This window comes from Trachypithecus francoisi, unplaced genomic scaffold, assembly GCF_009764315.1.
Source record: "Trachypithecus francoisi isolate TF-2019V2 unplaced genomic scaffold, Tfra_2.0 Lachesis_group11, whole genome shotgun sequence".
Taxonomy (NCBI): domain Eukaryota; kingdom Metazoa; phylum Chordata; class Mammalia; order Primates; family Cercopithecidae; genus Trachypithecus; species Trachypithecus francoisi.
This window is the reverse complement of record NW_022681456.1, coordinates 120,612,866-120,684,954: the sequence shown is the minus strand read 5'-3', so window position 1 is coordinate 120,684,954 and position 72,089 is coordinate 120,612,866. Positions and strand designations below refer to the sequence as shown.

General features: G+C 38.8%; 3 protein-coding genes and 1 pseudogene across 3 annotated transcripts; all 4 read left to right on the top strand.

The window, feature by feature from the left end:
- The first annotated feature begins 12,098 nt into the window (after positions 1-12,098).
- Positions 12,099-13,007, top strand: LOC117090520 (taste receptor type 2 member 43). The gene has a single exon (XM_033222858.1). It carries the CDS (start codon positions 12,099-12,101, stop codon positions 13,005-13,007), a length of 909 nt encoding a protein of 302 aa, XP_033078749.1.
- Positions 13,008-28,911: 15,904 nt separating this feature from the next.
- Positions 28,912-31,220, top strand: LOC117090519 (taste receptor type 2 member 20). Its single transcript, XM_033222857.1, has one exon. It carries the CDS (start codon positions 29,335-29,337, stop codon positions 30,262-30,264), a length of 930 nt encoding a protein of 309 aa, XP_033078748.1. The 5' UTR covers positions 28,912-29,334; the 3' UTR covers positions 30,265-31,220.
- A 9,941-nt stretch (positions 31,221-41,161) lies between these two features.
- TAS2R50 (taste 2 receptor member 50) lies at positions 41,162-42,151 on the top strand. The gene has a single exon (XM_033222859.1). It carries the CDS (start codon positions 41,210-41,212, stop codon positions 42,107-42,109), a length of 900 nt encoding a protein of 299 aa, XP_033078750.1. The 5' UTR covers positions 41,162-41,209; the 3' UTR covers positions 42,110-42,151.
- A 1,916-nt stretch (positions 42,152-44,067) lies between these two features.
- Positions 44,068-50,642, top strand: LOC117090903 (annotated as a pseudogene).
- The last annotated feature ends 21,447 nt before the right edge of the window (positions 50,643-72,089 follow it).

The window sequence follows — 72,089 nt, the reverse complement described above, 5'->3', positions numbered from 1 at the left end:
TTTAAGTAATTTTTCCAATTCTGTGATTAAAGTCAATGGCAGCTTAATGGGGATAGCATTGAATCTACAAATAACTTTGAGCAATATGGCCATTTTCACGATATTGATTCTTCCTGTTCATGAGCATGGATCGTTTTTCCATTTCTTTATGACCTCTGTTATTTCCTTGAGCAGTGGTTTGTTGTTCTCCTTGAAGATGTCCTTCATATCCCTTGTATGTTGGATTCCTAGGTGTTTTATTCTCTTTGTAGTAATTGTAAATGGGAGTTCCCTCATGATTTGGCTCTCTGTTTGTCTTTTATTGGTTTATAGAAATACTTTTAATTTTTGCACATTGATTTTTTATCCTGAGACTTTGCTGAAATTGCTTATCACCTTATGGATGTTTTGGGATGAGATGATAGGATTTTCTAAATATACAATCATATCATCTGCAAACAGAGACACTTTGACTTTCTCTTTTTATTTGAATACCGTTTATTTCTTTCTCTTGTCTGATTGCCCTGGCTAGAATTTCCAATACTATGTTGAATAGGAGTGGTGAGAGAGGGCATCCTTATCTTGTGCCGGTTGTCAAAAGGAAGGCTTCAAGTTTTTGCCCATTCAGTATATTGGCTGTGGGTTTGTAATAAATTGCTCTTAGTATTTTGAGATGCGTTCCATCAATACCTACTTTTGAGTACAAAGGTTTTTGAGGGTTTTTAGCAGAAAGGGTGTTGAATTTTTTGATGGCATTTCCTGCATCTATTGAAATAATCATGTGGTTTTTGTCATTGGTTCTGTTTATGTGATGGACTATGTTTATTGATTTGCATATGCTGAACAAGCCTTGTATCCCAGGGATGAAGCCAACTTGATCGTGGTGGATAATTTTTTTGATGTGCTACTGAATTTCGTTTGCCAGTATTTTATTGAGGATTGTTACATTCAGGTTCATCACGGATATTGGCCTGAAATGTTCTTTTTTTGTTGTTGTGTCTATGCCAGGTGTTGGTATCACGATGATGCTGCCCTCATAAAATGAGTTAAGGAGGAGTCCCTCTTTTTCCATTGTTTTAAATAGTTTCAGAAGAAGCGGTACCAGCTGCTCTTCGTACCTCTGGTAGAATTTTATTGTGAATTCATCTGTTTCTGTGAAGGTTGACTTTGGACTGCTGTACTGGCAGTGAGAATTTCAAGCCAGTGGATCTTAGCTTGGTGGATACCAAAGGTATGGGATGCATTGAGCAAGACCACTTGGTTCCCTGGCTTCAGCCCCCTTTCTGGGGGAGTGAATTGTTCTGTCTTGTTGCCATTCCAGGCACCACTGGGGTATGAAAAAAAAGCTTGTGCAGCTAGCTTGGTGTCTGACCAAATGGTCACCAGGTTTGTGCTTGAAACCCAAGGCCCTGGTGGCATAGGCACTGGAGGAAATCTACTGGTTTGCGGGCTATGAAGACCATGGGAAAAGCACAGTATCTGGACCAGAATGCACTGTCCCTCACTGCATGGTCCCTACTGCTTCCCTTGGCTAGGGGAGGGAGTTCCCTGCCCCTTGCACTTCCCAGCTGAGGCGATATCCCACCCTCCTTTGGCTTGCACTCTGTGGGCTGCACCCATTGTCTAACCAGTCCCAAACAGATGAGCCATGTAACTCAGTTGGAAATGCAGAAATCACTCACCTTCTGCGTTGATCTCGCTGGGAGTTACAGACTGGAGCTGTTTCTATTCGGCCATCTTGCCAGCCACTCTGCTATTTTTTTTATTGGTTCATCATTTGGTTTTTCTACTTAAATGAGGTTTATGCACCACATTTACTGTGTTATGCTAGTCTGTGTTTTTCTGTCTCCTTACTATTACCAGTGAGTTTTGTAACTTCAAGTGATCACTTATTGCTCATTAATGTCTTTTTCTTTCTGACTAAAGCAATCCTTTTAACATCTCGTATAGGACAGATCTGATGCTGATGAAATCCCTCAGCTTTTGTTGTTATGGAAAAATCTTAATTTCTCTTTCACGTTTAAGGGATATGTTCTCCAGTTACACTATTCTAGGTTAAAAATCTTTTTTCCTTCAGCACTTTCAAAATGTCATGCCACTCTCTCCTGGTCTTTTTCCACTGAAAAGTCTGCTGCTGGATATACTGGAGCTCCATTGTACATTATTTGTTTATTTTCTTTTGCTGCTTTCCGAATCCTTTCTTTATCCTTGAGCTTAGGGAAATTGATTATTAAATTCCTTGAGGTAGGCTTCTTCAACTTTTCCCAGCATTGTCAGTTGAGAAAAAGGATGAATTCCTATCGAATTGCAGTAGTCCGTTTTTTGAAGTCAATTGACCATGAATGTTGGTGTTAATTTCTGGATTGTCAGTTGTGTTTCATTGTTCTTTGTGTCTACCGTAATGCGAGTACCACAGAATCCTGATTAGTGCAGCTTTGAGGTAAGCTTTGAAATCATAAAGTGTATTCCTCTAAATTTATTATTTTTTAACAATTTCTTTTGGTTTTCTTGTCAGTTGGCATTTCCAGGTATATTTTAAGAGTAGTTTTCCACTTTCTGTGATAAAACATCTGCTGGGATTTGATAGGGATTGCACTGAATATATAACTGCAATCTACAAAGACTCTCCTTGTACTGGATTTCAGTTCAGTTCTTGCTTTTAGAGCTCTGTGATGAATTGAGAAAATAATTTCGGCCTTTTATTTCTCTTATCCTAGTTGTAGCAGAAGGATATCATGCTTTTCTGAAGCTTATGCGTTCTGTTTGAAAACGGAAGTTCTCAGCCAGGTGTGGTTGTTCATGCCTGTATCCAAGCACTTTGGGAGGCCAAGATGAGGGGATTACTTGAGAACAGGAGTTGAAGACCAGACTGGGCACACAGGGAGAGTCTGTCTCTACACAAAAATAAAAACAAATTATCCTGGTGTTGTGGTGCATGCCTGTAGTCCCAGTTACTCTAGAAGGTGAGGTGGGAGGACCACTTGAGCCCAAAAGTTTGAGGCTGCAGTGAGCTGTAATCAAGCCACTGCACTCCAGCCTGGGTGACAGATCGAGACTCTGTCTCCCTTCCTGCCCTCCAAAAAAAAGGACGTTCTCCCTGGTAACTTTCATGTATCAAGTAACTCAAGATCATATGAAAAATTAATAATCTTTGGTTCCTGCCTGTACCAGACAGGTAAAATTGGAAGCAGTTATACAAATAGTATACTTACTCCTCATAAAGACTACCCAAAGGGACTATTATTGTCATCTGAGTTTTACAGATGATTATACTGAGGCAGAGAGTAGTTGTAAAATGAAGTTTCAGAGCACAGCTATATGAAGCAGAAAATCTGGTTTCCCGTCTTGGCAGTCTGACTCCAGAATCCTCTCTTAGAAACAGTTATACTATAAAAATGGAAAAGAAATAAAATCCAAGATTGGAGACTGATTTGAACATCTATTCCTCTTAAACCATTAAGAAATGAAAAATCAATTAAACAGAGAAAAATGAAACCAAATATTCATATACAAAGAACTCTAGACTCTTTAATGAAAAATGTGTTTTTCAAGTGACCCAAAATAGTCACACAATTGCTGAGTATTTTAATTGAACAATAAATACTTAAATATTAACTAGACTCTAGAGAAAAACTTAGTCAAAGGCCTCAGCATGAGAGATAAGTTTGATAAATATTGAAAATGGGCTGAAAAGCCCAAATGGGAAAATAGGGCTATTTTTACCTGAATGATCTCCCTGAAATTAATTTTTCATTTTGGAAATTAGAAGACACCAATCCCTTCCATCCATGAAGGCATTTGTGTGTGTGTTTCGATTAATGAACTTGTTAACAATAAGTTATACAAAAGTATTAGTAGCCACCAGGATTTAAGGACTATTGGCCTTTTTGAGGTTCCCAAGAAAACCTTAAATGTTTTTGGTAGGAAAAATTGGGATTCATTCTACATATTACTGGCATTGAAAAAATAAACCTACTTTGGTGATGATCCTAGTTATGCCCAAGCTCCCTTTACCAGGTTATACAACCAATGTGTCATCTGAATATTGGGTGTAAAATTGATCCTACAACTGAAGTTGCTGAATACCAATTATGGAGAGGTTAAACAAGGAAAAAATTGCAGAACAATTAAAAAACTCTTTATTGGCATGCTAGTAGGTGAGAAATCAGCTTTCACTTCAACAACAATGTGGAAAATTTTTTCTTACAGCAAGGACATTGTGTTTGAATAGGAGTTAATTTGAGCTGTTTTGGAAATTATCATGTTTTCCATAAAGACAGCATTGATTTCATCCATTGGCATATTGAGATGCTTTCCTGTTTGACATTGGTCACAGAATTTAAAAGGAACAAGAACATTACTGCACATTCAGGAATCAGGTATAGGAGTTAAAGTCAGGACCTTAAAGGGAATTTTGACCAGTGATATCAGACTTGCCTTTAAAAAAATTCAGACATGGTAAGTTTACTACCAATCATTTTTTCAATAAGAACAATAATATATTTATATTTTCCCATGGACACTTATGTTAAACTTGTAGACTATTTTTATATTTCAACATTTTTTTCTTTGAGTCCTTTTAAGAGTTGTTAAACAGTCTTGAAATTTTCCTTACAGTATGTTGTTAACTGATTATATTTTTTCAAAGTCAGTTAACATAATGATTGATTAAAGGAAGTATCTCCAGTATACTTACACTTGCTTATAACAAAAGAGTATTTGAGATTTGAAGAAAAAAGGTTAGATAAATTTATAATAAAATACAAATAAATATATATAACGTACAAGGCATTATTGTGTGTATGTGAAATAACAGTCATAGAATGAAAAAATATTAATGTAATTTTTTTGAAAAGAAAATACATTCTGAATAAGAATAGAAAAGGACTTGGAAAATATTGTTTAATAATATTTTATATAAATAAAAAAGTGTGTATATTAGGCTGACATTACTTATTTTGGAAAGGATATGTCACAATGGGAATTTTCATACACTACTCCTAGAATTATGAATCTGTGCCATCATTTCGGCTGAGTATGGCATTATCTCATTAAGATGAAAGATCACATCCTAAGACCCAGTATTTTCACTCTTATCAGAATACATATACATACACATGCATGTCACTGAGTTTCAATAGCTAAAGTTGAGAAGTCCTCCAAACGTCTATCAGTTCTCCAAATGGATAAAGAAATTGTGGCAGATTTATACAATGGAATATTATACAGTGATCAAAATTAACAAACAAGACTGATATGTTTACAACAGAATAATACAATAAAGAAAATGAACAAATTGGGGCTACATAGATAATAATACTCGCAGATGTGGGAGGAATTATCAAGATGGAAAACACATTTAGTATAATCTCATTTACATAAAGTTTGAAAAACATTATTTTTAATACATTGTAATTTATTACATTGGTGATAAAACTCTACAGTGAAACATAAGTGATCATCATAACAATTGGGATCGTCAGAAGGGAGGAAAATATCAACAAGAAGACATATATGGGTATATGGGTATTGCTCACAAATTCTATTTTCTGACCAAGGTGTGGTACCATTGATGTTAACGTTATACTTTTTTCTCTTTCCGGTTATTAGGTGTTATTACTCTCTATATGTATGTTATGCTCCACAATAAAAAATGTTAAAAAAGCAGAAACAAAGTACATTTCTAAGTATAAAATTAGGGTGACACAGCATATTCTCATAGATACCATTGTAATTAGAGTTTTTGCTGAATAAAGGAGAATAGAGCGTTAGGGTACTAAGAAATCCAAGTTAAAATTTAAAACTTTTCTATTTTTATTTTGAGACAGGGTCTCGCTCTGTTGCCCAGGCTGGAGTGCACAACTGCAATCTTGGCTCAATGCAACCTCCACCACCTGGGCTCAAGTGATTCTCCCATCTCAGCCTCCTGAGTAGCTAGGACAATAGGCGTGCACCACCACGCCCTGCTAATTTTTTCTATTTTTTTGTAGAGACATGGTTTTGCCATGTTGCCCAGGCTGGGCTTGAACTCTTGAGCTCAGGCAATCCACCTGTCTCAGCCTCCCAAAATGCTGGGATTACAGGTGTGAGCCACCAGACCTAGCCCAAAACTTTTCTTATATTAATTTTAAAAAAGGAGAGATAAGCAAGAACTGTGAATCTGCCTTCTCAGTGCGAATAAGAATTTGAAACATCAAAATTTGAATATTTATTATTGATACACACTTTTGTAAATTCCAATTTGATTCTTTATTATACACATTTGAAAGTGTTAGAAATTCATGAATTTCCGGTAAATTATAGTACAATGGATATTAAATAAATTAAATATATCCAAAAGTGTGTCTCTAAATGAAATATTTATATTCATATAGTTAGCATCTTAATTTCACAATACTATTCATGTGTACCCTGGTGTGTTGGGTTAAATATTTTGTTACTATAAATTTTTTGGCCCTACATTAGAGAAAAAAAATCATAGAAAGGCAAATTTTAAGTTATAAAACATATTTAGCATGATCTTGGAGTATGTTTGTGCATATATAATGCTACTTTGACTGCTATAGTAAAATAATCCAGATTTAGTCACCATAGCTAAGAATGTGAAAAAGCATTTGCAAGAATTTGGCTTGCTAATGTTGCTATTAAAAGAATAAATAAAGTTGATATTCTGTATTATTGCATAGGATATTTTTCCATGTTCTTATTCAAAAATGCCAAAAAAAAAATCCCAAAATAGAGTCCTAATTGTTGGAGAGGTCACTTATGTTATCAACTTTTTAAATTGTAGTAAAAAAAAAAAGCAAATAAATCATTAAAAATGCATTGGTTTTACATTATTCTTGATGAAATACCATATGAGGGTATTTGTCTAGGCCTGATACTGAGAATCACAGAAGAATCATGAGGCCATGAGGAAGAATAATAGTGTTCTCTCATCACCTTGAACTCCAGTACTTAGAAACAAGCCTGAAATCACATTTATCAAATAGCATTCTCCCTTTCACTGCCATCATCATTGTAATCATCTATATCTTCATCTATCTCATGAAGTGATTTGTTTTTGAAATACTTAAATACATAACTTGGAAAATAAGTAATTTTAAAAAGATCATCATTGTGGGAAAGTTACAACAGTAAACCGTAAAGTTCAAGTCAAGTTCAATACACTTAGATTTAGAAATTAAGTGTAGTTATTTTACAATACATTGCTTAAGCAATTAATTATTTATGGATGACCTTCAACCAATCCTCCTTTCACTATGACCACTATAGAAACAATGTAGTTTTTCATATAAATAAAATTCCCTCATAAGAAAGATAAAGCAAATAACACATTTTGTGAGCAAGCTTTTATTTCTAAAGAGCTCGTTTAGGACCAAATTGTCAAACAGAGGTAAGACCTCAGATCTTCTGTCACACCTGAGTGAGTGACAATGGAGTTCAAAGGTTATAATTGTATGACCAAAACCATATTCATGGATAGGGATTAAATGGTGCAGTTCCACAGAAGCAACAGATTCAGTTTTTTGTCCATGGGACTTAAAGTGTACTTTTATCAGATGTCCTTCATTTTTTGATAAACTTGTAAGTACTGCTTTACTATTTGATCTTTTAAAGATTGTTATAAACTAAGAAGTCTTGATTTCTGCTCATAAAAACAGTAAAATTTAAATCATGGAATAGAATGGTGGAGCTGTGGTTGAGAGACTATATTTGATTAATTTTAATGACATTTTGAGATCCAGTACTGCTCATTGAATTTCCCTGTGAGGGGAGTTTATGGTGATGAACCAGCAACAGATAAGCTACTATCCAAAAAAAGCTATTCATATTCAATCAATTTCCAGTTTCTTCCAAATTGCAGGAGGATGCCTAGACATTGCTTTTATTCTCTTCTTTGACCAAAGTATTACAAAAGGAAAAATCATTACCACTTTCATGTCAGATATACTAAAAGTTTAAAGAAACTCTTTTTTAAGAACTTGGTTTTAGGAATACTTGGTTTAGTTTCTCCATTAGAAAAATGATTTATGTAAGGAGAGCAAAAGTTCATTTATCCTTCTAAAACAATAAGACAAAAAAAGTTATCAATTTTGAGAATCCAATAGAGTTAACAACTAGTTAAACAGAAGAAAGAATTAGTGAATTGGAAGAAAACTACCCAGAATGAAGCATAAAGAGACCAAGAGATAGAAAATATAAGGCTGGAGGGTCAGAGACATTGAAGCTACAGCTAGAACAGCTAACATGCTTCTGCAGTTCTGGAAGAAAGTTGGGCAGAAGCAATGTGGAGATTTTTCCAAAAGTGATAAAATGTATCAGTTCATATATTTTTAGAAACCATCAGACTTCAGACAAGATAATTAAAACCAAATTAACATAAAATGACAGGACATCAAAGACCAATAGAAAATCTGAAAAGTAACTAGAGGAAAAGATAGGTTATGTTAAAGAGAATAACTGTCTAAATGACAACCTAATTCTTAACGGACAAAAATAAAGATAGAGTTCAAAGGAATCATGTCTTCAGTGTATTTCAAAAGTAGAATAGATCTTGATAAACAGAAACTTAAAATATATCTTTTCAGATAAAGGAAAAATTGTTATTGTTATTATTTTTGTTTGTAGAGTTGGAGTCTCACTCTGTTGTCCAGGCTGGAGTTCAGTGGTAGGATCATGGCTTACTGCAGTCTGGAACTCCCGAGCTCAAACCATCCTCCCACCTCAGCCTTGTGAGTAGCTTCGCTATGCCTGGCTAGCTTTTTCATTTATTGTAGAGGCTGTTTCGCTGTGTTGCATAGGCTGGTCTCAAACTCCTGGGTTCTCCTACCCCAGCCTTACAAAATGTTGGGATTATAGGTGTGAGCCACCCTGCCTGGTCAAAAAGGGTCTTATTGAAAATACTAAGTTGAATATGCAAGAAGGAATACAAATTAATGAAAGTGACAAATATGTGCATAATTCTAAATGAATGTTTACTGTAAAAAATAATAATGTCTTTTTGGGGTAATTATATAATTGATAAGACATATGTAAACAGCAAAAATAGAAAGGAGGTAAAGGTGACAGGAGTAAGATTAGTTAAATTATTTTTTGAACTTTCTGTGTCTATGAGGAAATTTTGAACAATGACAATATAATGCTACTCATAGGTATATATACAAAGGAATTGTATCAAGTGATATATGAAAGAATGTTCTAGTAGAATTATTCATAACTATTCAAAAAAGAAGCTGGCCAAATATATATTAAGATTGGATGAATCATTACAGTAAATCCATACAATGGAACAACATAGAGAAGTGAAAAAAAATCACACGTACTTGCAACTATGTGACTAAATTTCAGAAACACAATGTTGAGACCAAGAAACCACAACCAAAAAGAACATGAGGGATTGCACCTACACACAGTGCAAAGCAGGCCAGACCAAGCTATGCAGTTTAGGGTTGCATACCTAGGTGGTAAAGTATGAAGAAAATCAAGGAAATGATCATCATAAATTATGGATATTGCTTATCTCCAAAGATGCAAAGAAATGTTTAGGGGCTTGGAAAGTGGCATGGAGGTGGACAAATGCTGTTTTCAGTGTTCCTTGTCTTGCCCTGCATCACAGTTACTTGAGTGCTTATGATACATTGTGGTATTTCCCATTTTTGTATTGGTTCATTTCTAATTGTGCATTATAACTTTAATATACAAATTTGTAATTAGAAGAAATGTCCATAGAAATTATTATTACTGGTCTCATTACATACTGAGGGGAAATATCAACTATTTGTATACATTCTTATACAACTCTAAGATAGCTGAAATGGGAACTTTCTCTTTTAGTTGCACCATAAGCAAATTTTAGATGTTATCCTCCAACCCCAGATCTTTCCAAAGGCTTTCCTCTAGCCTTAATTATCCACTTCACAGGAACAAATCTTTGCCTGTGAAGTGGATAATCTATTTTTTTCTTTTGGCTCTAGAATTCCTGACAAAACAAGCTTGTACATATTTCCCACACTTGGTTTAGCGGAGTTCTTTTATCAGTTATATTTTTCTGCAGGAGAAAATCCTCCAAAACTACATTAGATATTTATATCTCACATGTTGTTGGATTTTGTTTTTCTTTTGTTTGTTTGTTTGTTTGTTTTGTGAGACAGAGTCTTGCTCTGTCGCCCAGACTGGAGTGCAGTGGCACAATCTCAGTTCACTGCAACTTCCGCCTCCCAGGTTCATGCCATTCTCCTGCCTCACCCTCCTGAGTAGCTGGGACTACAGGCACAGGCCACCATGCCTGGCTAATTTTTGTATTCTTAGTAGATATGGGGTTTCACCCTGTTGGCCAGGATGGTCTCCATCTCTTGACCTCATGATTCGTCTACCTCGGCCTCACCCACACTGGGCCTGGATTTCATTTTTCTAAGCTGGGTTTGGTTGGTGACTGTGGTGATTTCAGATGGGCCAAATTCTGCATCTTTGAGGACGTTAGAGTTTTGCCTATTTAGTCTGGATCAGGTGGCAGCAATCTGACGTCATCAATTTCTCATTCTCCTTCTGGAAACAGTGTATTAGCCAGGCGATATTCTCATGGCAAATGGAAAGAGGAAGAATCCCCAGTATGGAAGCCATCTCAAATCTCTATGCAAAATGTAGTAATTTTCTGTTCATCAAAGCAAGTTAAATGATTGAACTCCAAGTTCAGGGGAAAGGTAGTCAGTCTGCCTATGATGGGAGGATACTGCAAGATTATATATCAAATGGCCTGGTATTCAGGAATTTTTATAAAATTGCTAAATGTTTAACATAATAATAAATATTTAAACATTAGACTTGAGAGAAACTTTACCAAATCCTAAGAATTGGAGATATGTATGAAAAATAAATATTATTAATAAGCTGAAAACCCTGAGTGGGAAAATAAGACCAATTTCATCTGGAAACCTCTTGGAAATGCATTTTTTAATTTGGAAATTAAAAGAAAATAAATTGTTCCATTCATAAGTGGTGTGCCCATGTTTGTATTTGTGTGCATATTTATGATCTTGTGAGTAACAAAGTTATACAAAAGTATTAGCTGCTAGCAGATCTTGTGGAGTATTGGACTGCCTGTGGTTCTCAAGAAAATCTTAGATGCTTTTGATAAAAGCAGTTTGGATTCTGTATATTTAAATATGTCACTGAAAAATGTCCATATAGGTGATGATCTTAGATATGACCAAGCTCCCTTTAAGAATTTAGACATTTACTATATGATCTATATATTGGGTTACAAAACTTCCCTAACAACTGAAGTTGCTAATGACAAATGATGGAGAGGTTACACAAGGAAAACTTGCAAACGCTGAAAGAGAATATGTCCTTGTTTGCATACTAGCAAATGAGAATTCAGGTTTCATGTCAACTTCAGTATGAATAATTCCAGCCTAAAACAAGAACAGACAGTGAATGAATGAATTAATTTGAGTTTGAAAATAAGAATGTTTTCCATAAAGAAATCATTGAACTCATCAATTAACATGCCATGGTGATTTCTGGCTTGGAAACTGTGACACTTGTCACAACAATTAAAAGTAAAAAGAATGTCACAGCACATTAAAAAATCAGATGCATATGGTATTTAAGGTCAGGATAGTCAAGCAATCACACAGTTATATTATATTGAGAGGTGAAGCCAGCTAGACTTCCTGGATGGAGTGGGGACTTGGAGTACTTTTCTGAAGCTAGCAAGAGGATTGTAAAATGCTCCAATCAGTGCTCTGTAGAATGCACCAATCAGTGCTCTGTAAAATGCACCAATCAGAAGGATCCTAAAAGTAGCCAATCACAGGGAGGATTGAAGAAAGAGCACTCTGATAGGCCACAAAAGGAAAATGGGAGGGGACAAATAAGGGAATAACAGCTGCCCGGGTCACCTCCTACTCTGTGGAAGCTTTGTCTTTTCACTCTTCACAATAAACCTTGCTTCTGCTCACTCTTTGGGTCCGTGCCATCTTTAAGAGCTGTAACAATCACTGTGAAGCTGTGTGTCTCCATCATTGAAGTCAGCGAGACCACGAACCCACCTGCAGGATCCAAGTCTGGACACACTACCAGCATTTTAAAAATTTCTTTTTCTCTGTTCAGGCATGATAACTTTTCTACCCATCATTTTTTCCATTCTAGTAGTGGTTACATTTGTTATTGGAAATTTTGCTAATGGTTTCATAGCATTGGTAAATTCCATTGAGTGGGTCAAGAGACAAAAGATCTCCTTTGCTGATCAAATTCTCACTGCTCTGGCGGTCTCCAGAGTTGGTTTGCTTTGGATATTATTATTAAATTGGTATTCAACTGAGTTGAATCCAGCTTTTTATAGTGTAGAATTAAGAACGACTACTTATAATCTCTGGGCAGTAACCAGCCATTTCAGCAACTGGCTTGCTACTAGCCTCAGCATATTTTACCTACTCAAGATTGCCAATTTCTCCAACCTTCTATTTCTTCACTTAAAGAGGAGAGTTAAGAGTGTCGTTCTGGTGATACTGTTGGGGCCTTTGCTATTTTTGGTTTGTCATCTTTTTGTGGTAAACATGAATGAGATTGTACGGACAAAAGAATATGAAGGAAACATGACTTGGAAGAGCAAATTGAGGAGTGCAGTGTACCTTTCAAATACAACTGTAACCATACTAGCAAACTTAGTACCCTTCACTCTGACCCTGATATCTTTTCTGCTGTTAATCTGTTCTCTGTGTAAACATCTCAAGAAGATGCAGCTCCATGACAAAGGCTCTCAAGATCCCAGCACCAAGGTCCACATAAAAGCTTTGCAAACTGTGATCTCCTTGTCGTTATGTGCCATTTACTTTCTGTCCATAATGATATCAAGTTGGAGTTTGGGAAGGGTGGAAAACAAAGCTGTCTTCATGTTCTGCAAAGCTATTAGATTCAGCTATCCTTCAGCCCACGCATTCGTCCTGATTTGGGGAAACAAGAAGCTAAAGCAGACTCTTCTTTCAGTTTTGTGGAACGTGAGGTACTGGGTGAAAGGATAGAAGCTTCAATCTCCATAGATTGACAAAGGGGCATGGTGTGTCTTCTAGCAGAAAACAAACTGGTGGTGTGTGAAACATTTTCTATTTCTTACTGATTTTTCTGTAATATATGTGTATGGATAATTTCCAAATGTGTACCTAGAAAAGACATTGACCTAAAATCAGTCTTAAAAAGTATATATATATTTTTATATATGTATATAAATATATACATATTTATATGTGTGTGTACATATATATGTGTGTGTGTTTATGTGTGTATGAAAGCTTAGAACATTCACAATAACTTGACCTTTTTGTGTTTTTTCATACAGACTACAAAATTATACAAAATATGACAAAAATTCCTTAGAATTATGAAGTCATGTGTATTTCATTCATGTACTTTATATGTCATTTGTAGAATTTATGATATCTATTTATCATTATTAAGAACTAACGGCTTATCCCAGGAAAAATATTGCTCTTTTCTAATGTGATTAGAACAACACAAATATGCCATATTGTGCTTAGAATTCACTGTTTGAACCTCTAACTTATTGGATGGTAAGGTCATTCAATTCTAAATCAATAATGAAGATGTATCTTCGGAGTTTTATTCCATTATGAATTCCTATTTGATATTTAGTAAAAGGCAAACAGAATTATTGTTAGGAAACAATGCACACAAGAGAATTCGTGTGATAGGCATATGCACAGTACATTTCATGTATGTCTGCCATAAGCAGTACTGAGGAATATTAGATTTCATACAAGTATGTGAATAACTTAGAAAAAAATCTCTTCTGTAATAAAGGGATGAAAAACCATGATCATGATCTTGATTGCTATTATCAGTTTCCATATGCAGTTAGAAACATCATTTCATCTAGCTTTTGAATTCAAGAAAAGCTGTTTTTGAAGTTGAGATCTGATGTAAACTATTTTAGTATTTTTTCTAAAGCACTTCTAAGCCCCTCATTGCTAATTATATCCTTATCTTCCATTTATAATATTCCTTCTAAACTTCAGGTAAGAGAACTCAAATCTTTTCTTTTCTAAAAAAAAAAAACAAATCAATGTAAAATTAGTATAGAAATTATTGACAATAATTCAGTGAAACTTTTTGTAAATATTAAAATGTATCTATGAAATCTATGTATTAATTATAGGATGTGCCTTAATGTTGTAATTTTATTGTCAATAATGAAATGAATGTGTGTTGACATATTCATTCATTGGAAGCTCTAATATAAGAAAGAAATGTACAGTCTTGTTCGCAGCTAGATCCTACCTGACTGTATTAATTCTTGGTGTTATGAAATTTTAGCTATGTGATTTAAACCTTAAGATAAATCATCCCCACACCTGATTTATGTATTTTTTAATCATATATCTTCCTCAGTACAATGTTAAGAACTGTAAAAAAAAGAGATCATGTTTGTCTTACTTTCCATTGAGTCCCAGGAACTAGAACCCAGCACCAAGAATAGATGGTCAAAAATGATACTTTAATGAACAAATAAATTGGTGTGTAAAATGGATAAGTTGATGTGGTAAACCAATGGAAAGGAAATGCATCACAAAATCTGCAGTTGTGTGAATTCCCCTGTTCTGGTCTCAGGTTAAGGTTACAGTCTTATCCAAGCGGAATCCTTCCTCAGAGGAAAAGTTTGGCTATTCCACAATTTTAGGGGAAATATCACAATAATATAGTCTTGATGCAGCTGTATCAGGTGTCTGAATTGGAGACAAGGTAGAACATCAAAATTAGATGGCACCTATTACAATATTTTTAAAAAGCATATAAACAAGTTTGGTCTATTTTAATATGTATTTTTTTATTGTCAATTGTATATTAGTAATATGATATTTTCTAGTTGATTGTTGTTTAAACAAAAATGGCATTTCATTTCAAAAAATTGAGTTAGTAACCAGCTACTTTACCGAATTTTTTTTAAATGTAATACCTGTTATTGAAGTGATGACATTTAGAAGTCAAGTTCAAGACAAAAATGGCAGGGACATGCGGAAATTGAGACAGGAACAAACGTGAAACAACGTGTGGTGATGTCTGGTGTGACTCTGCTGGCAGCCACTTCACAGTGAGGTGAGAGACAGCATGGTGGTCATCAGATGTGTGCACTTGGCTCCCGCACTTTTCCATAAGGGTTACAAGGGGAAACCACAGCCAGCATTAGTCCATGGAAGAGAGAGAGGAGGGAGAATCTATCTGCTCAGCTGTCATTTGACTTCTATTTCCCATTCACCATGGTTTACCTGAAGCAGAAACTACCATCTCTGCTGCTCTGTCTTACATCACCCAGTCCCTTGATGGAGATTATGAAAGTCAGACCTCATGCGCACAGTGTGGTGATTCATTCAAATCCCAAATGGAAGGATGATCTGGATCAGGCAAGGTGCTGGGCAGGAGAGTAGGAGATAGTGAGGGGAATCTAAGAAAGCACATGTCTGTGTTCAATACCGCCACTCCTTGTGCCACTGAGATGTCCTCATACCCTCCAGTCATGGCTGACTTTATAAGCATATGACTTGCATAGTTGCATAGGGTTTTGTGCTTATAGGGGCTTGTGCTTAGAGGGACTCTGTGCTTGGATTAATGTTCTGCACTTGCTGTTTTGCTTATCAGACAGAGGATACTCCTCTGCTGAAGAGGGAATGGTCTTGCATTAATTCCATAGGAATTTGCTCTCCCCTCTCCTACAGGCTTGTTAGTGACATAGACAGAGTCCTGTAATACCCGCTCTGTATGCTTTTAGCATCTTTGAATCCTGCTGGATCATCTGGCACAGTGGCCAGAGCAGCTTGGACCAGAGCCTATATCTGCTGTAGAGTCCTTTTTTGCTCTGGGTTCCACTTGAGACCAGTAGCCTTTGGAAACTTCTGTAATGAGTCAGAGCAATATTCCCAAATGTGGAATACATTGTCTCCAACATCCCAATAGGCCCCCGAAACATTGTGTCTCTTTTGTAGTAATGGGAAATATATACATAGAGCAACATGCCAATTACTTTTTAAAAAGATTGTTTCAACATGTGGTCTAGGGACAATGAACGCTTTAAAACATCACCTATGTTGTAGGTCCCTGAATCTCCTCAGGTTTATTTCTTTTCTTTTGGTATTTTACTTCCATTCATCGTTAGAGTATTTTACTATATTTAAGAAACTTGCCACTTCCTGACTATTGTACCAACTCATATATTATTATTATTGCTATTATTTTGAGACAGGGTCTCATTCTGTTCCTGAAGCTGGAGTGCAATGGCAGGATCAGAGCTCATTATGGCCTCAACCTTCTGGGTTCAAGTGATTCTCCCGCATCTGCATTGCTAGCAGCTGGGACTGCAGGGGAACACCACCACGCCTGGTTAATGTTTGTATTTTCTGGAGGGTTAGGATTTCACCATGTTACTCAGGCTGGTCTCAAACTCCTGGGCTGAAGTGATCTTCCTGTGTCAGCCTCCTAAATTGAAGGGATTACTGTCATGTGCCACATGGCCCGGGCTGTAATATTATTAATATATTAAATAAGCACGATGTTTTTTACAAAATGTAAACAGAGAACAGAAGTGACATAGCCATGATATTAAAACAGTGAAGCAGTGTTATTATTCTTACAATACAAGGCAAATTGTTTGATTTTTCCTCGTAATGAGTGTAGATTAAGAACCATTCACCAAATCACGAGCCCTGTAAAAAGTGCCAGAAGCTCTGCTCTGCTCAGTGAAGATAGCACATCCTGGAAAGCATTTGTGAGTGTTGATTTAAGTTTAGAGTAATCTGCATTCATTCTATAACCCGTCTGGTTTTGGTAGGTTAACTGAATTGGGTTATAGAAAGGACTACCATCCCTTGTAACTTGCAAGTGTTTTGTCATGGCAGTGACCAATTCCATTCCTTAGGGAATGCGGTTATATTTTATACATTGTGTTGCCAGTAGAGGAGAATTTCAGAGGCTTCCCTTGGGTCCTGTTATAATAATGTCCCTTACTCTGCAGTTCAGGAAGAATGTGACAGTCCTGCTAGCTGCCATAGATATCCATTTCAATTACACATTCAGGAAGAGGTAATAACTACAAACTGATTACATCCACCTTGGAATGGACATGAGCCGAAGCTCTAGGTAGCATCTGACTTTCAAGCACTCCCACTGCAGGCTGGATGTGATGTCTCATGCCTGTAGTCCTAGTACTTTGGGAGGCCAAGGTAGGAGGATCCCTTGAGAGCCAGAGTTCCATTCGCAATGTACAGAAACTTCATCTCTACAAAAAATTAAAATTTAGCTGGCGTGGTGGTGCATGCCTATAGTTCCAAATACTTGGGAAGCTGAGGCAGGAGGATTGCTCGAGCCCAGGAGTTCAAGACCAGCCTGGAAGACACAGCCAAACTCTATTTCTACCAAAAATACAAGAATTAGTCAGGTGTGGTGGTGTGTGCTTGTAGTCTGTAGTCCCAGTTACTCAGGAGGCTAAAGGCAAGAGATTCTTTGAGCTTGGAGTTGGAGGCTGCAGTGAGCCAAGTTTGTACTACTCCACTCCAGCCTGGGCCACAGAGTGAGACTGTGTCTCAAAACAACAAAAACAAACAAACAAAAACGCTACAAAATCTAGGGTGCACCCATAACATTTATTACTTGCATTTGGTACATTTAATATGTGTTTGTATCTCAGTTACTAATCCCAGTTTTTACATGTAGCTCTATGATTAAATATTAGTTTTTTTTTTGTTTGGTATGATATGAAATAGGATATAAATTCATTTTTTGTGTATGTGATTATTCAACTTTCTCATTATCAATTGTTGAAAAAAATTATTAATTCCTATTCAGCTGCAGTGGTAGTCTTTTTGAACTCAATGACCATGAACGTCAGTGTTAATTTCTAGACTCTCAGTTATGTTTTATGTTCTTTTTGTCTACTGTAATGCCAACACCACACCATCCTGATAAGTGCAGCTTTGTAATAAGCTTTGAAATCAGAAATTGTAATTCTGCAATTTTGTTTTTATTTTATTTTATTTTATTTTATTTTATTTGAGACAGAGTCTCACTCTGTCACCCAGACTGGAGTGCAGTGGCAGGATCTGGCTCACTGCAAGCTCTGCCTCCCGGGTTCACATCATTCTCCTGCCTCAGCCTCCAGAGTAGCTCGGACTACAGGCGCCTGCCACCACATCCAGCTAATTTTTTGTATTTTTAATAGAGACGGGGTTTCACTGTGTTAGCCAGGATGGTCTCCATCTCCTGACCTTGTGATCCACCCACATTGGCCTCCCAGGTGCAGGGATTACAGCTGTGAGCCACCCAGCCAACTTTGTTATTTTTTAAAATTTCTTTTGGTCATATGATAACTTGGTATTTCCAGATGTATTGTCGGACTAGTTTTTCATTTTATCCAAAAAAAAAAAAAAATGCCTGCTGGAATTTGATAGGGATTGCACTGAACATATAAATCGACTCTTCATCTATAAAAGCTCTCGTGCTGGATTTCAGTTCAGCTGGTCTTGGTTGCTTGTACAACTCTCTGATTAATTTAAAAAATATTTTTGGCCTTTTCTTTCTCTTATCGTAGTTATTGCAGAAGGATATCTTCCCTTCTTGAACTTGCTATATTCTACTCAAAAATGGAAGTTCTTGACCAACCACTGATGCTCATACCTGCAATCCCAGCACTTTGAGAGGACACTTGAGCCCAAGAGTTCGATACTAGACTAGGTAACATAGGGAAACCCTGTATTCACAAAAAATTTAAAAATTAGCAGGCTTGGTGGTGCATGTCTGTAGTTCCAGTTACTTGGAAAGCTGAGGCAGGAGAGCAAGAGTATCACTTGTGTCCAGGAGTTCAAGACTACAGTGAGGTATGATTATGCCACTGCACTCCAGCTTGGGTGAGAGATCAAGAGTCTGTCTCGGAAAAAAAAAAAAAAAAGAAAAAAAGAAATGGAAGTTTTCACTGGCATCTTCTAAATATCTAGTAATACAGGATCAAATCAGTAACTAGCCATCTTTGTTTCTTCCAGTCCCAGACAGATAAAATGGAAAGCAGTTATACAAATGCTATACTAACTCCTCACAAAGAGAATGTTATTATCATCTGCGTTTTTTGGTGATCATACTGAGGCAGAGAGTAGTTGTAAAATGGAATCTCAGAATCATCACTATATGAAGCAGAAAAACTGGTTTCCTCTCTTGGCAGTCTGACTCCGAGATCTCTTGGAAACAATTATACTATAAAACCTAAAAAATAATAAAATACAAGATTGGAGACCAATACTAACATCTATTCTTCTTAATAGAGTAATCAAAAGAAATTAAACAGAGAAAAATAAAAGTGAATATCCATACCGAGGGAAGTCTAGAGTCTTCAATGGAAAATACATGTTTTTTTCTTTAAGTGCCCAAGGAATATTTTTAAAATTACTGAATATTTTAATTAAACAATTCATATTTAAATATTAGCTAGACTCGAGAGAATAACTTATTCAAAAGCTTAAGCATTCAAAAGCTTAAGTGTGAGAGAATAACTTATTCAAAAGTTTAAGCAACTGACTGAAAAGGGTGAATGGGAAAATAGGGCTATTTCAACCTGGATGCCTTGCCTGAAATTGATTTTCCATTTTGGAAATTACAGGACAATAATTCCTCCCATCCATGAGGGGCATGTATGCATGTGTGTGTTTGTGTTAATGAGCTTGTTAACAATAAACTTATACAAACATATTAGCAGCAAGCAGATTTTAAAGGGTATTGGTCTTTTTGCACTTCCCAAGAAAACCTTGGATTCTTTTGACAAGAAAACTTTGGATTCTGTTTACATAAATCTGACGTTTAAAAAAATAAATCTACACTGGTCATGATTCTAGTTACAACAAAACTCCTTTTAACAGTTTAGATATCCAATGTAGGATCTATGTGTTGGTTTTTAAAATTTCCCTAACAACTGACATTGCCGAACACAAATTATGGAGAGGTTAAACAAGGAAAAATACTGCAAAACAATGAAACAGAATATGTGTTTATTTGCATGCTAGTAAGTGATAACTCATTTTTCACTTCAACATCAGTATGAAAAATTTTATCTTATAGCCTGGACATAGTGTTTGAGTATAAGTTAATTTGAGCTATTTTAGAAATTATCAAGTTTTCCACAAAGATAGCATTGAATTCATTCATTAGCATGCCCTGGTGCTTTTCTGTTTGACATTGGTCAGAGAATTTAAAAAGAACAAGAGTGTTACTGCACATTCAGAAATCAGGTGTACATAGAGTTTAAGGTAAGAACCTTAAAGGGAATCTTGTCCAGTGAAATTAGGCCTGCCTTAAAAAGAATTCACACATGGTATGTTTACTACCAATCATGTTTTCCATACTGGTAATGGAATTTGTGTTTTCCCATGGACTACTATAATTAAACTTACAGACTATTTTTATATTTTAATATTTTTTCTTTGTTTCCTTTTAGGAGTTGTTAAACAATCCTGAAATTTCCACTACAATATACCATTAACTAATCATATTTTCTCAAAGTCATTTGACATAATGATTGATTAAAGGAAATATCTCCAGTATAATTACACTTGCTCATAACAAAAAAGAATTTGAAACTTCAAGAAAAAAATTAGAAAAACTAATAATGAAATATGAACAAATAAATATATGAAATATATAATCAATCCCTAATAAATGTGCATGAAATTATAGTCATAGAATTAAAAGAGTGATATAATTTTTCAACTAAAGATACATTCTGAATTATAATAGAAAAAGGTTTGTAAAATGTTAAGTTTAATAATATTTTATTTTATTTATTTTTGAGACAGAGTCTCACTTTGTGGTCAGGTTGGAGTGCAGTGGTGTCATCTCGGCTCACTGCAACCTCCGCCTCTGGGTTCACTCGATTCTCCTGCCTCAGCCTCCTGAATAGCTGGGATAACAGGTGTGCGTCACCACACCTGGCTAATTTTTGTATTTTTAGTAGAGATGGGGTTTCACCATGTTGGCCAGGCTGGCCTCGAACTCCTTACCTAAGGTTATCCACCCGCCTTGGCTTCCCAAAGTGCTGGGACTACAGGCGTGAGCCACCGTGCCCAGCCAAGTTTAATTATATTTTATATAAATATGAAAGTGCAAAAATTATTCAACTAATTTTGGAAAGCATATGAAGCAGTGGGAATTTTCATACACTGCTCTTAGGATTATAAATCAGTGCAATTACTTTGAGTGTGACATTATTTGAATAAGATGAAGGATCACATCCTCAGACCCAGGATTTGCACTCATATCAGAATACATATATGTTGTGGGAAGTCAGAGACCCCGAACAGAGGGACCGGCTGAAGCCATGGCAGAAGAACATAAATTGTGGAGATTTCATGGACATTTATTAGTTCCCCAAATTAATACTTTTGTAACTTCTTACACCTGTCTTTACTGCAATCTCTGAACATAAATTGTGAAGATTTCATGGACACTTATCACTTCCCCAGTCAATACCCTGTGGTTTCCTATGCCTGTCTTTACTTTAATCCCTTAATCCTGTCATCTTCGTAAGCTGAGGAGGATGAACGTCACCTCAGGACCCTGTGATGGTTGCGTTAACTGCACAAATTGTTTGTAGAGCATGTGTGTTTGAACAATATGAAATCTGGGTACCTTGAAAAAAGAACAGGATAACAGCGATGTTCAGGGAACAAGGGAGTAACCTTAAACTGACTGCCAGTGAGCAGGATGGGACAGAGCCATATTTCTCTTCTTTCAAAAGCAAATGGGAGAAATATCGCTGAATTCTTTTTCTCAGCAAGGAACATCCCTGAGAAAAAGAATGCACCCTGATGGTAGGTCTATAGACGGCCCCCTTAAGGCCATACTAGTTCAACCATTGTGGAAGACAGTGTGGTGATTCCTCAAGGATCTAGAACTAGAAATACCATTTGACCCAGTCATCCCATCACTGGGTATATACCCAAAGGATTATATATCATGCTGCTATATAGACACATGCACATGTGTGTTTATTGCAGCACTATTCACAATTGCAAAGACTTGGAACCAACTCAAATATCCAGCAATGATAGGCTGGATTAAGAAAATGTGGCACATATACACCATGGAATACTATGCAGCTATAAGAAAAAAAAAAGGATGAGTTCATGTCCTTTGTAGGGACATGGATGCAGCTGGAAACCATCATTCTCAGCAAGCTATCGTAAGAACAGAAAACCAAACACCGCATGTTCTCACTCATAGGTGGGAATTGAACAATGAGATCACTTGGACACAGGAAGGGGAATGTCACACACCGGGGCCTGTTATGGGGTTGGGGGAGGGGGGAGGGATAGCATTAGGAGATATACCTAATGTAAATGACGAGTTAACGGGTGCAGCACACCAACATGGCACATACATACATATGTAACAAACCTGCACATTGTGCACATGTACCCTAGAATATAAAGCATAATAAAAAAATAAACAAAATGTGAAAAAAACCTCATAGTTCACTGTAATTGTCATTCCAATTCTGCATTGTGCACCATTATAGTTACATATTTACTACATACCCTGTTTTACTTACCATTGATTAAAATCCACATCCACGATGATGGACCCTGTTAATCCTGAACTTTGCATACTCCCTGACTATGCTACAAACTACTGAAAGAAATCATGTCATTTTATTAAAATCAAAAATACAGATTAACTAGAAAAAAATGGAAAATGAATAAATTTGATTTACATGGATAGCAATATATACAGCTATAGTAGTAATTATTAACATGAAAAACATTCAATATAATCACATTTATATGAAATTTGCAAGAATATTTTTATAGTTTTGCAAATAAATTCTGATAATTGCTTGTAAGAAATTATAAATTCTGATAATCGCTTACAAAAGAAATTATAAATTCTGATAATCGCTTACAAAAGAAATTATAAATTCTGATAATCGCTTACAAAAGAAATTATAAATTCTGATGATCGCTTACAAAAGAAATTTTAAATTCTGATAACTACTTACAAAAGAAATTATAAATTCTGATAATTGGTTATACAAGAAATTATAATTTCTGATAATTGCTTATAAAACGAATTACAAATTCTTATAATTCCTTATATAAGCAATTATAAATTCTTATAATTTTAATAATAAGAATTATTATAAATTCTTATAATTTCTTATAATTAAATTCTTATAATTGCTTATAAGACAATTATGAATTCTTACACCTCCTTATAAAAGAAATTTTAGATTCTTATAACTCTTTATAAAAGAAATTATAACTTTTTGCAAAACAAATTATAAATTATTTTAAGTTCTTATAATTCATATAATTTGAAATAAATTCTTATTATTTATTACATTGGTGGCAAAACTAAAGTGAAACACGTAAGTGATTATCATAACTGGGATACTTGGGAGGGAGGAAACAACAAGGAAATTATATCAACAAGAAAGCATATATGGGGAATGTCAGATTGCTGGCAAATTCTATTTTTTGACAAAGGTGTGGAATATGAGTGTTAATGTTACATTCTTTTTTCCTCTTACTGTACATTTAGATTTTATTGCTTTCCCTACATATGTTAGGTTCCAGAATAATGAAAATATTTTAAAATCAGAAATATTAAATAAATTAATGAATGTAAAATTAGGCTGAAACTAATATATTCCTACATGTGCCATTGTAATTAGAGTTTTGCTGAATAAAGAAGAATACAGCTTTATAGTAGTAAGAAATAAGGCTAAAATTTTATACTTTTTAAAAATTAATTTCAAAAAGAAAAATATAAGCAGTAAGTGTACATCCACATTCTTAATGGTAATCTTAATCTGAAACATCAGATTTTGAACAACTATATTGCAGTAGACTTTTTTCTTGTTTCCAATTTAATTATTCATGATATGCATTTCAGATTGGCAACAATTAGGGAATTTTTCTTAAAGTACAAATATTGAAGTATGTAGCACTATAGATATTAAGTATGTAGGACAATTTTTGCTACATTTATCCCTAAATGAAATAATTATACTCATATTGTTACCATTCAAAGATCACAATACTATGCATGTGCATGGCATATGTGTTGGGGAAAATATTTTGTTTCTATAAATTTTTTGACTCTGTATTAGAGAAGAAACCCTAGAAAGATAATTGTTAAGCTATAAAACATATTTAGTGTAATCTTTGAGTGTGCTTGTGCATATGTAGTGTTACTTCTACTGCTATAATCAAATAACCCAGATTTAGTGACAGTAGCTGAGATTGTAAATAAGCGGTTGAGAGAATTTTGCCTACTAATGATACTATTAAAAGATAAAATACAGTTTATATGCTCTATAGTTGTAGAGAGGATTTGTGTAAGTTCATGTGAAAGTGCAGTGATAATTAAACAGCCCAAAGGAGAAGAATCTTTGTTGTAGGGCAGTTTTGTCATGATTTTCAGTATGTGGTAAATGAAAAAAAAACAGCCAGTAAATCAGTGGAAATTCATTTTTTTAACTTATTCTTAATGAAATACTGTCTGAGGATGTTTGTCTGTGCCTGATGCTGAGAATAATGTAAGAAAAAAGTTCATGAGTCCATCACCCTGAAATGTAGCAGTTAGAAAACGTGATTGAAGTCATATTTATAGAAGAGTATGGCCCCTTTTGGCTGACATTATCATCATTGTCAATCATCATCTACATCTATCTCTTTAAATGATTTATTTTTGAAATATTTTCATAGGTAATTTGGATAATGTCTAATAAATTTTAAAAATATTATCATTGTGGGAAAGTTACATTAGTAAACAGAAAATTTCAGGTTGAGCCAAATACATTTAGATTTAGAAATTAAGTATAGTTTAGTTTAAAATACATTGCTTAAGCAAATCATTATAGATAAACTAATCTTAGGAACATTATAAGAAAGATTTAGTTGTGTTAATAAAATTCCTTCATTAGAAAGATAAATAAGCCATTTCATGATCAAGCTCTTATTTCTAAAGTGAAGATTTTATTTTATTTATTTTTTAACCTTTCTACATTTTACTGACAAAGGATTAATAGCATAAATTATGTTTATATTGCAAAGTTTATTTATGGATATTTGATATGTGTACTTCTACTCCTTTTTACATCTTTTTTTTTTTTTTTTTTGAGGCGGAGTCTTGCTGTGTCGCCCAGGCTGGAGTGCAGTGGCGCAATCTCAGCTCACTGCAAGCTCCGCCTCCCGGGTTCACGCCATTCTCCTGCCTCAGCCTCCCGAGTAGCTGGGACTACAGGTGCCCACCACCACGCTCGGCTAATTTTTTGTATTTTTAGTAGAGACGGGGTTCACCGTGTTAGCCAGGATGGTCTCGATCTCCTGACCTCGTGATCCGCCCGCCTTGGCCTCCCAAAGTGCTGGGATTACATACTTGAGCCACCGCGCCCGGCCCCTTTTTACATCTTACATGAATATTTAAATAATTGATATATAACACTCCCTGATGCCAGTTACTAAAGCAAATACTAATCTCAGTTCAGAAACTCACATGTACAACAAATTTAACTTCCTGGATATTTTAAAAACTCAGCTTAATTTCCCTAGGGGCTCCATAAACCTGATGGCAGAAGTTAAATCTCAGGCAACTCTGGGTTCTCCCACAAGCACACTTTGCTTCAGAGTTGTGCTGAAGTTTTGAGGAGGTTGGGAGGAGACAAGGAGGTGTCCAGTCCTTGGTACATCTATCCTCTGGCATTCTCCCATCCTGCCCCCGGTTGTCAGCCCACACAGGTTGCTGGCACATCTAAAGTGAGAATTTTAGGACTAAATAAATCAAATAGAAGTAAGCCCTCACATCTTCTATATCTCACCTGATAATGAAGAAGTTTGAAGGCACAGACACAGAGCTCTACTTCTGCTAATAAAAAAAGAGTAAAATTTAATTTGTAAAATAGAATGATGTATCTAGGGTTGAGGTGCTATAATTTATTTATTGGAATGGCATTTTGAAATCCAGCACAGCTAACTGAATTTCCCTGTGGGGAGAGTTTGTGGTGAAGACACATCAACAGACAAGCTACTCACATCACATCAATTTCCAGGTTCTTCCAACTTGTGGGAGAATGTGTAGACTAAGTTTTATTCCATTTTGTGACCAAAGTCTTGGGAAAAGAAGAAAATTGTTACCATTTTCATATCAAGCATACAAAAAACAAACAAACAAAACCAACCAACCAAAGAATCCCATTTTTAAGAATAACTTGGTTGTAAGAGTACTTTGTTCTGTTTCTCCATAGATAATGATTTATAGAAGGAGAACAAAAGATTATTTCTGCTACTAAAATGATAAGAGCAAAAAATAAATAGTCAGTATTGAGAATCCAATAAACAAAGAGTTAACAACCAGTTAGACATAGGAGAAGAGAGAGTTAGTGAACTGGAAGACAACTACAAAGAATGAAGTCTAAAGAGACCACAAGACAGAGAATGCAAAACTAAGAGGATAAGAGGCATGGATGCTACAATCAGAGGATCTAACATACTTCTGGATTTCTGGAAGATTAAAAGGGAGAAAATAGGGTAGAAGCAATGTTGTGGAGATTTCCCCAAAAGTGATAAAATGTATTAATCCATATATTTTTAGTAACCATCAAAGGTCAGACAAGATAACTAAAAAAAATTAACATAAAATGACACAGGACATCAAAGACCAATAGAAAATCTGAAAAGTGCCCAGAGGAAAAGATAGATTATTTTAAAAGGAACAACTTTCTAAATGAAAACTGATTTTCAACAGAAAAATGGAAGGTAGAATTCAATGGAATCATGTCTTCAGTGTGTTTCAAAAGAATAGAGGACCTGCATACACAGAAATCCAAATGATATTTTTCAGATAAAATAAAAAACATTGAAAATACAAGATTAAACTTGCAAGAAGGAATAAAAATTAACAGAAATAATAAATGTGCATAATTCTAAATGAATGTTGACTGAATAAAATAATGTCTTGTTGAGTTAAATATATAATTGATAAGATATATGCAAATAGCAGCAAAGAGACTGAAGGTAAAGGTGACAGGAACAAATTTAGTTAAATTATTGTTTGCACTTTTCTATGTCGGTGAGGAGAATTTGAACACCACATTTAATGACCCTGTAATAGGAATTGCTTCAAATGATATGTGAAATAATACTCATAGTAGGGTTACTCATAGTAGCTCAAAAATACACTGCCCAAAATATATATTAACTAAGGATGATTGAATGATATAAATGATTACAGTAAATCCATACAGTGGAACAATATAGAGAGGTGAAAAGAAATGAATCACATGTACATGCAACTATGTAACTAAATTTCAGAAACATGATGTCCAGTGCAAGAAGCCATGAACAAGAAGAACACACAGGACGGCACCTATACACAGTTCAAAGCAGGACAGACCAACCTGTGGAGTTTAGGGCTGCAAACCTAGTTGGTAAACCATAAAGAAATTCAAGGAAATGATCAGCATAGATTATGAATATTGCTTGTCTCAGGAGATGTGAATAAAGGTTTAGGCACTTGGAAAGTGGCCTGGAAGTGGACCTAGTCTATTTGCAGTGTTCCATGTCTTACCCTGCGTAATGGTTACATGACTGTTTATGATACATTGCTCTTTCCTATTTTTGTTTTGGCCCATTTCTAAGTGTGCATTATAATTTTATTTTAAAAGTTACAAATTAGGAGAAATGTCACATGAAAATTATTAATTGCTCTGCTCATTTTATACTTAGGGGAAAAATCCACCATTTACGTACATTCTTATACAAATCAAGAGAGCTAAAGTGAATTCTTATTTTAGTTGTGAAATGGAGAAATTTGAGATGCTATTACCTAAAACCTCCAGATCTTTCCCAACATTTCCTTCTAGTTTTAGATATTCACTTCATGTTACAAAAACTTTGATATTTCCAACCTATTTTTCCTTTGGCTCCTGAATTTCTGACACAACAAGGGTGCACATATTTCTTACACTCTTGTTTTATCAGCGTGTCTATATCACTTAGCTTTTTCTGCAAAAGAAACTTCTCCAAAACCACATTAGATATTTATATCTCACATGCTTTTGGATTTTGTTTTCTTAAGCTGGGGTTTGGTGGATGGCGCTGGTGATTTGAGAGGTTTCAAGCTTTGCCTCTTGGATCTAGTTAAAGTTTGGCCGATTTAAGACTGGGTCAGGCAGGGGCAATGTGACTCCATGAGCTACTCATTCTCATTCTGGAAACAGTATGTTAGTGTGGACATGTTCTCATGATAAATGGAAAAGAACCAGAAAGCCTAATATGGAACCATTTCAAATTTCGATGTAAAGCATAGTAATTTTCTGTTCATCAAAGCAAATTACATGATCAAACTCAGAGCCCTAGTGCAAGGTTTTCACTATACCTATGATGGGAGGATACTGCAAAATTATGTGACAAAGGTCTGGTACTCAGGAATATTTACAAGCTTTCAAGTAGCATTACCAAAAGCCTAAGCATGAGAGACACGTTTCATGAATATTATTCATTGGCTGAAAATCTGGCATGGGAAAAATAGGACTAATTCCACCAGGATGAGCTCCTGAAACTCATTTTCCATTTCATAAGTTATTAGAAAACAATTCCTTTCATCCTTGAAGGGTAAAAGTGTGTGTGTGTCTATGTGTGTGTGTTTATGAGTTTGTTAATAGTGATGCCATACAAAAGTATTGGTTTACAGCAACCACAGTATAAGGAGTACTGGCTTTCCTGTGGTTCCCAATAAAATATTGGGTGATTTTGATAAAAAGTTAAGGTTCTGTGTATTTAAATCTGGCATTAAAAAATAAATCCATAGTGATTATGATCCTACATATGACCAGGCTCTTTTAACAATCTAAATACTTGCTGTGTCATCTATGTACTGGGTATTAAAATTTCCCTAACAACTGAAGGGCTGAACACAAATTATGGAAATGTGAAACAAGGAAAAAATTGCAAAGCAATGAAAGAAGATATGTCTTTATTTGAATGCTAGCAAATGAGAATTCAGCTTTCCCTTCAACATCAGTCAGAAAAATTTCAGCCTATAGGCAAGAACAGAGACTGTATGAATAATAATTAATTTGAGCTGTTTTGGGACTGACAATATTTTCCATAAAGCCAGCATTGAACTCATTCATTAGTTTAAGTTGGTGCTTTCCTGTTGACATTGTTCACAGAATTTAAAAGTATAAAGGACGTCATTGAACATTCAGGAATCAAGTGCATATTTAATCTAAAGTCTGAATATTAGAGGAGTCACAACCAGTGACATTAGGCCTGAACTTTTTACTTGCTTTTTTGTTTAGACATGATGAGTTTTCTACACATTGTTTTTTCCATTCTAGTAGTGGTCGCATTGCTTCTTGGAAATTTTGCCAATGGCTTTATAGCACTGATAAATTTCATTGCCTGGGTCAAGAGACAAAAGATCTCCTCAGCTGATCAAATTATTGCTGCTCTGGCAGTCTCCAGAGCTGGTTTGCTCTGGGTAATAGTCTTACACTGGTATTCAACTGTGTTGAATCCAACTTCGTCTAGTTTAAAAGTAATAATTTTTATTTCTAATGCCTGGGCAGTCACCAACCATTTCAGCAACTGGCTTGCTACTAGCCTCAGCATATTTTATTTGCTCAAGATCGTCAATTTCTCCAGACTTATTTTTCATCACTTAAAAAGGAAGGCTAAGAGTGTAGTTCTGGTGACAGTGTTGGGGGCTTCGTTGTTTTTGGTTTGTGATCTTGTGGTGGAAAACAGGTATATAAATGTGTGGACAAAAGAATACGAAAGAAACATAACTTGGAAGATCAAATTGAGGAATGCAACGTACCTTTCTAACTTGATTGTAGTCACGGTAGCAAACTTGATACCCTTCCCTCTGACCCTGATATCTTTTCTGCTGTTAATCTGCTCTCTGTGTAAACATCTGAAGAAGATGAAGCTCCATGGCAAAGGATCTCAAGATCCTAGCACCAAAATCCACATAAAAGCTCTGCAAACTGTGACCTCCTTCCTCATATTATTTGCCGTTTACTTTCTATGTGTAATCATATCGCTTTGGAATTACAAGAAGCAACAGAAAGAACTTGTCTTAATCCTTTGCCAAGCTGTTGGAATCATATATCCATCATTCCACTCATTCATTCTGATTTGGGGGAACAAGAAGCTAAAGCAGAACTTTCTTTCAATTTTGTGGCAGGTGATTTGCTGGGCCAAAGGACAGAACCTGTCAACTCCATAGATTCACCAGAGGCTCATTGTGTGTTTTCTAGCAGAAAACAAATTGATGGTGTCCAGAACATTTTATATTTCCTACAAGTTTTTGCATAGTCTACGTATTTGAGTAATTTACAAAAGTAGAATTAGAAAATTCTTTTACCTAAGTTTATTATATAAAAGTATATATATATGTGTGTGTATGTCTGAATGTATATGAAAACTTAACATTTACCATAACATACCTTTAATCAATTTTTCATATAAACTGTTCAGTTATACAAAAGTAGGATAAGAAATTTGTCAGAATTATGAACCCATGTGTGTTTCACACATATATTTTATTGTATGATATTTCATTTGAGGAATTTATGATCTCTATTTATAATTAAGAACTGACACCTTATATCAGAAAATTGTTGCTGTTGTTCATTGTAATTTGTATTATGTATATGCACCATAGTGTATTTAACTGTTTAACTATCATTGTTTGAGCCTGTAATTTTTTGGATGGTAAGGAAATTTAATTCTAAATCAATGATGAGAATGTGTCTTTCGGGTAGGTTTTTTTTTTTTTTTTTAATCATGAATTCTTTTTTTTTTTCTTTCTTTCTTTTTTTCTTTTTTGAGATGGAGTCTTGCTCTGTTGTCCAGGCTGGAATGCAGTGACACAATCTTGGCTCACTGCAACCTTCACCTCCCGGGTTCAAGTGATTCTCATGCCTCAGCCTCCTGAGTGACTGGGACTCCAGGCATGTGCCACCATGCATGGCTAATTTTTTTTTTTTTTTTAATAGTAGAGATGGGGTTTCATCATGTTGGAGAGGCTGGTCTTGAACTTTTGACCTCAAGTGATCCACTGCCTCAGCCTCCCAAAGTGCTGGGATCATAGGCGTTCATGATGAATTCTTATTTTATGTTTAGTATAAAGCAAATACAATTATTGTTAGATAATAACGCACAAAATAAAATTCAAGGGTGAAAAATATATCTAGTGTACATTTTTTTTTTTTTTTTTTTTTGAGGCGGAGTCTCGCTCTGTCGCCCGGACTGGAGTGCAGTGGCCGGATCTCAGCTCACTGCAAGCTCCGCCTCCCGGGTTTACGCCATTCTCCTGCCTCAGCCTCCCGAGTAGCTGGGACTACAGGCGCCCGCCACCTCGCCCGGCTAGTTTTTGTATTTTTAGTAGAGACGGGGTTTCACTGTGTTAGCCAGGATGGTCTCGATCTCCTGACCTCGTGATCCGCCTATCTCGGCCTCCCAAAGTGCTGGGATTACAGGCTTGAGCCACCGCGCCCGGCCTGTACATTTTTTATGTATATCAAAAGCAATACTGAAGAATATTAGATTTAATATAGTATGTTAATAGCTTACAAAAAATCATTTCTATAAAAAAGACGAAGAAACATGATCATGAGCTCTTTTCAGTGCTGTTATAAGTTTCCATATGCAATTAGAAAAGTCATCTCTTCCAGTTTTTGAATTAAACAAAAACTTTTTTGAAGTTGAGATCTGATGTTATATATTTTAGTTTTTTGTCTAAGCCACCTCTGAGCTCCTGAATTGCCAATTCCCTCCTTTATCTTCCATCCTTAAAATTCCTCAAAAAGCTCAAATTTTCCTTACTTTAAAAAGAAGCTCAATCTAAAGAGGGTATAGAAACTACGGCATCTATGAAATCTATATATTGATGATAGGAAATGCCTTAAAGATATGTTTTATTATAATCTTGGTGTAAATGATGAAATGAGAGAAAGTGTATTGACATATTCACTAATAGCAAGTTCTATTATAAGAAGAAAATGTATAACCTAGTTCAACAGCTAAATTCTGTGTGACTATTAATTTCTGGTGTTATGCAATTTTAACAATATTATCTAAATCTTAAGATAAATCATCTCCACATCTGATTTGTTTATCATATATCTTCCCTGGTACAATGTAAGTACCATAAAAGTGGAGATCATATAGCTCTTGCTTACTGTAGACATAAAGACAGCACACAGAATAGTTATTCAAAAATGATACTTTGATGAACAAATTAATTGGTGAATGAACGAATACATGGACTATATTGGAGTGGTAAACCAATGAAAATGTAACACATCACAAAATCTACAGTTGCATGAATATTTCTGTTCTGGTTTCAGATTGAAGTTACAGGATTATCCAAGAAGAAGAATCTCTCAGAGCAAAAGTTTGGCTATTCCCCAATTCTAGGGGAAATATCACTATAATATAGCATTGATGCAGCTATATCGGATGTGTGACACAAAGACAAAGTGGAAAATAAAATCAGATGGCATTTATTACAATACGTTTTACTAAGCATATAAAAGAGTTTTGTATATGTGCACATAACTTTTCTATTGCGAACTATACATTTGTATTGTGGTATTTCTAGCTGGTTACTACATAAACAAAAATGACATTTCATTTAAAATATTTAGTTGCCAACTATCTTACTAAAATATATTTTTTAGATAGTATTTTTAATATCCATTCTAAATGATCGCTTTAATCACCATATTATAAACTCATAGAAAAATAAATGAATAATAATTAAAACACTGAATGAATATCTGAGTCTCAAGGGTCTAGAACTAGAGCAGATGTCTGATATTAAAGTAATGACAATTATTTGGAAGGAGGTCCATGGCAGCAAAGGCTGGGACATATGGAAATTGAGGCAAGAGAAGATGTGAAACTATGTGTTGTGATGTGTGATATGACTCTGCTGACGACCACTTCACAATGAGGTGAGAGAGACAGCATGGCGGTCATCAGATGCGTGCACTTGGCTCCCAGGACTTTTTCAGAAGGGCTGCGAGAGGAAAACACATCCAGCATTAGTCCATGGAAGCAACAGAGGAGGGAGAATATATCTACTCAGCTGTCTTCTGTCTTCTATTTCCCACTGGCCAGGGTTTCCCTGAAGCAGAATTACCATCTCTGCTGTTCCGCTTTCCATCATCCAGTCCCTTGGTGGAGGTAATGAAAGTCAGACCTCATGCCCACAATGTGGTGATCCATTCAAGTCCCAAATGGAAGGGTGACGTGGGTCAGGCAAGGTGCTGACCAGGGGAATGGGAGACAGTCAAGTGAATCTGAGGAAGCACATGTTTGCGCCCAATGCTGTCCACTCCTTGTGCCACTCAGATGTGGTCATACCCTCCAATCATGGCTGACTTTATGAGCATATAATTTCCACTGTTGCAACAGGTCTTGTGCTTAGAGATGCGCATGCTTAGAAGGGTTTTATACTTGGGTTAATTTTCTGCACTCGCTGTTTTGTTTTTGAGACAGAGGGCACTCCTCTGTTGAAGAGGGAATAGTTTTGCACTAATTCCCTAGGAGTTTGCTCTCCCCTCTCCTGTGAGCTTGTGAGAAGCATGCACAAAGTTCTATAATGCCCACTATGCATGCATGCCTCTAGCAGGTCTGAATTCTGCTGGATTGTCTGTCACAATGAGCACAGCAGCTTGGACTAAAGCCTACATTTGCTAGAGTCATTTTTTGTTCTAGTTCTACTTAAGACCAGTAGCCTTTGGAAACTTCATTAGTGAATCAGAGCAATATCCGCAAATGTGGAATATATTGGCTCCCAAATCCCAGGAGGCTCAAAAAATATTGTGTCTCATTTTTAGTGACAGGAAATAGATGCATACAGAGCAACATGCTGTTTACTTTAAAAAGGGTGTTTCCGCATGTGGACTAGGAGCACTGGACCCCTAAAATCATCATCTATGTTTTAGGTCACTGAATCTTCTTGTTCATCTTTCTTCTTCTGGTATTTTACTTCTGTTCAATGTTATGGTATTTTACTATAGTTGAGAAACTCACCATCTCCTGCTTTTGGGTTACAATTAATGCAATATTATTAATATACTGAGTTAGCATGATGTTTTGTAAAATGCCAATTAAACGGAAAACAGCAGTAACATAGCCCTGACATAAAATGGTGAAGCAGTGCTTTTGTTCTTACCACACCAAAGCAAATCATTTTGATTTCCTCTCCCAATGGATGTAGATTCAAAAGCATTCACCAAATCAAAAGCCTCATACAAAGAGACAGAAACCATGTTTTCTCAGTGAAGATGCCACATCCTAGAGAGCATCTGCAAGTGTGATTTAAGTTTATGCTGATGTGCATTCATCCTGTAATCCATCTGGTTTTGGCAGAGGCCAGACAGGTTAACTGAATAGGGATCAAAAATGGACAACGACCTCCTGGAATTTTGAGTTTTTTGTCATGTCGGTGACCAATTCTATTCCTTGGACTATGCGGTTATTATGTTTTACTCATTTTCTTGCCAGAAGAGGAGACTTTCAGAGAACTCTTTTTGGTTCTACTTACAATAATGTCCCTTAATATACAGGTCTGGAAGCAATGTGAGAGTTCTGCTAGCTGTTGAAACTGTGAATTTCATTTAACATTCTGGAAGAGATAATAAATATGAACCCATTAGATCCACCTTAGGTTGAACGTGAGCCAAAGCTTTATGCAGCATCTGACTTTCAAAAACTCATACTCCAGGGCTGGTGAGGTGGTTCACCTGTAATCCAAACAATTTGGGAGGCTGAGTTTTGGTTACTATAGCTTTGTAGTATACTTTGAAGTCAGGTAATGTGATTCCTGCAGTTTTGTTCTTTTTGCTCGGGATAACTTTGACTATTCTGAGACATCCATATATTTTTAGAAGCCATTAAACCTCAAATGAGATAACTAAAACCAATTAAGGCTGAGGTGGGAGGAGCACTTGAGACCAGGACTTCCAGATCAGGCTGGGCAAGATAGCAAGTCCCTGTTTGTTAAAGAAAATAAACTGATTGTGATACTGTGTGCCTCTAGTTCCAACTACCTAGGAAGTTCTGGCAGGGGGATCAGTTTAGCCCAGGAATTTGAGTCTGCAGTAAGCTATGATTGTGCCATTACACTCCAGCCTGGGCTGCACTCTAGCCTGAGCAAACAAACAAGACTTTGTCTCTAAAAACAAACAAACAAACAAATGACCAAAAACAAAGCCTCCCACTCCATTCTGTGAAACACAGTGTCTTTTTTAGTACTCGAATATTATTAATGTTATTTCAGACCCCATGTTTAAAATTCTGAGAGTATGGATATATGTCCTTTCCTCTGGGTACTGTTATGGCTACAGGTGAAATGACTACAGGTGCTTGAGAAACGGTCAAGTGAATATTTCCTGAATATTTTTGTGGTGAATCTTCAGTGTCATTTACTGAGGGCATGTAAGTTTTCCTTCAATCATTGAACTCTGCTTCTCTGAATTGGCTCAGTCCTGAGAACTGGCTGAGGGTTTTTGATTTTCAACGTCAAAGGCTAACCTCAAGAGTCAACTTTTTCAACTTTGTCCCCTCTTGGTTTAAAATTATTTAGCAAAGCATGAAACCTTTTCAACTATTGGCCTATCAATTCATTTAAATGAGGCTGTTACTGTCGCCACTCCATTAAATCTGACATTTGCAAGATCACCAGTAAGTCTGTGTTGCCAGTGGTTAGTTTTCATGTTACATGCTCTATGAGCAGCAGTGAATATAGTTTATTTGCATTTCAGGATACTGCCCTCTCCTAATTTTATCCTTGTTCACTGACACAACTTCTCAGTCTCCTTTGCTGGTTCTTTCTCTTGTCTGTAAACTGAAAATATCAGATTGTCCAAGGTCTAAATTCTTCAACCTCTAATAAATTATGTCTGGTTTTTTTTTTTTTTTTGGTGATCTCATGCAGTTTCCTTATAGATAATTTGGCCAAATGGTTTAATAGAGAGGAATAAGACTGATTATTCATATATTTTTTATTTATATACATATAGTTGCATATATCAAATTATATAACCCTTTTTTTCAAACGTCAAAGTCACATTTAAAAGTAACAATACTAAAAATCTATGGAGAAGGTGGGAGCATCAATAATGTTTTTTACTTGAATTTCTGCTAAATCAGTGTGATAGTGACCAGATGACTAATTAAGTTTTATTTAAAATAGCAATGTAGATATTGATAGATTGATAAGTCGGGGATTATCATTATATAAAAAAATGATATAAGTAAGGAAATATGCAGATAGAATGATGATTGATTAACCCATTTTGACTTTTTGCATTTGGTACAGTTAATGTCTCAGTATTTCAGTAATCTGTTTTTATATTTTTCTCTATGATCAATTAATTATGAGTTAATATTTGTGTGTGGTATGAAATAATGGTCTACACTCATGTTTTATCATTCTGTTTTTACTCCCACTTCTTAGGTAAGTTCATCTAGTCATAACCTTAGTTACTTTCTGTGTGCTATTGACGCCAATATTTAATCCTTCAGCTCAGACATCAACCCTGGTCTCTAGAATCCGATCTCTAAGGGGACAAAGAGAGATCTTTGGAGATCACTTGACATCTTCATTTGGATGTCTAACAAGAACTTGAACTAACATGTCCAGATCAAAATAGTGATCTTCCCTCTAGTCTCCAAAGTCGTTTCTTCTATAGCCTTTCCCTCGTCTGTTAATGACCACTTCAGTCTTTCAGATGCTTAGACCAAAAACACGGAGTTAACATTTTCTCTCTTTCAGAACTCATCTCTAAGGCGTCAGCAAATTTTGTTGGCTCTACCCTCAAAAACATACAGAATCTAATCCCTTGTCATCACTTTTGCCATACTCATCTAAGCTGCTGCCATACCTAGCCAAGATAATTGCCATCAACTCCTAATTATTCTTTCTAGTACTGCACATCCTTTTCTCTTGATGTATTCTCAAGGTAGCAGCCAAAGAGAGCCTGTGAAGATGCAAATTTGATCATACCATTCTTCAGCTCTAGATGTTTCAGTGGCTTCTCATCTCATTAGAGTAAGGTCAAAAATCCTTACAAAGTCCTATAATCATTTGAGTGATTTGATTTTGTCTGCCTGTCTGTCCTAAAATGCCTGGCTTATCCCATGCTAGCAACACTGGACTTTGTGTAATTTCTTGAATATACCAAGAATTGCCTCAGGGACTTCATACTTGTGTCCCTTCTTCTTGGAATGCTCTTTCTCAGAAATCAACACTAAACATTACCACTCATCAAACATCACTGAATAATTGGGGCCTCCTTAATTTGATTTTTGTATATGGTGATAAATAAGCATCTAGTTTCATTTTTCTGCATATGGATATCCTGTTTTCCCAGCACCATTTAGTGAAGAGACTGTCCTTTCCCCAGCGTGTGCTCTTGGCACCTTTGTCAAAAATGAGTTCTCTATAGGTGTGGATTTGTTTCCACATTCTCTATTCTGTTTCACTGCTCTATGTGTCTGTTGTTATGCCAGTACCATGCTGTTTTGGTTACTATAGCTCTGTAGTATACTTTGAAGTCAGGTAATGTGATTCCTGCAGTTTTGTTCTTTTGGCTTGGGATAACTTTGGCTATTCTGAGACATCCATATATTTTTAGAAGTCATTAGACTTCAGATGAGATAACTAAAACCAATTAAGATACAAATGCCACAGAATATCAAAGACCAATCGAAAATCTGAAAAGTAGGTAGAAGAAAAAGATTATGTAAAAAGAAACAACTGTCTAAATGACAATCTTATTTTCAACAGACAAAATTGAAGCTAGACTTCAATGTAATCGTATCTTCAGTGTGTTTCAAAACCATAGCAGACTTTAATAAATAGAAATTCAAGAGAATATTTTTTAGATAAAAGGAAAATTATTAAAAATATAAAGCTGAACATGCATGAAGGAATAATAAATAATGCAAGTGGTAAATATGTGCATAAGTCTGAATAAATTTTGAGTTTATAAAATAAGGGCATCTCTTTGGGTTCAGTATTTGATTAATAAGATATATAGAAATAGCTATATATAGTCTGTAAGTAAAGGTATAAAAAAGAAAATTTAGTTAATTTAAATTTGGAATTTTCTATGTCTGTGAAGAGAATTTGAAAGCCATATTTGATGACTCTGTAATTCTCTTTCTGTGTGTATATCCAAAGGAAATGAATCAAATGATATATGAAAGAATGGTTGTACTAGAATTATTCATAACTGTTCAAAAAAGAAACCCCCCAAATATGTATCAACTAAAGATGAATGAATCATTACAACACATTCGTACAATGGAATAATATAGAGAAGTGAAAAGAAATGAATCACATAAAGATGCAACTATGTGACTAAATTTCAGAAACATAAAGATGAGTCCAAGAAGCCATGAGTAGGAACATACAGGACTACACCTATATATGGTTTAAAGCAGACAAAACCATGTCATAGAGTTTAGGATTGCATACCTACTTGTTAATGTATAAAGAAAATCAGGCCGGGCGCGGTGGCTCAAGCCTGTAATCCCAGCACTTTGGGAGGGCGAGACAGGCGGATCACGAGGTCAGGAGATCGAGACCATCCTGGCTAACATGGTGAAACCCCGTCTCTACTAAAAAATACAAAAAACTAGCCGGGCGACGTGGCGGGCGCCTGTAGTCCCAGCTACTCGGGAGGCTGAGGCAGGAGAATGGCCTAAACCCAGGAGGCGGAGCTTGCAGTGAGCTGAGATCCGGCCACTGCACTCCAGCCTGGGCGGCAGAGCGAGACTCCGTTTCAAAAAAAAAAAAAAGAAAAGAAAATCAAGGCTGGGCATGGTGGCTCACGCCTGTAATTCTAGCACTTTGGGAGGCTGAGGTAGGTGGATCACCTGAGGTCAGGAGTTCAAGACCAACTGGGCCAACATGGCAAAACCCTGTCTCTACTAAAAATACAAAAAGTTATCTAGGTGTGGTGGCATGCACCTGTAGTCCTAGCTATTCAGGAGGCTGAGGGAGGAGAATCGCTTGAACCCGGGAGGTGGAGGTTACAGTGAGCCGACATCACACCACTGCACTCCAGCCTGGGTGACAGAGCGAGACTCCATCTCAAAAAAAACAAAGAAAATCAAGGAAATGATCATCCTAAATTATGGCTATTGCTATTGCTTTCCTCAGGGTATGTGAAGAAAGGTGTAGGGGCTTGGAGAGTGGCATGGAGGTGGACCTAAGCTATTTGCAATGTGACATGTTTTGCCCTGCATGATGGGTGCAGGAGTATTTATGATACATTGCTGTGTTTACCATTTTTGTTTTCACCCATTTCTAAGTGTGCATTATAATTGTATTTAAAAATTATTAACTGGAGAAATGTTCCATAAAGAATATTAATTATTCTGCTCATTATATATCTTGCAAAAAAATCACCATTTATATACATTTTTATACAACTCTTGGAGAGCTGAAGTAGAAACTTTTAGCTGCAACATGTGGAAATTTGAGATGATGCTACCTGCAGCACACAAATCTTTCCAAACATTTTTTATTATCTTTAATTATCTACCTCACATGCCAAAACTTTGCCACTCCCCATCTATTTTTCTTTTAGTTCCTGAATTCCTGAAAAAACATGGGTGAATATATTTCCCCACACTCTTGGTGTAGGATAGTACCTACACCAAGTACCTATATCAGTTATACACTATAGTATCTATATCAGTTATACACTATAGTATCTATATCAGTTAGGTTTTTCTACTAGAGAAACCCCTCCAAAACTACGTTAGATTTTTTATCTCATATATCTTTGGATTCGGGTTTTCTAAGCTGGGTTTGGTGGATAGCTCTGGTGACTTGAGATGGGCCAAGTTCTGCATCTTGGAGCCAGTTAGAGTTTGGCCAATTTAGGCTGGATCAGGCAGAGGCAAACTGACTCCACTAGTTTTCATTCTCATTCTGGGAACAGTGTACTAGCCAGGTGATAATCTCATGGTCAATGGAAGAGAGCAAGAAACTGTGAAGTGGAAGCCATCGCAGACCTCTGCGTGAAGTCTACTAATTTTCTCTTCATCAAATAAAGTTGTATGAGTGAGCTCCGAGTCCAGGGGACAGGTCATCACCCTGCTTATAGTGGGAGGATACTGCAAAATTATGCATCAAAGGGTGTGGTACTCAGGAATATTTACAAAATTGTTGAACATTTTAATTAAATAATAAATAATTAAACATTAAACATTAAAAAGACTTGAGAGTAAGTGTACCAAATGGTTAAGCATGAGAGATATGTTTGATGTTTAATACTTTTTTTTTTTTTCCTCAGTGGGAAAATAAGACTAATTTCACGTGGATGGCCTCCAGGAAACTTACTTCCCATTTTGGAAAGTATAAGAAAATAATTCCTTCCATCCCTTAGGAGTGTGACAGTCTCTCTCTCTTTCTCTCTCTCTCTCTCTCTCTCTCCCTCTGTGTGTGTGTGTGTGTGTGTGTGTGTGTATGGTAACACACAAGCATGGTAACAATAAATTCGTACAAAAGTATTGGTTAGCAGCAACCAGATTTTAAGGTGTATTGGTCTTCTTGTGGCTCCCAAGAAAACCTTGGATGATTTTGATTTAAAAGTTTGGACTCATTCTGTTTAAATCTAGCACAAATAGTAAATCCATTAGGGTGGTAATCCTAGTTATGACTAAGTTCTTTTAAAGAACTTAGACATTTACTGTATGAACTATGGACTTGAGGGTAAAATTTCCCTATCTAACAACTGATGTTGTTGAACACAAATTATGTATAGGTTAAACAAGGAAAATATTGCAAAACATTGAAAGAGAATACGTCTTTATTTGCATGCTGGTAAATGAAAATTTAGGTTTCACATCCACTTCATGATGAATAATTCAAGCCCATCACAAGAATGGACATTGAATGAATGAGTTAATTTGAGCTGTTTTGAAAATAAGAATGTTTTCCATAAAGATGACATCAAACTCATCCATTAGCATAAGCTGGTACTTTCTTGTTTGACACTGGTCACATTATTTAAAAGTAAAAAGAATGTTGCTGCACATTCAGAAATCAGGTGCACGTAAAATTTAACATCAGGGTATTAAAGAAATCACAGCCAGTGATATTAGGCTTGCATTTGCTTTCTTTTTTTTTCTGTTCAGATATGATACCTTTTCTACACATTTTTTTTCCAGTTCTAACATTGATTTTATTTGTTCTTGGAAATTTTACCAATGGCTTCATAGCACTGGTAAATTTCATTGACTGGGTGAAAAGAAAAAAGATCTCCTTGGCTGACCAAATTCTCACTGCTCTGGCGGTCTCCAGAGTTGGTTTGCTCTGGGCATTATTATTAAATTGGTATTTAACTCGGTTGAATCCAGCTTTTTATAGTGTACAGTTAAGAATTACTTCTTATAATGCCTGGGTTGTAACCAACCATTTCAGCATGTGGCTTTCTGCTAGCCTCAGCATATTTTATTTGCTCAAGATTGCCAATTTCTCCAACCTTATTTTTCGTCATTTAAAGAGGAGAGTTAGGAGTATCATTCTGGTAATACTGTTGGGGGCTTTGTTATTTTTGGTTTTTCATCTTCTTGTGGTAAACATGGATGAGAATATGTGGACAGAAGAATATGAAGGAAACATGACCGGGAAGATGAAATTGAGGAATGCAGCACACCTTTCGTATACGACTGTAACTACCCTGTGGAGCTTCATACCCTTTATGCTGTCCCTGATATCTTTTCTGATGCTAATCTTTTCTCTGTGTAAACATCTCAAGAAGATGCAGCTCCATGGTGAAGGATCTCGAGATCCCAGCACCACGGTCCACCTAAAAGCTTTGCAAACTCTGATCTCCTTCCTCCTGTTATGTGCCATTTTCTTTCTATTCCTAATCGTTTCAGTTTGGAGTCCTAGGAAGCTGCAGAATGAACCAGTTTTCATGGTTTGCAACGCTGTTGGAAACATATATCTTTCTTTCGACTCATTCATCCTAATTTGGAGAACCAAGAAGCTAAAACACATCTTTCTTTTGATTTTGTGTCAGATTAGGTGCTGAGTAAAATATCTGAAACTCTCAACTCTCTAGATTCACAAGTGGAACATTGTGTGTGTCTTCTAGGAGAAAACAAACTGATAGTGTCTGGAACATTCTATACTTTCTACTGTTTTTTCTGTAGTGTATGTTTTTGAGTAATTTCTGAAAGCATGCCTAGAAAAGTCTTTTACCTAAAGTTAGTCTAAAATTATATCTATATATGTGTGTGTGTATGTGTATATGAAAGACTTAAAAGACATTGACAATAACATAATGTTAATCATATTTTCACAAGATGCCAAATTATAGAAAATGTGGTAAGAAGTTTTTCAGAATCATGAACCCATGTATATTTCACGTATACATATCATATTATCATGTTTCACTTGGAAAATTTAAGATCTTTACTTATAATTGTTAAGAACTGACACCTTATCTCAAAATCATTGCTCTTCTCCACTGATTTTTACCACGCATATGTACCACAGTGTGCTTAAACATCTAATTTTTTGATAGTAAGGATACTCAATTCTAAATCAATAATGAAGTTTCACCTTTGGGGTAGTTTTTATTTCATCATGAATTCTAATTTTATGTTTAGTTTATAGCCAAAATAATTATTGTCAGAAAAAAAGATGTACAGAATAATATTCAAGGTTGACAAATATATTTAGAACACATTTTGTATATGTCTACCATAAACAGTACTGAGGAATATTAGATTTAATACAAATATGTGAAGAGCTGATAAAAAAGTCATTTCTATAATATGGATGAAGAAAGAAACACCATTATGACCTTTTCAGTGTTGTCATAAGTCTCAGCCTGCACTTAGAAAAGTCATTTCTGCCAGTTTTTGAGTTAAAGGAAACCTTTTTTGAAGTTGAGATCTGATGTCAAATATTTCAGGTTTTTTTTTCTTTTTCTAAACCACCTCAGAGTCCCTGAATTGCCAATTATCTCCTCCATCTTCCATACATGAAATTCTTTTTAAACTTCACATAAAATAACTTGAATCTTCCCTACCTTAGAATAATACTCTATGTAAAAATAGTATAGAAATTATAAAGATCACTTGGATTAAACTTTTTGCAAATGTTAAAAAGGCCTCTATGAAATCTGTGTATTAATGATAGAAAACATCTTAAATATATGTTTTATTATAATCTAGTTGCAAATAATGCAATGAGAGAGTGTGTTGACATATTCAGTAAAAGAAAGTTCTATTATAGGAAGAAAATGTATAACATCATTAAACAAGTAAATTCTATAAATTGTATTAATTCTTTGAGTTATGAAATTTTAACAATGTTATCTAAACCTTGGGATAAATCATCCCTACATCTGATTTAGTTATTTGTTTGTTTATCATATATCTTTCCTGGTACAATGTAAGCCCCACAAAAGCAGAGATCATATAGATCTTGCTTGCTGTTGACTCCCAGGGCCTAAAAGACACCACATAGAATAGGTATTCAAGAATTGATGAACAAGTAAATTAGTGAATAAAGGAGTAAACTATATGGGAATGGTAAACCAATGAAAATGAAACTTCATCACAAAATCTAAAGTTGCGTAAATTTTTCTTTTCTGGTTTCAACTTGAGGTTACAGAATTATCTAAGAAGAAGCATTTCTCAGAGCAAAAGTATGACTAGTATACAATTGTAGGGGAAATATCACTATAAGATAGCCCTGATGAAGCCATATTTGATGTGTGATGGGAAGATAATGTGGAACATGAAAATCAGGTTGTACCTATTGTGATACATTTTAAAAAGCATACGAATATAAAATATTTTGGTATATTTGCATATAATTTTTCAGTTGTGAATGATATATTTGTATTGTGATATTTCCAGCTGGTTAGTATATAAACGAAAATGGCATCTCATTAAAAAAACTGAGTTAGTTACCAACTACCTTACTAAAATGTAACTTTTATATAATATTTTAAAATCCTTTCTAAATGAACATTTAATGTCTGATGCTAAAGTGATAACATTTATTTGGAAGGTAAGTCCAGGGCAGCAATGGCCGGGACATGTGGAAACTGAGGCAAGAGCAGATGTGAAACCACGTGTTGCGATGTGTGATATGACTCTGCTGATGACCACTTCACAGTGAGGTGAGAGAGACAGCATGGTGGCCATCGGATGTGTGTGCTTGACTCCCAGTACTTTTCCAGAAGGGCTACAAGGGGAAACCACAGCTGGCATTAGTCATAAAAGGGAAAGAAAAGGGAAAATGTAGGCCGGGCGCGGTGGCTCAAGCCTGTAATCCCAGCACTTTGGGAGGCCGAGACGGGCGGATCACGAGGTCAAGAGATCGAGACCATCCTGGCTAACACGGTGAAACCCCGTCTCTACTAAAAAAAAAAATACAAAAAACTAGCTGGGCGAGGTGGCGAGCGCCTGTAGTCCCAGCTCCTCGGGAGGCTGAGGCAGGAGAATGGCGTAAACCCGGGAGGCGGAGCTTGCAGTGAGCTGAGATCCGGCCACTGCACTCCAGTCCGGGCGACAGAGCGAGACTCCGCCTCAAAAAAAAAAAAAAAAAAGAAAGAAAGAAAAGGGAAAGTGTATCTGTTCAGCTGTCTTCTGTCTTCTATTTCCCACTGGCCAGTTTCCGTGAGGCAGAACTACCATCTCTGCTGTTCTGCCTTCCATCGCCCAGTCCCTTGGTTGTAGTTATGAAAGTCAGACTCCATGCCCACAGTGTGGTGTTCCATTCAAGTCCCAAATGGAAGGATGATCTGGATCAAGCAAGATGCTGACCAAGAGAAGAGAAGACAGTCAAGATAATCTGAGGAAGGACATGCTTGAGGGCAATACCATCCACTCCTTGTTCCACTCAGATTTGCTCCTGTTCTCCAAACAAGGCTGGCTTTATGGGCATATGACTTCACAGTTGCACAGGGTCTTGTGCTTAGAAGCACTTACGCTTAGCGGGGCTTTATGCTTTGGTTAATCTTCTGCACTTGCTGTTTTGTTTTTCAGACAGAAGGTATTCCTCTGCTGGAGAAGGAATAGTCTTGCACTAATTCCCTAGGAGTTTGCTCTCCCCTCTCCTACGGACCTGTGAGAGGCATGCACAGAGTCCTGTAATGCTCACTATGCATGCCTGTAGCAACTTTGAATTCTGTTACTTCATCGGGCACAGTGGGCAAGCAACTTGGGCCAGACTCTATATCTGCTATAGAGCCGGTTTTGGTTCTCAGTTCGACATGAGGCAAGTAGTCTTTGCAAACTCATTTAGTGAGTCAGAGAAATATCCTCAAATGTGGTATATGTTGAATTCAAAACCCCAATAGGCCCCCACAAAACTGTGTTTCCCGTTTAGCGATAGGAAATATGTATATGGCAACAAGCCATTTACCTTAAAAGGGATGTTTTGACAAGAGGACCAGAAGCGTTGGACCCCTATCAACTTCATCTATGTTCTAGGTCTTTGCATCTGCTGGACTTTATGTCTCTTCTTCTAGTATTTTACTTCTGTTCGATGTTACAGTATTTTACTTATACTTAAGGAACTTGCCACTTCTTGCTTATGAGTACCAATTTATGGAACATTATTCATATATTGAATTAACATGATATTTTTAAAAATGTCCATTAAACTGAAAGCAGAAGTGACATAGCCCTGACATAAAACAGTGAAGGAGTGTTCTTGTTTTTACTACACCAAAGCAAATTGTTTTGATTTTCCCCCACAATGGGTGTAGATCTAAAGGTATTCATTAAATCAAAAGCCACTTACAAAGTGCCGGAAACCACATTCTGCTCAGTGAAGATACCACATCCTAGAGTGAATGTGTAAGTGTGACTTAAGTTTACGCTAATGTGCATTTTTCCTATAATCCATCTGGTTCTGACAGAGTCCAGTTAGGTTAACTGAATAAAGATATAAAATGGACCACCACCCCCTAGAACTTCTGAGTTGTTTTTCCATGACAGTAAACAATTCTGTTTCCTGGAGAATGCAGTTATTATGTTTTATTCATCTTATTGCCAGGAAAGTAGAGGTTCAGAAGCCTCCCCTCGGTCGTGCTTACAATAATGTCCCTTGGTATACAGGTCAGGAAACGATGTGAGAGTCCTGCCAGCTGTTGAACCTGTCGATTTCAATTACACTTTTGGGAAGGGGTAACTATGATAAACCCATTAGATCTGCTTTGGGTTGGACATGGGCCAAAGCTCTATGTATCATCTGATCTTCAAAAACTCATACTCCAGTCCTATTGAGGCGGCTCATACCTGTAATCCCAATAACTTAGGAGGCCAAAGTGGGAGGATCACTTTAGGATGAGAGTTTCAGATCAGCTTAGGCAACATAGCAAGAATCTGTCTGTAAAAAGAAAAAAAAAAATAGCTGTTTGTGGTAGTGTGTGCCTGTAGTTACAGCTACCCAGAGGACTCGAGCAGGAGGATTGCTTTAGCCCAGGAATTCGAATCTGCAGTGATCTATGATTGCGTCATTGCATCCAGCCTGGGCAATCAAGCAAGATATTGTCTCTAAAAAGAGACAAACAAAAACAACAAAACAAAAAACCAAAAAGGACCATGCACGGGGGCTCATGCCTGTAATCCCAGTACTTTGGGTGGCCAAGGGTTGGATCGCTTGAGGTCAGGAGTTCGAGATCAGTCTGACCAACATGGTGAAACCCTGCCTCTACTAAAAATTAGCCAGGTGTGGTGGTGTTGCACCTGTAATCCAAGCCACTTGAGAGGCTGAAGCACGAGAATCACTTGAACCCGGGAGGCAGAGGTTGCAGTGAGCTGAGATCATGCCACTGAATTCCAGCATGGGTAACAGAGCGAGACTCCATCTCAAAACAAAACAAAAGAAAACAAAAAACCCAAAAGTAAAAACGTTTCGCTTTATCCCATGAACCACTGTGTCTTTTGAGGTACCCAGATGTTAGTGTTAGTTCGGGCTCCAAACTGAAAAGTCTCAGATAATATGGACGTGTGTTCTTTTCTCTGAGGACTGTTGTCTGAGGAATAGCTATAGGTCATTGAGAAAGCAACATAAGACACACCCTGAGTATTCTCGCAGTGAATTTTCAATGTCCTTCATCAAGAGGACTTAAGATTCCCCTTAATCATTGAACTGTGCTTCTCTGAATTGGCTCAGTCCTGAGAACTGGCTGAGGGTTTTTGATTTTCAGTGTCAAAGACTGACCTCAGGAATCAGCTTTTTCAGCTCTTTACCCCCTTGGTTTGTAATTATTTAGCAAAATATGAAGCCTCTTCAACTATTGGCCTATCAACCCATTTCAATAAGGCTGTTGTCACCACTTCATTGAATCTGACATTTGGAAGATCACTGGTGAGTCTGTGTTGCCAGTGGTTAGTCTTCGTGTTGCATGCTCTATGAGCAGTACTGAACATAGTTTGTTTGCATTTCAGGATGATGCCATCTCCTGATTTTATCCTTGTTCACTGAGCACCATTTCTCAGTCTCCTTTGCTAGTTCTTTCTCTTGTCTCTGAATTGAAAATATCACACTGCCCAAGGTCTCAATTCTTCAATCTTTAATCAATCAGGCTTGTTTTGTTGATGATCTCATGCAGTCTCCTTACTGATAATGGAGCCAAATGGTTCAATAGAGAGGAATAAGGCTGGTTATTCATAAGTATTCACGTATATTATTTATGTTCATCTATGTACATATATCTAATTATGTCAACCTTTTTTCTTCAAATGTCAGTTGCATTTAAAAGTAACAGGACCAAAATTCTAGGGAGAAGGTGGGAGGATCGATAATATTTTCACTTGAGTTTCTGCCTATTCAGAGTGATAGTGACTCAGTACTCAGTATCTAATTTAGTTTTATTTAAAATAACAATGTAAAAATTGATAGATTTATAGGCAGGGGATTATCATTATAGACATAAGGATCTAAGTAAAGAAATACATAGATAGAATTATGATTGATTAACCCATTTTTTATTTCTTGCATTTGGTACAGTTAGAGTCTCCAATATCACAGAATCATAATTCTTAACTTTTTGCTCTATGATCAATTAATTATGAGTTAATTTTTGTGTGTGGTATAAAATAAGGGTCTAAATGTATGTTCTTTCTTTCTCTTTTGGCTCTTACTTTTTAAGTAAGTTCATCTGGTCATGGCCTTACTTTCTGTGTGCTGATGATGTCAACATTTAATCTTTCAGCTCAGAACTCAACTCTGAAATATTCAGCTCATATTTGAATATATAATAAGTTGATTATTGTTCATGGAATAAAGAAGAATGCAATGCATTTTCCCAAGTAGATGCCAGCCTAGTTTGCCTCATATTTTAATGTGCATGTGATTTCTTTTTCTATTCTACAGTGCCTACTCTATCATTCATCAACTTTCCATATAAATATGGGTCATTAAGACTTTTTTTTCCCTTGGTCTGCTTGCTCATCTCTCTGCTAATACTGTGCTGTCCTGAATATTTTCATTTGAAAATCTTAGAAGTATGTTAGACAAGCCATCACTCTTTTTGTAGATGACTAAAAATCATTAGACATTTGTCATTTTTACTACATATGAAAAAGTAGTTTTTCTTGCCTAAAAACAACCTGATTTGGGAATTTATGTGCTGTCACAGGATTAGCATCTGGAAGTGGTGACATTAATGTCATTTTAAAAAACATGTGTCATATTTCCTCTTATTCCTTTCTGCCTTGACATTGTGCAGTAGAGATTTTAAAAATTGTTGTTTTCATATTGTTAAATATCAATTATTGGTTTTATTTACTACTCAATTAAATTTAATAAGACTACTCTCTCTTGGTGTAATCACATGGAATGGGCTCAACTCCCCAGTTAACAAGTGACAGCACATGTAAAATATTGTCTACCAAGGAAACTCATTGAACACTTAGTGTTCAGACTGTGTTTTGGTGTCTGGTTCCCTAAGCACCACTGCAGTGACACAAAATAATAGACCTTCAGCAGAAAAACTTTTGGCAAATATATTTCATAAGCGTTTAGATGCAGTGAGTCATTCTTATTACTTGGGTTGGTGGAATCCCTTTCAAAATGTAAGTTACTAATACAAACAAAGATTGAACTTTGTGAGCAGGCATTTTTAAGAATAAGTAGTCTCAGGACTGATAATATTAACTCACTTATGCACATCAGGTAGGACTTTATTATGGCAGATACTGGAAATGTACAAAGTGAAGTTAAAAGGTAACTCCTAGCAGCACATCTTACTCTCTGGATTCTCTAATGAGATGGGTGTTTCTACTTTGCTGTTGCCTTTTTGAATAGTTCAAATCTAGCATTAGTACTGCTGTGTGGGAGGGAGTGTATGTGAACAGAGTAAGAATTGTGACAATCAAGTCATAGGATAAATGCTTGGAAATTTTAGAATCATGTAAACAGCTTATGAAGTGAGTATAGATTCCCAGTGCTGTCAGTCTCACCCATTCTTCTATCCACATGTGTGGAATGTTCTAGGACTCCATGGCTTTTGCGGATGTGGCTGTGAACTTTACCCAGGAGGAATGGGCTTTGCTAGATTCTTCTCAGAAGAATCTCTACAGAGAAGTGATGCAGGAAACCTGCAGGAACCTGGCTTCTGTAGGTGAGAATGACAACACATTTCACTTAATTACAGAAGTATTTCCCTATCATCAGTGCTATTTGTGATTTGGAATATGGCAAGGGAATGATTTGGTGAAGAAATCAGGCATGAGCACTGTGTACAATGAACATGAAATCTAGTAATGTTTCTATAGTTTGTAATAATTCATGATAATTTTTGGGTCTGCATTTTAGGAAACAGATGGAAAGACCAGAATATTGAAGATCACTTTGAAAAACCTGAGAAACATGTAAGATAATTTGCACTGAGAAGAGGAAATAAAGTCCTCTGAAGGAATCTTAGCATGTCATGAACTTAAAACAAGCAATCAAAACAAATAAGAGTCACTTGAAATTTGTTTCTTTTTAGAAAAATTTCACCCAAAATGTAACGCACTTCAGTAGCAGTCAGTGTTTGGAAAACAGTTTACTTGAAAATAGTACTACAAAATTGTGTATATGAATCTTACTATTTTGGTCATAGCCATGCAGGTGGTAGCTGTGTTTTTGGTAGTAACCCATTTAATTTCAAATAATTTAGTCATGGCAAAAAAAAAAAAAAAAAATGCATTTTCCCTGGTATTGGTAACAGTGTAAGTCCAAGACCTATTAATAAGTAGAAAGTTATTAAACCAAGCAATAACAATGTGCTTGTCATTTTTTTTTACAGAAATAATATGGTACAGAGACTGTGTGAAAGCAAAGAAGATAGTATGATGGACAAGTTGTCAGCCAAATTCCAAATCATGATCTGAATGTGAGAACATTTCTACTAGATGAAAACAATGTGAATGCAGTATTTGTGGAAAAGTCTTTGTACGTCATTCCCTCCTTAATAGGCACATCCTAGCTCACCCAGGATACAAACCATATGGAGAGAAGCAATATAAATGTGAACAGTGTGGGAAACTCTCCGTTTCTGTTCCAGGTGTTAGAAGACACATGATAATGCACAGTGGAAATCCAGCTTATAAATGAACGATATGTGGGAAAGCTTTTTTTTTTTTTTTTTTATTTTTATTTTTTTATTATACTTTAAGTTCTAGGGTACATGTGCATGACGTTTATATCATGTATAACTCCCCAATGCAATCCCTCCCTCCTCCCCCCTCCCCATGATAGGCCCCAGTGTGTGATGTTCCCCTTCCCGAGTCCAAGTGATCTCATTGTTCAGTTCCCACCTATGAGTGAGAACATGCGGTGTTTGGTTTCTCTTCTTGTGATAGTTTGCTAAGAATGATGGTTTCCAGCTGCATCCATGTCCCTACAAAGGATGCAAACTCATCCTTTTTTATGGCTGCATAGTATTCCATGGTGTATATGTGCCACATTTTCTTAATCCAGTCTGTCACAGATGGACATTTGGGTTGATTCCAAGACTTTGCTATTGTGAATAGTGCCGCAATAAACATACGTGTGCATGTGTCTTTGTAGTAGAGTAATTTATAATCCTTTGGGTATATACCCAGTAGTGGAATGGCTGGGTCATATGGTACATCTAGTTCTAGATCCTTGAGGAATCGCCATACTGTTTTCCATAATGGTTGAACTAGTTTACAATCCCACCAACAGTGTAAAAGTGTTCCTATTTCTCCACATCCTCTCCAACACCTGTTGTTTCCTGACTTCTTAATGATTGCCATTCTAACTGGTGTGAGATGGTATCTCATTGTAGTTTTGATTTGCATTTCTCTGATGGCGAGTGATGACGAGCATTTTTTCATGTGTCTGTTGGCTGTATGGATGTCTTCTTTTGAGAAATGTCTGTTCATATCCTTTCCCCACTTTTTGATGGGGTTGTTTGTTTTTTTCTTGTATATTTGTTTGAGTTCTTTGTAGATTCTGGATATTAGCCCTTTGTCAGATGAGTAGGTTGCAAAAATTTTTTCCCATTCTGTAGGTTGCCTGTTCACTCTGATGGTAGTTTCTTTAGCTGTGCAAAAGCTCTTTAGTTTAATTAGATCCCATGTGTCAATTTTTGCTTTTGCTGCCGTTGCTTTTGGTGTTTTAGACATGAAGTCCTTGCCCATGCCTATGTCCTGAATGGTACTACCTAGATTTTCTTCTAGGGTTTTTATGGTATTAGGTCTAACATTTAAGTCTCTAATCCATCTTGAATTAATTTTCGTATAAGGGGTAAGGAAAGGATCCAGTTTCAGCTTTCTACTTATGGCTAGCCAATTTTCCCAGCACCATTTATTAAATAGGGAATCCTTTCCCCATTTCTTGTTTCTCTCAGGTTTGTCAAAGATCAGATGGCTGTAGATGTGTGGTATTATTTCTGAGGACTCTGTTCTGTTCCATTGGTCTATATCTCTGTTGTGGTACCAGTACCATGCTGTTTTGGTTACTGTAGCCTTGTAGTATAGTTTGAAGTCAGGTAGCGTGACGCCTCCAGCTTTGTCCTTTTGACTTAGGATTGTCTTGGCAATGCGGGCTCTTTTTTGGTTCCATATGAACTTTAAAGCAGTTTTTTCCAATTCTGTGAAGAAAGTCATTGGTAGCTTGATGGGGATGGCATTGAATCTGTAAATCACCTTGGGCAGTATGGCCATTTTCACAATATTGATTCTTCCTATCCATGAGCATGGTATGTTCTTCCATTTGTTTGTGTCCTCTTTGATTTCACTGAGCAGTGGTTTGTAGTTCTCCTTGAAGAGGTCCTTTACATCCCTTGTAAGCTGGATTCCTAGGTATTTTATTCTCTTTGAAGCAACTGTGAATGGAAGTTCATTCCTGATTTGGCTCTCTGCTTGTCTGTTACTGGTGTATAAGAATGCTTGTGATTTTTGCACATTAATTTTGTATCCTGAGACTTTGCTGAAGTTGCTTATCAGCTTAAGGAGATTTTGGGCTGAGACGATGGGGTTTTCTAAATATACAATCATGTCATCTGCAAACAGGGACAATTTGACTTCTTCTTTTCCTAACTGGATACCCTTGATTTCTTTCTCTTGCCTGATTGCCCTAGCCAGAACTTCCAACACTATGTTGAATAGGAGTGGTGAGAGAGGGCATCCCTGTCTTGTGCCAGTTTTCAAAGGGAATTTTTCCAGTTTTTGCCCATTCAGTATGATATTAGCTGTGGGTTTGTCATAAATAGCTCTTATTATTTTGAGGTACGTTCCATCAATACCAATTTATTGAGCGTTTTTAGCATAAAGGGCTGTTGAATTTTGTCAAAAGCCTTTTCTGCATCTATTGAGATAATTATGTGGTTCTTGTCTTTGGTTCTGTTTATATGCTGGATTACGTTTATTGATTTGCGAATGTTGAACCAGCCTTGCATCCCAGGGATGAAGCCCACTTGATCATGGTGGATAAGCTTTTTGATGTGCTGCTGAATCCGGTTTGCCAGTATTTTATTGAGGATTTTTGCATCGATGTTCATCAGGGATATTGGTCTAAAATTCTCTTTTTTTGTTGTGTCTCTGCCAGGCTTTGGTATCAGGATGATGTTGGCCTCATAAAAAGAGTTAGGGAGGATTCCCTCTTTTTCTATTGATTGAAATAGTTTCAGAAGGAATGGTACCAGCTCCTCCTTGTACCTCTGGTAGAATTCAGCTGTGAATCCATCTGGTCCTGGACTTTTTTTGGTGGGTAGGCTATTAATTGTTGCCTCAATTTCAGAGCCTGCTATTGGTCTATTCAGGGATTCAACTTCTTCCTGGTTTAGTCTTGGGAGAGTGTAAGTGTCCAGGAAATTATCCATTTCTTCTAGATTTTCTAGTCGATTTGCGTAGAGGCATTTATAGTATTCTCTGATGGTTGTTTGTATTTCTGTGGGGTCGGTGGTGATATCCCCTTTATCATTTTTTATTGCGTCTATTTGATTCTTCTCTCTTTTCTTCTTTATTAGTCTAGCTAGCGGTCTGTCAATTTTGTTGATCTTTTCAAAAAACCACTCCTGGATTCATTGATTTTTTGGAGGGTTTTTTGTGTCTCTATCTCCTTCAGTTCTGCTCTGATCTTAGTTATTTCTTGCCTTCTGCTAGCTTTTGAATGTGTTTGCTCTTGCCTCTCTAGTTCTTTTAATTGTGATGTTAGAGTGTCAATTTTAGATCTCGCCTGCTTTCTCTTGTGGGCATTTAGTGCTATAAATTTCCCTCTACACACTGCTTTAAATGTGTCCCAGAGATTCTGGTATGTTGTATCTTTGTTCTCATTGGTTTCAAAGAACGTCTTTATTTCTGCTTTCATTTCGTTATGTACCCAGTAGTCATTCAGGAGCAGGTTGTTCAGTTTCCATGTAGTTGAGCGGTTTGGATTGAGTTTCTTAGTCCTGAGTTCTAGTTTGATTGCACTGTGGTCTGAGAGACAGTTTGTTATAATTTCAGTTCTTGTACATTTGCTGAGGAGTGCTTTACTTCCAATTATGTGGTCAATTTTGGAATAAGTGCGATGTGGTGCTGAGAAGAATGTATATTCTGTTGATTTGGGGTGGAGAGTTCTATAGATGTCTATTAGGTCCGCTTGGTGCAGAGATGAGTTCAATTCCTGGATATCCTTGTTAACTTTCTGTCTCGTTGATCTGTCTAATGTTGACAGTGGAGTGTTGAAGTCTCCCATTATTATTGTATGGGAGTCTAAGTCTCTTTGTAGGTCTCTAAGGACTTGCTTTATGAATCTGGGTGCTCCTGTATTGGGTGCATATATATTTAGGAGAGTTAGCTCTTCCTGTTGAATTGATCCCTTTACCATGATGTAATGGCCTTCTTTGTCTCTTTTGATCTTTGATGGTTTAAAGTCTGTTTTATCAGAGACTAGGATTGCAACCCCTGCTTTTTTTTGTTCTCCATTTGCTTGGTAGATCTTCCTCCATCCCTTTATTTTGAGCCTATGTATGTGTCTGCATGTGAGATGGGTCTCCTGAATACAGCAGACTGATGGGTCTTGACTCTTGATCCAGTTTGCCAGTCTGTGTCTTTTAATTGGAGCATTTAGTCCATTGACATTTAAGGTTAATATTGTTATGTGTGAACTTGATCCTGTCATTATGATATTAACTGGTTATTTTGCTCGTTAGTTGATGCAGTTTCTTCCTAGCCTCGATGGTCTTTACATTTTGGCATGTTTTTGCAATGGCTGGTACCGGTTGTTCCTTTCCATGTTTAGGGCTTCCTTCAGGGTCTCTTGTAAGGCAGGCCTGGTGGTGACAAAATCTCTAAGCATTTGCTTATCTGTAAAGGATTTTATTTCTCCTTCACTGATGAAGCTTAGTTTGGCTGGATATGAAATTCTCGGTTGAAAATTCTTTTCTTTAAGAACGTTGAATATTGGCCCCCACTCTCTTCTGGCTTGTAGAGTTTCTGCCGAGAGGTCTGCTGTTATTCTGATGGGCTTCCCTTGTGGGTAACCCGACCTTTCTCTCTGGCTGCCCTTAAGATTTTTTCCTTCATTTCAACTTTGGTGAATCTGGCAATTATGTGTCTTGGAGTTGCTCTTCTGGAGGAGTATCTTTGTGGCGTTCTCTGTATTTCCTGAATTTGAATGTTGGCCTGCCCTACTAGGTTGGGGAAGTTCTCCTGGATGATATCCTGAAGAGTGTTTTCCAACTTGGTTCCATTTTCCCCCTCACTTTCAGGCACCCCAATCAGACGTAGATTTGGTCTTTTTACATAATCCCATACTTCTTGCAGGCTTTGTTCATTTCTTTTTCTTCTTTTTTCTTTTGGTTTCTCTTCTCGCTTCATTTCATTCATTTGATCCTCAATCGCTGATACTCTTTCCTCCAGTTGATCGAGTCGGTTACTGAAGCTTGTGCATTTTTCACGTATTTCTCGTGTCATGGTTTTCATCTCTGTCATTTCGTTTATGATCTTCTCTGCATTAATTAGTCTAGCTGTCAATTCTTCCACTTTTTTTTCAAGATTTTTAGTTTCTTTGTGCTGGGTACGTAATTCCTCCTTTAGCTCTGAGAGGTTTGATGGACTGAAGCCTTCTTCTCTCATCTCGTCAAAGTCATTCTCTGACCAGCTTTGATCCGTTGCTGGCGATGGGCTGCGCTCCTTTGCAGGGGGAGATGCGCTCTTATTTTTTGAATTTCCAGCTTTTCTGCCCTGCTTCTTCCCCATCTTTGTGGTTTTATCTGTCTCTGGACTTTGATGATGGTGACGTACTGATGGGGTTTTGGTATAGGTGTCCTTCCTGTTTGATAGTTTTCCGTCTGACAGTCAGAAGGACTGTCTGTTGGTCTGTTAGAGATTGCTTGAGGTCCACTCCAGACCCTGTTTGCCTGGGTATCAGCAGTAGAGGTTGCCGAAGATAGAATATTGCTGAACAGCGAGTGTACCTGTCTGATTCTTTCTTTGGAAGTTTCCTCTCAGGGGTGACGCCACCCTGTGAGGTGTGGGGTATCAGACTGCCCCTAGTGGGGGATGTCTCCCAGCTAGGCTACTCGGGGGTCAGGGACCCACCTGAGCAGGCAGTCTGTCCGTTCTCAGATCTCAACCTCCGCGTTAGGAGATCCACGGCTCTCCCCAAAGCTGTCAGACAGAGTCGTTCGGGTCTGCAGAGGCCCCGCTCTTTCCCCTAATGGACTGCAGCTGTGCGCTGTCCGCAGCAGTAGAGTCTACAGAGACAGGCAGGCTTCCTTGAGCTGCTGTGAGCTCCACCCAGTTCGAACTTCCCAGCGGCTTTGTTTACCTACTTAAGCCTCAGCAATGGCGGGCGCCCCTCCCCCAGCCTCGCTGCTGCCTTGCGGATAGATCGCCGCAGACGGCTGTGTTAGCTGTGAGGGAGGCTCCGTGGGCGTGGGACCCTCCCGGCCAGGTGTGGGATATATTCTCCTGGTGTGCCTGTTTCCTTAAAGCGCAGTATTGGGGTGGGAGTTACCCGATTTTCCAGGTGTTGTGTGTCTCAGTTCCCCTGGCTAGGAAAAGGGATTCCTTCCCCCTTGCGCTTCCAGGTGAGGCGATGCCTCGCCCTGCTTCAGCTCACGCTGGTCAGGCTGCAGCAGCTGACCCGCACCGATTGTCCGGCACTCCCTAGAGAGATGACCCCAGTACCTCAGTTGAAAATGCAGAAATCACCGGTCTTCTGTGTCGCTCGCGCTGGGAGTTGGAGACTGGAGCTGTTCCTATTCGGCCATGGGAAAGCTTTTTATGTTCTCAATTTAGTTGAAAGACATCAGAGAACTCACATAGGAGAAAAACCCTATAAATGTAAACAATGTGGTAAAGCGTTCACTGTTTCCGGTTCTTGTCTAATACATGAACGAACTCACATTGGAGAGAAACCCTACGAATGTAAGGAATGTGGGAAAACATTCCGATTTTCTTATTCTTTTAAGATGCATGAAAGGACTCACACTGGAGAAAGACCCTATAAATGTACCAAATGTGATAAAGCCTTCAGCTGTTCCACTTCCCTTCGCTACCATGGAAGCATTCATACTGGAGAGAGAATGTAAACAATGTGGCAAAGCCTTTAGTGGTTTGAGTTCCCTTTGTAACCATAGAAGTACTCATACCGGAGAGAAAGCCTATGAATGTAAACAATGTGACCAAGACTTCAGTCGCCTCAGTTCCCTTCATCTCCACGAAAGAATTCATACTGGAGAAAAACCCTGTGAATGTAAGAGATGCGGTAAAGCCTACACTAGTTCCAGTCACCTTATTCGCCATGAAAGGAGTCATGATATAGAGTCTGGGTGTAGTGACTCAGCCTATAATCCCAACACTTTGGGAAGCCAAGGTGTGTGTATTGCTTGAGCCCAGGAGTTCATAACCAGCCTGGATTAAAACAATGTGAAAAAACCTGGGCAACATGGTGAAATCCTGTCTCTACAGAAAATAAAATAATACTGGGCACAGTGGCTCACGCCAGATACTCAGGAGGCTGAGGCAGAAGAATGGCGTGAACCCAGGAGGCGGAGCTTGCAGTGAGCTGAGATCGCACCACTGCACTCTAGCCTGGGCGACAGAGTGAGAATCCATCTCAAAAAAAAAAAAGAAAGAAAGAAAGAAAAAAGAAAGAAAATAATTAGCTGGGCATGGTGGCACATTTCAGTTGTCTTAGTTCTTTTTCAAGGACATAAAAAGCCACGGGGTGTTGGAGAAAACCCTGTACGTGCGGATCACAAGATCAGGCGATTGAGACCATCCTGGCCAACACAGTGAAACCTTGTCTCTACTAAAAATACAAAAATTAGCTGGGTATGGGAGCATATGCTTGTAATCCCAGCTACTCAGGAGGCTGAGGCAGGAGAATCACTTGAACCCAGGAGGCGGAGGTTGCAGTGAGCTGAGATTGTGCCATGGCACTCCAGCGTGGCGACAGAGTGAGACTCCATCTCAAAAATAAATAAATAAATAAATAAATAAATAAATAAATAAAGTCCCTTGAATGTAAGAAATGTGATAAAACATTTACTCTTTTCCATTCCCTTGTAAACATGAAAGAGCTCACACTGGAGAGAAACCTTGAGAATATAGGAAATGTGGTCAAGTCTTCAGATTGTCCTGTTTCTGAAGATTTGGGAGAACTCAGAGTGGAGAAAAGCCTTTTGAATTTAAATTTGTGGTAAGGCCTTCACTTGTGTTAGTTCCATTTGAAGACATCAGCTCATTCCTGAGAAAAACTCTATGAATGTCCAGAATGTGGGAATGTTTCATTTCTCTCATACTCACTGAAGGACATATGAAAATGAACACTGTAGCTGGCTGAACCTTGTAAATACAAGAGCGTACACAGGATTAAAACTCTAATAGTTTAGAAACTGCAAGAATATTTTCAGTTTTCACATTTACTTGAAAAGTCATGTGAAAATTCCCACTGGGAAGAAGTTCTATAAGTGAAGCTTTTCTAATTTGGAAAGCCTGATGCAAATTAATTATCATGCAGTGCTTGAAAAAAATGTATGAAATGTTACACAAGTTACAAGTATATTGTTTTTATCAGTGGTTCATTCTTAAAGAGTCTTGAGTATGCATTTCACCTTGTTTTGCAGGGAAACCTTGAGGTGAGAGTTCTATAAATGCTCTTTAAGCAGTAGTACTTGAATTTCATAGATAATGATATTTTCTTAAGTTTGTTGGTAGAATTTTTGTCTATTCATTTGATAATGTGCTGGATTCATGGTTGAATTTTGATGTTTTTCTAATATGTAGCTAAGTTTAATTTTTTTATTTCATTTTTTTTTTTTTTTTTTTGAGGTGGAGTCTCACTCTGTTGCCCAGGCTGGAGTGCGGTGGTGCAATCTCAGCTCACTGCAACCTCCACCTCCTAGGTTTAGGTGATTCTCCTGCCTCAGCCTCCTGTGTAGCTGGGACTACAGGTGCCCGCCACTATGTCCAGCTAATTCTTTGTATTTTTAGTAGAGATAGGGTTTCGCCATGTTGGCTATGCTGGTCTTGAACTCCTGACCTCATGATTTGCCCGCCTTGGCCTCCCAAAGGGCTGGGATTGCAGGCATGAGCCACCGCACCTGGCCAGGTAAGTTTCATTTGTATGTATTGTCCTGTGATTAATGGACCAGTGAATAATGATTGTGAATTGTTAGGATTGTCTTACTAGCCTCATTTGGCAAATTTTGATTAGCTCTTGTCCATTACACACATTCCACCTTTTTTTATTAAAGGGAAAACTACTCTTGATGTAAAGATGCTTATTTTTTGCTAATAATGAGTTGGTATTAATTCCTAAGTATATAAACTTTACCATGGAGTATCATTTCGTGAGTTCTTTGCATCTGTTGCCCTTTATTCTTTATTATTTCTGTCTGTTACTTGGATCGTTCACTTTGAATGAAGGAGAGAGAATTGTAATAGGAAAATATGTTGCAACCAATCTGAGGGAAGAAACATTCAGTCTCTCAGTCACATATGATAGTGTTGGGCTTTTCATCGATGCCTTTGGTATTGTAGTAGATAGTATTATACCATTATGGTATTATAATTTATATATTGTATTTTATAGTATTACAGTCTTATCAGTCAGTGTCACATGATTCAGTTCCCTACCAGCCAACAGACAAGCCAATCACATCCCCCTGTAGGAACAAAGGAGCATGCTCGGCCAGGCATGGTGGCTCATGCCTGTAATCCCAGCACTTTAGGGGGCTGAGGCGGGTGGATCAGGAGGTCAGGAGTGTGAGACCAGCCTGACCAACATGGTGAAATCCCGTCTCTACTAAAAATACAAAAATTAGTCGGGTGTGGTTGCATGTGCCTGTCCTCCCAGCTACTCAAGAGGCTGAGGCAGGAGAATCTCTTGAATCCAGGAGGCAGAGGTTGCAGTGAGCTGAGATTGCACCTTTACACTCTGGCCTGGGTGACAGAATGAGATTGTCTAAAAAAAAAAAAAAAAGAGAGAGAAACAATTACAATGAACACATTTTTGCCAATGAGAAATAAACTTGTTTATTCCATGTTTTCATGGTTCGACGAACTCTTGGAAAGCATTTTCTGCATCCTGCTGGTTGTGTAAGTGTTTTCCCTGCAAAAAGTTGTCAAGATGCTTAAAGAAGTGGTAGTTGGTTGGCGAGAGGTCAGATGAATATGGCAGATGAGGCAAAACTTCATAGCCCAGTTTATTCAACTTTTGAAGCCCTGGTTGTATGACATGTGGTCAGGCGTTGTGAAGAACTGGGCCCTTCCTGTTGACCAGTGCCGGCTCCAGATGCTGCAGTTTTCTGTGCATCTCATTGAATGGCTTGGCATACTTCTCAGATGCAATGATTTCACCAGGATTCAAAAACTGTAGTGGATCAGAAGACCAGCAGCTGACCACCAAACAGTGACCATGACCATTTTGGTGCAAGCTGGACTTTGGGAAGTGGTTTGTAGCTTCTTCTCAGTCCAACCACTGAGCTGGCTGTTGTATGAAATCCACTTTTCATGGCATGTCACAATCTGATCAAGAACTGGTTCATTGTTGTTTCACAGAATAAGAGAAGATGCCACTTCAAAAGGATGCTTTTTAAAATATTTGGTCAGCTCATGAGGCACCCACTTATCAAGCTTTTTCAACTTTCCAATTGGCTTCAAATGCCAGATGACCATAGAATGGTCGACATTCAGTTCTTTGCCAACTTCTCGTGTGGCTGTAAGAAGATCGAATTCAGTGGTTGTTCTCAATTGGTCGTTATCAACTTCCGGTGGCTGCCCACTACACTCCTCATCTTCAAGGCTCTCGCCTCCTTTGCAAAATTTCTTGAACCACTGTGCTGTACATTAATTAGCAGTTCCTGGGCCAAATGCGTTCATATTGTGAGTTGTCTCCCCTGCTTTAGGACTCATTTTGAACTCGAATAAGAAGGTCCCTTGAATTTGCTTTTTGCCTGACATTATTTCCATAGTCTAAAATAAATAAGTCATTAACAAAAAAAAAAAAAGGCAAGAGATGCCCATTAAAATGATGAATAACATAACCACATTTATTTAAGAGGGTATTCCAGTATCAAACAGCAAATTCCAAGAATGCAAAAACTGCCATTACTTTTGTACTCACCTTATAGTAATTTGTGTGATTTCTTTTTTTCTTTGTTGGCCTGGCTTGATAGTGACCAATTTTGTTGATCTTTATGAAGAAACAGCTTTGTTCTATTGAGTTCTTCTGTTGGTTTTCTGTTTTCAGTGCCATTGACTTCTCATCTTGTTTTTATTTATTTTGAGTGAATTTGGCTTATATTGTTCTTTTTCTTTTTCTTTCTTTTTTTTTTTTTTGAGACTTAGTTTCTCTCTTTCGCCCAGGCGACCTTGCTCTGTCGCATGAGGTCAGGAGATTGAGACCATCCTGGCTAACACGGTGAAACCTCATCTCTACTAAAAATACAAAATATTAGCCGGGTGTGGTGGCAGGCACCTGTAGTCCCAGCTACTCAGGAGGCTGAGGCAGGAGAATAGCATGAACCCAGGAGTTGGAAATTGCAGTGAGCCGAGATTGTGCCACTGCACTCCAGCATGGGTGACAGAGCAAGATTCCATCTCAAGAAAAAAAAAAAAAAAAACATATTAGCTGGGCATGGTGGTGCATGCCTGTAATCTCAGCTCTCCGGGAGACTGAGGCAGGAGAATTGCTCGAACTGAGAGCCGGGAGGCGGAGGTCGCAGTGAGCCGAGATCATGCCACTGCACTCCAGCGTGGGCTGCAGAGCAAGACTTTCTCTCAGAAAAAAAAAAAAAAAAAAATACATATATATATATATATATATATATACACACACACATACACACACACATACACACACACATTTTTACATATATATAAATATAAATATATATATATATATTGAAGTATTATCCTATGAGAGCAGGTGTTCCAGAAGACCTCATTTACATACAGAATCTGAATGGTGTCCCATGTCACACCTGCCATTTTTTCATCTTTGCAGCTGGGCTTTTCTCCTCTTCTCTGCTGGACTCTGCCGTTTCCCAAAAGATTTTCAGAGAGTCTGCCCTGAATCCTACAACTAGGAGATGAGAAACAGAGAGTGACACCAGCAGGAGGATATAAAGATGAGGTGACAGTTGTCCTCCTCCTGCAGAGTCCAGAGCAGTGCAATCCTACTGCTGGTGACCTAGCTAAGCCTGGGGGCCAGCATGCCCGATGATAGTCTGGGAGTGCTGCAGTCAGGGTCCCCACAATGGCCACCCAGTCTGTGCCCTTGCACTCTGCATGACAGTGGCCATTGTCACCTCAAAGCCCCTGGGTATAGATCAATGCATCCTACCAGAGCTGCATGTGAGGAAGGACCACATGAGTCCCGGGAAAGAGCTGAGGCCTGCAGGGGGAGGCGGCCAGGACCGAGACCTGATGCCTGTGTGGACAATCATCTGTGGGTGTGAGCGGCACTGTGCCGTCAGTGTCCGGGTTCTGCTGCTCCCCCTCCTCAAAGATTAGGGCCCGAGCAGGGGCTGGCCTGTGTGTGGCACCTGGAACTGCAGGGCCACCACCCATGTGTGAGGCCGTCAGGGGGACCTGAACACGGTGTCGTCTGCAGACCCCACCCATCCATTGGCCCCAATTCCTGGCCAGCTTCTGCCAAGGTGAGAGGGTGGAATTTGGAAGGTGGGTGTAAGCTGAAGCCTGTCCCCCAGTGGCTGACATACAGTGGTGACACTCTCTGTGTGGGGGAAAGAAAGAGAGATCAGACTGTTGTTGTGTCTATCTGGAAAGACGAAGACATGAGAAAGTCCATTTTGATCTGTACTAAGAAAAACTCTTCTGCCTTGAGATGCTGTTAATCTGTAACCCCAGCCCCAATCCTGTGCTCACAGAAGCGTGTGCTGTGTTGACTCAAGATTGAATGGATTTAGGGCTGTGCAGGATGTGCCTTAGTGAAAATGTGTTTCCAGGCAGTATGCTTGGTAAAAGTCATTGCCATTCTCCAGTCTCAAGTACCCAGGGACACAGTGCACTGCGGAAAGCCTCAGGGACCTCTGCCCAAGAAAGCCTGGGTATTGTCCAAGGTTTCTCCCCACTGAGGCAGCCTGAGATATGGCCTCCTGCAAAGGGAAAGACCTGACCATCCCCCAGTCTGACCCCCATAAAGGGTCTGTGCTGAGGAAGATTAGTGGAAGAGGAAGACCTTTTTGCCCTTCAGATAAGAGGAAGGCATCTGTCTCCTGCTCATCCCTGGGAATGGAATGTCTCGGGGTAAAACCTGACCATACATTCTATTTACTGAGATAGGAGAAAACCACTTTATGGCTGGAGGTGATACATTCGGGTGGCAATACTGCTCTTTACTGTATGAAGATGTTTGTGTAAAGTCAAACATCAATCTGGCCAATGTGCACATTGAGGCACAGCACCTTTCCTTAAACTTATTTATGACACAGAGTCCTTTGCTCACATGTTTTCCTGCTGACCCTCTCCCCATCACTACCCTGTAGTCCTGCCACATCCCCCTTGCTGAGACAGTAGAGATAGTGATCAATAAATACTGAGGGAACTCCAGAGACCGGTGCGGGTGCGGGTCCTCCGTACGCTGAGTGCAGGTCCCCTGGGTCCACTTTTCCTCCTCTATACTTTGTCTCTGTGTCTTATTTCTCTTCTCAGTCTCTCGTCTCTACCTTTCGAGAAATACCCACAGGTGTGGAGGGGCAGACCCCCTTCACTCTGATGCCACCCCTGCCCTCACCTAGTTCTCTCATACCTGGGATTCTAAGGGGTCTGCCCCAGGGTTGCATGTCCACTGCCAATCAGAGGTGAGCACGTCGATGTCTCCTGGATGTGGGGTTACTGGTGCTCAAGGCCCGGTAGTATGTGGACGGTCTTCTCAGAGGGGCCATGGGGCCAGGGAATGGGATGGGGCACTAACTCCACCCTACACAGGAACCGCAGCCCCAGCCAAGCCAGCCCGAGTATTCCAGGTGCTGTCCACCCCGCATGCACACTGCCAGGCTCCAGGAGGCTGACAGAGAGGGATGGCCTGGTGGGCAGCTGAGAAGCCAGAATGAAGGGGGCATGCACTGCCATCTGCCTTCTGGCAGCCACCAGCAGGGAGGCTGTTGCCTGGTGAGTGAGAGAGATTGGGGAAGGGCGGGCAGCCCAGTCGGCCTGATTTACTAGTGAATGAGCTGTGGGCGGAGCCGCTCCTGGCTGAGGGCTAGGGTTGGGACAGTCTGTTTGGACCTCCTGGGCTCCAGGTTGCCAGCTACCTACCCAGGGTCTGAATGTCCTACTGTGACCTATTTCCTCACCTGGCCCAGAGGACACATAGGGAAGGCTTGTTTTGAGGATTAGGAAGGGTAATCCCAGTGAGCCCTCATTAGTTTACCTATCCTCCAGGTTTTTTTTGATTTCTTTTTTCTCTTCTTTGTTATGAAACTCTACAGAATTGTCCTCCAGCATGTCTTCAGCTGGGGAGGTGGAAAGGCTGGACCTTGCCCTTGACTTCAGGGCCCCTTCTGGGTGCCCCCTCCTCCTAGGATTTTTAAAAGCATATACTTGGCAACATATGTACCTGAGAGAGCTGCAGAGAACCTCCTGTGTGTCCAAACCAGCACACTTTGTTCCCTGACCCCAGGCCCTCATCACACCCCAAAGCCCAAATCCTTTCAGGTGGCCAGCTTCAGACAAGAGTCTGAATTCAATGCTTGTTTTCTGGGGTCTACACAGGCCTGTATAATGGGGCTACCTCCATTCTGCCCCTGTGCCTCCCCCAATCCATTAGGGGCCTCAACTCCAGTGACCCCTAACTGGGAGCAAGGTTCCCCAGGCAAGGAATGCAGCCCTCCCCAGGATGCTGGCCTGGCCATGTCCCAATGGACATCAGTCCTGGAGCAAGAGGTCCAAGGCAGGGAGTTTCACCCCCCATTTCACCAGGTGTGGTGACCTTTCTGGGTTCCTAGCCTTCAAGATGGAATTTTTACACTGTGCCAGTGGGGGAAACCGAGGCACAGGGCTGGTGAGCGGTAAAGAATGAAAACCTCTGTGACTAGGAAACATGTCCCTTGCCCAGCACAGTCGCTCCAGGGTAGCACCCTTTGGGATGTACCGCTGAGCTGTTCTTGGCACGTGGCATGGCACTGTGGTGGAGGTCAGCAGCTTGTGGAGTTGGGGGTCGGAGTGCTGACAGGAGCAGGTAATTTTGGACCCACCATGGGGAGGAAGGGGACATTGCCCCTTTCCCCACACCTTGGGCACAGCAGCAATTTTCTTCTCTGATGTATGTGGGCACCAATGCCTACGTGGGTGTGGGTGCGTCCTCCCTTTTTGTTGATGAAGAAACTTCCTGCAGCCGTTGGGGTGGGTATGGGCACCACGTGTGCCTGGCAGCAGGGTGGTGCCTGCGGAGGCTTGGCTACTATATGTCTCACTGCCCCCTCCCCAGGGGAAGCAGACCCTGTGCCCTTAGTGCCCCTCATACCTAGTCCCTCACATTCTTCACTTGGCATCCCCCTGCCTGATTCTCCCAACTCAGCCCCTGCCAGGTTTCTCCAGACCCTGTGGGCCCTGGGATGGGATCAAAGGAGGCAGCAACTGTGCTGCCTGCCTCTGCCTGAAGTCAGTGATCCCTGACCAATACTGGCAACTGGTGGACAGGGTAGTCAGTTTTTCCACTCCCTAGCCTGCACTGGTTAAGTCACCAGGTGTAACTGGCCTGGAGGCTGATCTGTGTCCTCCACAGTCCCTTGATGCATTATATTGAAGCCAGTCCTTGAGTGAATGACAAGACCTGTTGTTACCGCTCAGATCAAACCAGAACTGAAAGACTGTTGCACTTGGGCCCAGAGCCTGGGGCTGAGGCTGCCATGACAATCCTGTTCTCTTCCTTCTGGGGTCCCCAGGAAGATCCCAGGACTGAATGATCCCCACAAAACACAGTGGCCAGGATGGGAGGGCTGGAGGTCAACTCCCCCCTGCCCCTACCACCACAACCAAGAGGCCTCCATGGAGGTTGGCCCTGAGCTGTCGGTCCCTGTGGGATGCAGGCTCCCATGAATACTTCAGGGGATGAGCATGGGTCCTCCTGGCTGACAGGAACCTGGTGGGCACTGGGTGTATGGGGCCTGTGTAGGTGGGTTGGACAGCACTGGGCCTAGCCAGGGAGCCAGGGACTAGTGTGGCCAAAGTGGGCAGCAATATGTTGCCAGAACCAAAACTACAGTGCAACCAGCCCAGCTGGTAGGGAGAAGGAGGCCTGCCTAGCAGGACCATCCACCCCTGTCCTGGCCCCAAGCCCAGACTGCCTGCCTGTACTGGACATTGCCTGGTCCAGGAGGCCTGGGCATGATGGTCAGGTGGTGTGTCCCTGGATTCCAGGCCTGGGTGTTCCCTTGGGAGCTGAGCATCATCTGGGCAGGAGAAAGGCCCCTGGTCCACTGTTTGCATCTGCCCCTGGGGGTGTGCCCCCACCCCAGCTTCTCAGCCCATACGGGGACGTGGCCAGGGCTCCTCATCTGCTCTGTGGCTCCAGGTCTGATCAGCTCACTTGGTGACTCTGACAGCTTCCTCCCCAAAGCTTGGGTCCTCATCTGTGGGAATGGGGTGTCCCAGGCCCCCTGCAGGCAGGAACCCACCCCCAGCTCCTCTGGTGGGCCCTCCTGGGCTTTCTTACCTACTGGCTTGTGAGACCCAGTTGGCCAAGCTTGGTGTCCTATTTTTATTTTGGCCTTTTTCTTAGTGTGTGTTTTCTGTAACTACTGCTGTGTAGAACCTCTATATGAGTTTTAGGTAGAGAATCTTGCCCACCCAGAGGTCCCACACCCCAGAGAGCCTTCATTCGTGCCCCTCCCCCCCGGGCTGGTCCTGTCTGTGCTCCACTTGGTGTGAGTGTTGAGTGTGATGGATCCACGTGGCTACTTGACCCTGCATCTCCTTCCTCCTTGTTGCTGAGGCCAGCTCTGTTCTCTCTTTCTCCACCTGAACTGCATCTGAAGCCAAGATGAAGGATGAGAAGTGGTTGCTAAGAAGGACCCTCCTGCAGCGAATCCACTGTGAGGAGGCTGCGCTGGCCCAGCCTGTCCTTTCCTTCTCTAAGCTCATTCCTGAGGTTGGCAAGGGGCAGCCTGTCCCTGCCTGCTCTTGTGGCCCGTGAATCAAGAACGGATTTTACATTTCCAAATGGTTGAACAACTAAAAAACTAACACTTCATGACACTGAGAAGCTTCCATGTCCATAAGTAAAGTTTGATGGGGCTGCAGTCATGCCCATCTCTTCACAGGCCACCTGCAGAAGGCTGCTGTTGTGCAGCCATGGCAGAGTTGCATCCTTGAGACAAAGATCAGTTGGCAAAGCTGAAAATACTGACTCCTGGCTCTTTAGGGAAACAGTTTCCAGTCCCTGGTTTAAAGGCTGTGTGGCAGGACCCCAAGATCTTGGTCAGATTCTTCCTCACTCAGAGCCTGCTGTGGCCTTCACTACTATGTCTGTAAAGTCTGTGTGCTATGGTTCCTCTCATGGGGGCATTGAGCTCTGTCGTGCTAGATTTCAGGGTGTCTGCCTCATGGTCATGTCTCACCAACAGAGACCCTGTGGCCAGCTTCAAACAAGCAGGAACAGTTGGTCTTTGGCAACAGGGATACCTTGGAGCTGAGCTGCCACCCACCCTGAGGTGGTCCCATGATACCCACTGTCTGGGTCAAGGTTGGGGCAGGGCTGGTGTCCTGAACTGCCGTGCAATGTGGATCATAATAGCCGGGGTGGGGGGAGAGGGGGCTGTTATTATTCCCCACATCGCGGGAAGTGCCTCAACCCCCTGCGATGTGGATCATAATAGCCAATCACTCCCCCCCCCCCCGCAATGTGTGTCCATTATTAGCAGTCTCTTTTGTTCAGGATATTAGGAACAATTTCACAGGTTGTGTGTACACAGCCTGCGATCAGAGAACGAATACCATAATCTGCACCTCCAAATATTAGGAACCATATCACACAATGGGTGTACACTTTTTGGGAGACTTGGGGTAATGTCGTCCCGTGTTTCCCTGAATATTCGGAGACATATCACAGGGTGGCTGTACACCCACTACTCTCTTGGCAGGAACATCATACTTTACCTACTGGAAATTAGGAGAAATATCACTGACTGGGTGTCAAGCCACTGTCATATTAGAAGTAATATCATGCCCTCCCCGACAAGTTACGAGGAACAACATCACAGGGGGGTGTGTACCTTCTCCAGTAGTGGGAGTACATCATCATCTCTTGCTTTAGATGACAGGAACAATATCACAGGGTGGGTGTACACACCGTGTGTTTTTGGAAGCAATGCCATTCTCTCTTCTTCTAGGTTTTACAATTCATATCACAGGCGGGGTGTACACCCCTCGTTATATTGGATGGAATCTCATCCTCTTTCAATCTGTATCTTTAGAACAATATCCCATAGGGACTGTCCATCCCTTCAATATTTGTACTACTACCATCTTCTCCTTTCCTGGATATAAGAAACAATATCACGGGAGGGGTGTACATCCCTTGCAATACTGGTAATAATATCACCTCTCCCCTGTGGTTATTAAGGACAAAATCCCAGGGTGGCTGTAAGGTTCCTACTTTATTGGGAACTATTGGGTTCCTACTTTATCCACTCACCCCCTGGATAAGAGGAACCATATCACTGAAGATGTGTCCACCCCCTTCGATACTGTTAGCAGTGTCATCTTCTTCCCACCTGGATATTAGGAATGATACCCCAGGGTTGGGGGCAGTGTACACCCACTGCGATATCGAAAGTAAAATCAGCCCTTTCCTGCTGGATATTAGGAACTATATCACAGGTGTGTGTGCACCTTCTGGGATATTGGGGGTAGTGTCAGCCTCCACCCCGCTGCATATTAGGAACAATATACGGGGGGCAAGGTGGTTACACCCCCTGCGATATTGAGAGCAATATTCTTCTCTTTCCCCTGTACACTAGGAACTACATCACAGGGGTCTGTACACCTTCTGAGATAATGGGATTAATGTTATCCTCTCCCTCACTGAATGTCAAAAACGGTATCACAGAAGGGTGTACACTCCCTGGGATATGGCTAGTAATGTCATCGTCTCTACCTTTGGATACTAGGAACAACATCACAGAGGGTGTGTACACTGCCCTGCAATATTGGGCATAATGTTATCCTCTCTTCCCCTGGATATTAGGAACGATATCCCTGGTGGTGGGAGGTGGGGTACATTAAGAACAATATCACTGGGTGGGTGTACACTCCCTGTGATATTGGGTGTAGTGTCATTCTCTCTTCCCTAGGATATTAAGAACAATATCACAGAAGGGGTGTACAGCAATAGCCCTTGCATTATTGGGAGCAATAGCATCTTCTCCCCTCTCGATATAAGGAAAAATATCCCAGGGTGGGTGTACATCCCCTGCGACATTGGGCATAATGTCATCGTCTCCCACCATGGATATTGGTCATAGTGTCACAGGGGGGTGAATGCCTTCTTCGATATTGGGAGCAATATCATCCTTTCCCCTCAGGATTGTAGGCAAAATACCGAAGGGGTTTTACAACTCATGCGATATGGGCAGTAATATCATCCTCTCCCCACCTAGATGTTAGGAACTATATCACAGGTGGCTGTACACTTCTTGCGATATTGGGAGTCATATCATCCTCTCCCATCATGGATATTAAGAACAATATTACAAAGGAGGTGTACACCCCCTGCATATTGAGATAAATATTATGCTCTCCCCTTCTGAATATTAGGAACAATATTGCAGGAGGTATGTACAACCACTGTGATATTGGGACTAATATCATCCTCTCCCCCTGAATATAAGAAACAATATCACAGGAGGATGTACACCCCCTGTGATATTGGGAGTCATATCATTTTCTCTCCCTCTGGATATTCGGAACAATATCACAGTGGGTGTGTACACTCCCTGTGATATTGCCACTAGTATCATCATCTCCCTCCCAGGATATAGGGAAGAATATCACAAGGGGCTGTACACCCCCTGCAATATTGGGAGTAATATCTTCCTCTCCCCCGCTGGCTATTAGAAACAATGTCACAGAAGGGGTGTACACCCCCTGCTCTATTGGGAGTGACATCGTCCTCTCCGTCCCTGAATATTAGGAACCATATCACTAGGGAGTGTACACCTCCTGCAATATTGAGACTAATATCATCTTCTCGCCCCCTGGATATTAGGACCATATCACGGGATGGTGTACACCCCCTGCGAAATCGGAAGAAATATCATCCTCTCCACCTTTGGATGTTAGGGACAATATCACAGAGGAGGTCTACACAACCTGCGATATTGGGAGTCGTATCATCCTCTCCCACCCAGGATATAAGGAACAACATTACCGAGGGGATGTACACCCACTGCGATAGTTTCAATAATGTTATCCTCTACCCCCTGGCTATTAGGAATAACATCATAGAGGAGTGTACACTTTCTTCGATTTTGGGAGTAATCTCATCCTCTCCCCATCGGATATCAGGAACAAGTCTATGAATTATTAAAATTAATAAATATAATAAAAATTAATAGTAATTATCGATATTAATATCACAATAAAGATAGTAAAAATTAATACTGATTAAAAATGTTAATGATTAGTATTAATAATTAATAGTAATATCACTATTAATAATAAAATAATGATATCAGCAATTAATGTTACTTAAATCAATACTGAGATGTTGGTAATAAAATAATAATTAATATTAAGAACTAATAATATTGTTAAATGACATTAATATTAATAATTAATTTTAAGCATACATAATCATATATTTAAAATAATTATGCATAATAATGGTATCCTATTAATTAATAGTATCATTGATAATTATTAAAATCGATCGTTGATGTTTAATAATTAATCATATTATCACTCCTAATACCGCAGGGGGTGTACACCTACCTGTGATGTCGTTCCTAATATCCAGGGACGGAGAGCATGATATTAGTTTTAATATTGCAGTAGGTGTATACTCACCCTGTGACACTGATCCTAATATCTACGGAGGTAGAGTATGACATGACTCCCAACATAGCAATGAATGGACAGCCACCTGGTGATATTGCTCCTAATATTCACGGAAGAAGCGTATGATATTACTCCCAATATCACAGGGAGGGTACAGCTCTTCTGTGATACTGTTCCTAGTATCTGGAAGGGGAGAGGATGATAATAATTCCAGTATCGCAGGCTGTGTTCATCCGCCCTGTGATATTGTTATTAATATCCTGGAAGGGAGAGGATGATATGACTTCCCACAAAGCAGGAGGCGGACACCTAGCCTGGGATATTGTTCCTAACATCCATGGAGAGGAGAGGCTAATATTACTCCCAATATGGCAGGGGGTGAACATCCACCCAGTGATATTCTTCTTAATATCTCAAGGCCGATAGGTTGATATTTCTCCCAGTACTGCAGACACTGTACACCCCCGTGTGATACTCTTCCTGATATCCGGAAGGGGAGAAGATGGTATTAATCCCCATATCGCAGGAGGTGAACACCCACTGTGTGATATCTCCGAATTTGCAGGGGGAGAGAGGATAATTTCATTCCCAATATTGCAGAAGATGTACACGCCCCCCCCCCCGCCCCGTGATATTGTCCTTAATATTCCAAGGCACAGAAGATGATGTTACTCCCAATATCGCAGAAAGTGTACACTCCCCAATGATGTTGTTCCCATGATCCCGGAGGGAAGAGGATGATATTACTTTCAATATTGCAGGGGGTGTACACGCCACCGGTGCTACTGTTCCTAATTTCCACCTGGGAGAGGATATTACTCCCCAAATCGCAGGGGTTATAAACACTCCTTTGATATTGTTCCTAATATCTGGCCAGGGAGAGGATGGTATTCCTCCCTATATTGCTGAGGGTGTTCACCTCTCTTTGATACTGTTCGTCATGTCTAGAAGGGGAAATGCTATTACTCACAAAACTGTAAACACGCTGTGTGTCCACCGTGGATCCTAATATCTAGGGAGGCATATTACTCCGCAAGACTTGGGGGTGTCCATCCCGCCTGTCACATT

What these genes read in the sequence shown, in the direction of transcription:
- LOC117090520 (XM_033222858.1), top strand. Translation starts at nt 12,099, where the DNA reads ATGATAACTTTTCTACCCATCATTTTTTCCATTCTAGTAGTGGTTACA.
- LOC117090519 (XM_033222857.1), top strand. Translation starts at nt 29,335, where the DNA reads ATGATGAGTTTTCTACACATTGTTTTTTCCATTCTAGTAGTGGTCGCA.
- TAS2R50 (XM_033222859.1), top strand. Translation starts at nt 41,210, where the DNA reads ATGATACCTTTTCTACACATTTTTTTTCCAGTTCTAACATTGATTTTA.